Below are 72,089 nucleotides of genomic sequence, written 5' to 3' on the forward strand. Positions count from 1 at the left end.
ATTGGCACCAGCGAAGCAAAAAAAAAAAAAAAAAAAACTACAAAATCTGTTGAAAAAATTTGTCATTAATAAAATAAATTTTTTTAAATGTTACATCCACATTTTCCTTCTGACTTTGTCATTTTCTATTTTTTTTGTTTTTAATTTTAAGTTACAATGCTGGATGAAAAACTTAGCTTTCAAGGATTACGTAAGTTTAGTGGACCTTTATTGTTAGTTTTAAGGCTCGGCTTTTAGAGGCTATAAACAAGAGAAGTCCATCAGGAGTTATGTCTTAGTTTGTTTTTTTAAGTCCTGGTTTGTGAGGATGAGTCAATGCCAGATTTAGGTACTTGATTTTGATGCCTGTGGATCAAGGGTCTCTTTCAGTTAGTAGATTTAAGTTTCAGCAGTTTGGTGAGCATAGACAAATGAATCCTTATCTTAAAAATTCCGAAGCATTATCTAAGTGAAGCAGGATGTTCTATTTTCAGTTCTTTCTTATTACTGTCCCTTTCTTCCTGACCTCAATTCGTGATACTAAGTATTTCCCTTCTTCACCCTCTTTCTGAAACGAACAACACGAAATCTTTCCCCGACCGAAGCAAATGAAAAAAAAATACTGCTGCCACAAAGAAAATCCGACATCTTTTATATCCGTGGGGAGCGCAAACTAATGCAAATGAGTACAAACTGGATTTCCTGTACGATCACACAGGCGCAGTGTCATTTGTGCATTAGACGCGAGAGCATTTGGCTCGTCATACATTGTCTACACTCCTCCCTAATCACAGCATGTGCAAGGTCATGCTGGTAATCTTCAGCGTGTACTTCACTGCAAGGGTGGTTCTGGGGTCCCTCTTCTGTGTTATCCGTGGGCCAGGCAGTGTCATACACTCAATATCATTTGAAGTCTCATCTGGTCGGTTTTCCGAGGGTTCTCCATTTTGGGTTGGTTGTCGGCCAGGCAGTGTAATACATGCAGTGTCCTCTGAAGTCTCATCATCTGCATTACCAGAAGGGATGGAATATGTCCGGGGTCGTATCTCCTTCACACGGCGCGGGACACCATCAACGCCAATGGCTTTCGGGCTGATCACTTCCATCACTGTTCCTTCTTAGAACTTGGATGTACATTGATAACCTGGCGGTTTTACCCATACAGTTACCCAGATGGTATTGAGTTTGTGCGGAAGCAGGTAATGTGGGTACTGGATTGATGTTCTTCACCCTAACTTCATATCTATAGATCCTGTTGGCAGGTGCTGTCAACGATGTATTGTCCTAGGGTGTGACATTGTACCAATACACTGCTTCCTGATCAGTGCATCTCTTTCTGGCTGCAATCCGCTTAGTACTGCGGTTACATCGTTCGGCAATGCCATTACCTGCTGGCACGTATACACACCGAAACCGCAGGCGTACTCCCCAACCAGCAGAAAGCTCCTTGAATTCCGTACTGGTAAATACAGTGTCATTGTCAGTAAGCAGTTCCTGCAGTGGGCCATGGTCCAAAAATATCGACTCAAGATGCTGAATGATGTCTGGAATTCTGCAACAACATCCGCCAAATGGTAAAACACACTGGACCGCAATCGGTGAGCGTCAGGAAATGTCTGCTGTTAAAATGTTATATCCATCCCCAACCTTTGCTAATTAGCTTGCACCGCCAATTTCCCTGGTGTCCAATTAACTGGAGATGGATTAATCGTCCGACATTCCTCACATTCTCCGATAGTTGACCTTATATCAGCTTTGGTAATTGGTGGGCTTGCCCAACAATTACCAAACGAAATATGCTGTGCGTCGGATGCCTGGATGTGCACTACTCTTATGCAGTTCCATGATCTGACTACTAGTCATTGCGTTACGTTTTGAAGCACAGGTCAGAGATACAGGCTCAGTCGCGAATTTCATCCTATCAAACCACCTTTGTGGAACACGTGTCATAGGGTCTGCCAAGTTTTGACTCGACGGGACTAGAGCAACATCTATTGAAAAAACATACTCCTCTACCAGTAATTTTTATCGTGTCCAATCGTCGTCGGAGTAACATTTCACTGGTAGCCTTTGTGCATACTCTAATTTTTCCAGTGAGTGTGTTCACCAACCAGTGATACACACTTACCGAGTCCATTTTTTAGGTGTATAAATTTGGCCTTCCAGTGTAACGCAAGGTTGATGCCCTTCAATGCTGCATCAAGTTCAGCCAAGTTAATATGCTGCATGTTGTTCATGGATCGCAACCAATATGCATCTTCGAAGACAATAGTATCACGTTCCAGGAGCACGCCGGTTGCCTGGGAACTTGCGTCCACCCATACATTGAAATCTTGTCTGTTTACACACCATAGACTCTGCTTCACCCTGGCCATTGTTTCCTGGAGCATTTGAAGTGGAACATTCTCTGTGGTATCGTCCTATCCTTCGGTTACGGTGTTGGCCTGTCGCTTTGATTCCTGATGCTGCTCGTAGCCACCCAAAAAATGGTAGATGCCCAATCAGTTTCTCACGCAGGGAGAAAATGGCTCAACATGTCACAATCTCTGGAACATCTGGAATCATACTACCATGCTTCCATCACAGTGCCACGCTCCCCCCAGATGTCCAATCCAAGCACCACTTGTGCGCCATCTTCAAGCCACTCTGGTTCCTTGCTTTCCAGTCCAAACTGAAGAAAATGCTTCTTCACTCGTTCCACAGGTGCCACGCTGTTGTTGATGTATAAATCCTCTATATTTGCCGATGTTGCTTCTTGAACAGTGATATCTTTGGACAAAACAACCTCCACAATTGCCTGCATAATAGATGGGGCTACGTTAAGCCCAAATCCCATCCTAGTCGGGCAGTATCACTCCTCCTTCACAACCACGGTTTGGAACGGCCATGAAGAATGGGGCACATATACCTGAAAGTAGGCCTTTCTCAAGTCAAATACTAACACGTCGGACCCTTTCCCCTGCCAGTCTCTCAGCTTTTGTGAACACACATCCGCACGTGCCATGTATGCATCCACATGGTCGTTTAGTTCACGGTAATCCATAACAGGCAGCACTTTTCCCTTATGCTGAACAATCGCCATTTGTGGGATTAGTCCCTTGGGTGGACCAAGCTTTTTCTCCGGGTATGGTATCAGCCATCCATTGCGAATCCAAGTTTGCAATTCGCAGTCATAGTCCTTCCGAATGTGTTTAGACACTGTATTCAGGTGTCTGATTGATCAGCTGTTGTAGCGGCTGCTCACTCGATCACTTCCAGGTTGCAGTCTAATGTTTCTTAGTTGGGTCGAATATGACATCAAAGTCAGGTCATTCTATTTTCACTGCAACAGCAGTGCCGACACCGCAAACTTCCTTCGGGGAAATTGGCCTACCCATATTCATTTATATGAATGCCGTCCAACAGGCGGATGACATCAATTCCACACAAGAGATCGAATCCCAACAGATCTCCATCCATGGCCAACATCACCACCACAAGGATCCTTTTATCCACCTGCAAACTGATCTTGGTTGCTCCTTTGCTGGTCATACTCTTTCCATCAAGTCAGTACCTCTGTCTTGTGTCCATTCTGTGGACCACAAACTGTACTCCTTACTAGAGATCGGATGCACCCAAAGTCAATCAATGCATCCCGAATCACTCCGTTGACATGTACCAGCTTCACTGGCAGGTTGGTTCTCATCCTACTCTGGTCGAGAGTGGTGCTCGCATCTTGCCCCTATTTCCATTTTCTGGACATTTTGGTGCGATGTCATTCTTTCTAACATCGGTAGCATCAAATGCATGGTGTATGGTGCTGCCTTGATCGTTCGAGCTGGCAGTGCTTAGCAAGATGGTTGGCTCTAGAGCAATTGAAACACTGCAGTGAGTTCTCAAACGGCTTGAGTAGAAGCCCTTTTTTCTGTGTCTGACCTGTCAATAGTGGCTGCAACCCGTTCGTTATTTACCACAAATCTTGCTTGGCTGAGGATACTTTCTGTTGGGGTCTGGTTGATATCAGCAGATGCACACAGCAACTCGTGAGTATGGGCAGGCAGTCCAGCCATGAATGGATACTTCAGTGTCTGGCTCAGGACTCCTCCGAACAGGCTGGAGAGCTTTGTTAATGCAGCATGGAACTCATCTACCGACTCGTCCGAGTGTAAAGTGCATCTTGAAAACTGCTTGTATGCCTCACATGAGTAAAGCGCAAAGGCCCTGCGCAGTGCATCTTTCGCCTGTGTTACATTATTCTTATCTGCATCTGACAGCTGTTGGTAGACATCGAAAGCTCCTCCAGCTAGTCACCAGGGGATGACCTGTTCAACTCTGTCAACTTCCAAGAGCTTGCAGATATGAAGAAATTTTTATCCACTTCTTTCTGTGGAAGGTAATTCTTCACAGCTAAATACAAGTTACATATATCAAGTAAAACACTGAAACAATTAAGGAAGAAACAAAAAGAAAAAAAAAAAAAAGGAGGAATCGAAATTATTAAATATAATGTTAGAAAGAAAACTTTGTGACCTCATAGGGCTGCCAAAAAATGTCCATCTGGCTTACAAGATTTCTTGTAGTAGTAACTGTTGAAGGGAGAGTATGTAGTAAAAGAGAGAGAGAAAGAGGGTGCACTTACTGGAAGCTTCTACGTGGTTTTATCCGAATGGAAACAATATAAAAGTTTTTTTAAGTATTCAGAGTCCTCATTTTAATAGTATCAGTGCTTTTTTATGTACAATATTTTTCTTGTTAGAATAGTTCTTTATTCTTTTGACAATATCTTCCTTAGAAGGTATTTTTGTTGTAATTCCTTTGAGAGGTAATCCGCCTTTTTAGTGTTCATTTTCCTTTTCAACGTCCTTGCATGCTTTCTCACGAAGTTGAAAGTACATTATCCAAAATGAACAAATCCTAGTTCATTAGAGCAAACAACTGAATAAATCTTTCCAATAGTCTTTCTTTCACGAGGATTAAAATCCCATGTGAAGGCAGAATATCTTGATTTTTCAGTTTTCTTAGAAAAATCTTCTTGAGACGAATTTTCTTCAGTTAATCCATAATTATCTTTTTCTTGATAATTATAATGTTCACGCCTCTTTGCCATATTTTCATTCAACAATTTTAATGTCTTGTTAGGACAGAGTTGTAAATCATCTTCAATAATCCTGCAGATCTCGTTTTTCCTGGGGTCCATCCTGGGCCCAACTCTCTTCCTGATCTACATCAATGATCTTCCAAATCACATCCTTACATCATTCATAGACATTTATGCTGATGACACTACTATCTATGGTAGCGCATCTAAGACTGTAAACAACGAAGTTCTCTCCGATTCTCTCTCCTCTGATCTTGAGCATGTGGTACAATGGGGAAAGGAGTAGCTGGTTACTTTTAATGAATTTAAAACCAAGCTTTTATCTTTATATTATCAACGCTCTGCTCCCCATCTGGCATCAATTGAAATGAATGGATCTCATCTTGGGGAGGCCTCATGTTTTGACAAGCTTCTGGGCTTGACCATTACTCCTGATCTTAAGTAGAACATACATTAAATCCGTTGCTAAGGCCGCTGGAAAAATGGTGGGATCCTTCTATCGATCCAGTAGATATCTCACTGCTGATGCAATTCTCTATCTATATAAGAGTCAGGTACGTCTAAGGATGGAGTACTGTTGCCACATCTGGGCAGGAGCTGCTAGAAAGGACTTATCCTGCCTTGATAGTTCAAAATAGACTTCGTAGGCCTGTAGGGGATGCCCTTTTCTTTTCCCTGCAACCTCTTTCTCACAGAAATGTTGCAAGTTTGTCTCTGCTTTATCGTTATTTTCATGGCAAGTGCTCAACTGAGCTCCAATCTATGCCTCTCCCTCGCCAAACTTTCACAAGAAACACCTGTCTAGCAGAAATCACTATCAATAATTTCCCCTACTCTTTATCTGTACCTAAACCCAAACGTAGATTCCATAAACGAAGCTTCTTTATTAGAATTACACACTTATGGAATTGTCTTCCGTTTTCCTGCTTTCAGCTGATTACAATGTGGTTGTCTTCAAGTCTAACGTAAACAAGTTTTTGATGAGCCGTTCCATATAAGTTAACAAATTCACCAAATTTCCATTACTAACGATTACTATATTGTCCAATTTCTACTGTACCCTCTTTAACCCTTATCCTCGAGTGGCCTCAAGGCCTTGATAAGTGGTGAGGCCCATGTAAAAAAAACAAAAAACTTAAAAAGACGTACTCGTTAAACAATACATCTTGTTCTTACGATGCTGTCCTTTCTGTAACTGAAGATATTAATTCAAAGATCCAGCACGAACTCCAATTTGGTGGAAAAAAACATCTCTTCCAATCAACAGCATAAGGCAGTCACATGACGTGAAAAGGGCATGAAAGCTAGGGAGGGGGAAGGAAAGAAAGAGCAAAAGGAACAAAGATGGTGGAAATAATTTCTACAGATAAGGTCCACTCTCTCTAATCAGTCTACAATAGATGTTGTGCCGTTATATTCCAGTATTAACTTTAGGTCGGACCTACCTTCAGCCATAACACCAAAATAGCTTGAAGCAGAATGCTCTATTTTCAGTCCTTTCTTCTTACTGTACCTTTCTTCCTGACCTTGATTCCCTTCTTCACCCTCTTTCTGAAACAAACAACACAAAATCTTTCACTGACCGAAGCAAAGAAAATCCAATGTCTTTTATATCCGCGGGGGCACAAACTAATGCAAATGAGTACAAACTGGATTTCCTGTACCATCACGTAGGCGCATTGTCATTTGTGCATTAGACATGATAGCATCTGGCTCGTCATACATTGTCTACAGTTCTGAATTTGTGGCATTCTCTAAATGTTTGCAATTGTCCTAAGCAATTGCCTGTTGGGTAGCACTGGCTTTTGATGCTTCTGGTTGCAAAATTAAAAAGGAGCTGCATAAAGGACAAAAGAGTTTGAAATTCTCTTCTACCTTTAGTTGGCCAGGTTCTCTTGAATAGTGGTGATGACTTCTCTGCACAAAGGTGGATTCCCAGCATGCATCAGCAATAATTTCTATTCTTCTCACTTGAATAATGAGCTTCTCTTGCATCTTGGGTAGCTCTGTCTACTAAGAATTGACTTTCTAATAGTAGTTAAAAAAGACAAACAAAAACTTGATATTTTATTGTCAATTTCAAGCAATAACATGGTAAGAATTTTTGAAGTTTTTATTTATTTTTTTGCATTCTTAAGTAAAAATATAAAAAAAACATTCATTATTTATATTGACTTGTTTTAATTACTCATTTATGGATAAAATAAATAATTACAAAAAAAAGCATCAAACAAAAAACCTTCAAACATTTTATATTTTTAATGAAAATATTGTCTTATTTTATTTTTAGATAGAGAAACAGGTAGACTGAATTTATAATAAAGCTTGATTTTTTTATTTTTTTTATTTTTTTATTTTTTTTTATAGGAGACAATTTTTAATGTCAACTCTGTAAATTTTAAAGATTCTTTATGTATGATGTCATTAAAACGTGTCATCCATTGAAACTAAAAAGATCCTTTATGACATCATGATGTAATTAAATGTATAAAAAGTAATGGTAGAAAAAAGAGCAAATATTAAAGAGATATTATTAATTGAAAACGAAAGATGATGGCTATGGAGAAGTGGACATCTGTGTGGACTAACTTGACATGCAGTGTTCGAATCCTGCCAGATTCATAGTACCAATTTTACTGTGAATGTTGGCAACCTCTCCTTAATCCTTCCTATGATTATTATTCTCCCTCCGATTTATTGGAGAAACCTGTTTTCAGTGCATCCGTTATTCCGAACGATTGCCAGATAACCATCTATTAGTTTTTCCTGAAATTTTGCCACAAATTCTGTTTCTTTAAATAGATATGCGCAGTAAAAAAATTTTTTTTGCAAAAATTCCTGTTGCGTCCCCCAGGGGCTTAAAAGAGGTCAAAAATACTCCAAAATAGCCAAAAATGACACTTTTGCCCCATAACTTTTGATCCATTCATTACATTTTTTTGAAAGTTGGCGAAAATGTGAAGGCAAAGTTGGCCTTCACACTTTTCACATTCATCATTTCTTCACTATTTTTTGTGGCGTCATCCCACATGTAGCACCAGAGGGAACCACATATGCGTGGCTTGTTTAATTTAAAACTGAAATCAGATCAATGCTAACAGAATCAAGCCAGTTTAAAGAAATGAAACGCACTTTTAAAAATCCTAGTAGTAAGTAATGAAAACTGTTGTACAAAATAAAGAACAAAACCTTTTTTCATTATAATGAAACGAAAGGATTTACTGTTGGAGAAGATAATCAGACAATGTCTAAGTGAATAAAATTAAAAGTAAAAAGTTCTTTTGGCTCCAGAAAGTCTATCAGTAGTTATCTATGACGGTTTCAATCACCAGTTATGGGGAGGCAGTCACATTTTGTTTTTTGAGGTTATACTTTAGGGTGATTTGTGAGGAGGGAGTTGGATTTTCTATTACTCATTTTATCATACTAGTGCTATATTTTTCATATGATTTTTTTTTCTATCGCTAATTCCACTCTTTTTCAATTGTCTTTGGAATTTTTCTTAAATTTTGAATTCAATTTTCTAAATGTTTTTTCTCTAATATCGAATCTGAAATTTAGATTTTTGTGTTTTGTCTGTGCTCTTTTATATCGCAATATAAATTTTTACGTTGATTGGATTGAAACCTACCAATTCTTGAAATTCTATTTTTTTTTTTTTTTTTTTTTTTTAGAATTCCTACCAAGATCTTTCTATTTTAGAATCAATTCATAGGATTCTGCCAGTATTCTAAGAATTTTGCTATACTGTATAAACACTTTCTGGATATATAATGATTTTACTAAGACTTGATGCTCCACAAATTTTTACCTTGTTGTGTAAGATGTTTCAGGTAGGTCCAATTCGTGGTGACATGGTCAAGGGCTGATAGCTGGGTACTGGACGTTGATGAGCACTGGAACAAGTAGCTGGAGTAGGAATTGCTGGTATAGGTGCTATTGGAAGGAGCTACCAAAAGTTGCTGGAGCATGAGGCACTGGAGCCGGAGCAGCAGGAAGGAGCTGGAGCAGGACCTATAGAGAAGTCAGGTGGATGATGCAGATAGCAAAGTGTGAAATCGCATTTTACTAGTTTGTATGCTGCCCTTAAAAGGGCAGTTTGATTGTTGCTAGTTGTTAGTGTCTTCTTCTCCCCATCTCAATGGGTGAGTAGAGAGAAGGCTCATAAACCCCTCCTCCACGGGCTGGATTGCCTTTTTCTGATTGATGGTTGCTGAATTTGGCTTACTACAGAGGCGAACCTGGATCATAATCAAACAACTGTAATTAATGACCAAATTTGTTGTGGTCCAAAGTATCTGGGGTGTTGATGTTAGTATTTTAGTCAACGTTTACATGGAAAGATTAGGAAGTTCAAATGCATGTATTTGAAAGGCTTTGCGGGTATGGCTTAAAACCTATATTTGTTACAGATAATATGCTATGTTTTGTCAACAAAGGAGTGCAACACTATAATAAATGGATCAACATGTTATTCACACAACTCTAAGAATTCAATCGGTTATAAATCCAGTAACTCAACAAGTTATGTTCTTGGTAAAAATTAAGACAGAAGAAACTGTTACAGATTATAATAGCTAAAAATGCTGCAACAACAATTAAAACAGTTGGTGAGAACATACTGGATATTTTATTATTTGCAATGCTTTTAAAAGGATGATTACGTAAACTTTTTTAAGCGTTTTTATGCTAATAAGCCAACAGTTGGAGAATTTAAATCTTTCTTCAGAAGCTATACGGAGACAGAAAAATCTTGTAACAGTGGTGTGTTCCTTGCTAATGGAATCAAAGCTAGTTTTGTGGCGGGTTTGAATCCTTCGACAAATGTTGATTATTATCTCCTGCACTAATGATTGCATAAGCACAAAACGTTAGTGTCTGTACGTATAAAAATAATTATATATATATATATATATATATATATATATACATATATACATATATATATACTAGCATGTTTCTCGGGTATTTGGAGGTGTATGTTGAGAAAAAAAAAAGCAATCAATTTTTTTAATTTGACCCCTATTATGACCCCTTAACATTTGTTTTGGACTCAAATCAAGTTATTAAGTTAGATCCATGCCCAAGGAACCTATATCTAAAATGTCAAGTGTTTACACCCAAAATTGTCGGAGAAGTTTGGTAGAGTTCTCAAAGGTCAAATCGTTGAACTTTGACCCCTTAATCGCCAAATTTCTGGCTGAAAATCGATCACATCGATATTCTCAAATCTCAGTACCCTGTATATCGAATTTCGAGTCTGTAGACTTAAAAGTGACAGTTATTGCGTAGGGAAATGAACACACACACACACAGACATGTTCACTTTTATACATATATATATATATATATATATATAGCAAAAGGTAATTGTATTTATGGAACAATCATTTACTTAGGCTCCAAGAATTCAACATCAACAACCAACCAGTGTGCGATCGTTTCTGAGATGATACAGTTCTTTTATTTGAATAAAGTCACATCACCAGCACCAGGATTAAACATCGAATAAAATAATTTAAATATATAATTAACACCAAAGTGAGGATCTCAAAAGATTATACAGCAAATCAAGATTATAGGCTAAAAAATGTAATCTGCTTAGAGAAATGCTTATATGGTCTATATATCGGGTATTATTTATTTTCAAAAACCTATATATTTAATAATTTTCAAATAAATAATTTTGAACAATTTTAAAAATATATTACATTTTCTTTTTTGCTTTACTTTAATATTTTGGCAAAAATAACAAATATATATTATCGCTAAAAAATCAACAAGAAACAGCACATAATATAAGCAGGGGCTCATAGTATAACAGTATACGCACTCGACCATAGAACCTATGGTCAAAGTTTTGTGCCCTAGTACAGAAGTAGCTTCTGTGAAAGACGTGTATGTAGATTACTATTTTATAAGTAAAATAACACTAACACACACACACACACACACACACATATATATATATATATATATATATATATATATATATACACACATATATATAGACTGGTTAGTTTAATTCCATTGACCAAAGAAAATAATCAGTTTACATTCATTATTTTTTATTCAAGGGCTTACATTTTTTTACCCTTTTTACACCTTATGCATGTTTTGCAGACAAAGAAAAATATTATCTTTTGTTGATTTAGCTGTTCTTCAGATACATTCAAAATTAATAATAAAAAAAAACAAAACATATACAGTTTTCAAAATGGGAAAGGTAATACAGAAAGATAAGACAAACAAAAAGTCAAAAACACAAAAAATCACTTTAAAGATGATAATCAGAGAAAAATCTCCCCCCCAAGACTTATTGAAAGGTACTCACACTGTCATGTATAATGTAAGCAACGCATGTACACACATGTATATAACAATAATAAGTATTTAAAAAGAACCTCAACACTCCACTGCAGTTTCACAGTAAATCCCTCTATCAAGTGTAATGTATATATTTGTATATTAGCTTAACATTTTTTTTGTATTTTCAGCCTGATCCCATCAAAGTATTGGTAACTGGAGCTGCTAGTCAGATTGCATACTCTGTACTCATCCGTTTGGCAAATGGAGATGTTTTTGGAAAGGACCAGGTATGTGCATCAACTGTGTATACTTTTTCTTTTTGAGATGAACATCTTCTTCGGTTTCCATTGAGTTTAACGCGTGTCCATCATACGTTCATTTGTAGTCGATTCCAAATGTAATTCATTATTCTCTAAACAACTTGGAAATTCTTATAAAAGTGAACTGTGATCATCCATCAGTTTTTCTGCTCCTATATTAGTTGCCCAACTAATTCTTTAAAGTTTAGTCTACTCAATCATATGACCTATAGTTGAATACAGGAGAGATGGGTTCATACCTTTTCCCAAAGGCATTAGTGAAAGTGAAGCAATAGCTGTTGCACAAATCAAATGTGACATGTCAGTAAGTGTCGTAGCACTTTTTTTTTTACCCTTATTTATCCTAAACAAAACATATTGCCACTTGGACGTAAGGTGCTATTATTTGTGACCATACCTACAGGGGAGTATGTAGGGAGTTGAGCAGCAAGATGTCTATTCACATTACATTTAAACTTCTTTATGTTAGTATAGTCAGGGAAGAAGGAAACAGGAGCATCCAAGAACCTCTGGAGTGAAGGGATGGGATTTTTGCTGCTTGTTGAGTTAGTCGAGAATATTTACATTGAGAAAGCACAGGGAAGCAATAGGACAGAGGTTGAAGCTTGGTTGATAGTGTGGGGTCTATTAGACTAGAAACTCTTTTTTAAACTCTGTCCAAGAGGGAGGCACAATAGCAACCCATATATGGCAACAACCCATATATGGCAACAATACTCCATGCATGGACAAATATTGACTTTGTAGAGATACAAGATACTGTCAGATGGGAGTAGTTTTCTAGCATGATAGAAGAATCCCACTTTCTTTGCAGCAGCCTTGGCAATCTCCTCAATGTATTTGTACCAATTCATGTGGCCTGTGAATGTTAAGCCCAGGAATTTAAATGATGAGCTCTCAAATTGGGTCACTACTAATTAGCCATCGCTATCAAGTGGTTGAGAAGATTTCTTGTAATCATTGAAAAACAAAAATTGCATTTGTTTTTAAAAATATTTTTTAAAATATTTTTTAAATATTTTTAAAAAATATTTTTAAAAATATTTTAAAACGTTTTCGCTGTGAAAATATGCATCTGAAACAGGTAAAAATGATAGATAAGTAGGAAAAAATTGGCACAAGCGAAAATCTACATAAAAATATCACAATGTGTTTATCCAAATCTTGGATACAATTCAAACAGGGAAAACATTTAAAGTTTGACAAATTTGAAAGAAAACTATATCTACATTTAAAAGTAGATGAGGACACTCTGCTATCACTGTCTCCCCAACTAGTGGCTCTTAACCTCAAGTGGTGTTTGGTGACTTATTAGTAAAAATAAACACAAAATAAACACAAAATAAACAAAACAGTAGATAGAACAATAAAATTAAAATCTAGTTTCTTTGACTGTGGAATCTCCACAGGCCTGACTAATCTATATACTACAAAAATATTTGTCTTGTTAACTTGCTTGTCACTGTGCACACTTTACCTGTACACGGGATGTTTAGAAAATCGATGATATTACTTTGAGATTATGTTCTATATATGTAATTGAACCTCTTTATGATGCGGTTGCTTTTGTAATAGAAATTTATTACTAGTCTAATTTCCTTCCTCATCCATTTGGTTTATATTTACTTTATATTTACTTGTATTTTGTCTGTTGTATTCGGTTACTTGAAATAAAAAGAGCCAACATTTGCATAATGCCGACCAGGTGCATCATGTTGATTAATTATGACACTTAGATCTTCCTACTACTTCTCATAACATCATGATTAATATTGTATTCGTTAGGTGTCAATTTTTTTTCATGACTTTGTTGGTACATGTGGCAACACCAAGCTCAGACTTATTTGATCTGTAGTTCTGTCACAGAGATAGTATTGATCCATTCCATTTGTAGATATAACGGTGCACAATCGCACACATTGTATGTGCTAGATGTTTACATGAAAAAAAATTGTTGCTTAGTATTTGTTTCAATGGCCGATAATTTAGAAATAAGAAAGGTCAATCAAGACAGATCAGTTTTCTGGGCTCCATGAAATCTATTGCTTTCACTCAACATCTCTAATTTCTTGTGTGTGTGTGTGTGTGTGTGTGTGTGTTGTCATTGTCGTCGTCATGATCAGTTTAACACCTACTTTACATGCTGGCAAGCAGCAGACAGTTTTAAGAAATTGACTACCAAAATAACCTCTCTCTATCCATATTCTCTTTATTCATATGAAGAGGCGGGGGGGGGGGGATATATGTGACTACACCAGGTCCAGACTTATTCTGCTTGTAATCTTACGATAATGACAGTGCCTTTCTCTAGAAACAGCAGTGAACTATCACAGACATTCTATGAGTTAAATGCTTACAATAAAGATGCTGATCAGTATTTGTTTCAACAGCTTATAACTCAGAAACCAATCGTTTGCGAACCTATTCACATGTCATCGGATTTACAAACACCTTGTATGCTTACTTTATTTACTTCCTGTACATGAGGTTAGTCATAAGTTCAGGTGACTTTTTTTAAAGTCAACACATTAGGACAAATGCACTCAGACATACAAAAATGTTTGAGAAGCCCCATTGATAAACTCCTTTTCAAAGAGATAAGATAAAGACTGAAAGGGTAAACCTCCTAAAACCACACAGAACCATACGTCAGGCTAACAGCAACAAAGCCATTGTTAAATTGATGAGGACGTATGTTTGCTTTAGATAATGAGAGGAAGATTAAATGAAATAAAATAAAGGGTAAATAAGAAAAGTTGTGTCGGATCACAAATCGCATTTAATCTAAAATGTTTTTGCTTTGTATTTTCAGTCAATCATTCTGGTGTTGCTTGATATCGAACCAATGATGAGTGTTCTTAAGGGAGTTGTCATGGAACTCTATGACTGTGCTCTGCCGCTTGTTGGAGGTAATAATTCATAGGAAGTTCTAGAGTTAAGTTTGCATTAGATTTTCTATCTTTTGTATTTACAAATATGTTAAATTAAACCCTCAAAATAACAAAGTGCAAGAAATCATGCCAAAGGGGAGAAATGCGTGCCAAAAACATTATATGCAACACCACAGAACTACCTTGAACATTATATACAAAATCATAAAACTATATCCTGAACATTATATAAAATACCATAAAACTATATTCTGAACATTATATAAGATACCATAAAACTATATTCTGAACATTATATAAAATACCATAAAATATATTGAACATTTTATGCAACCCCACAGAACTATCTTGAACATTAATTATTTTTGTCTTTAAAAGAAATCATTGCTACCGCCAAATACGAAGTGGGGTTCAAAGACATTGATGTAGCGATATTAATTTATGCCATGCGGCATCATGAAGGCATGGACCGAAAAGACTTGTTAGCAGCTAACATTAAGATTTTCCAAGAACAGGGGAAAGCCCTTAACGATTATGCCAAAGGAACTACCAAGGTAAGTGCATGTTTTTTAATGTTAAAAAAAAGTTTTGTTTTTTTTATCTTTTAATAATTTGCCTATTAAATCCATACTGAAAAAAGAAATATCTAGAATGTTTTAATTTCGAAATTATTTTATTTTAGCCTTTTATATATATATATATATATATATATATATATATATATATATATGTTGTTTGTTTTGGTTTTAGCAGTATGTTTTGAGTGAATTCAATTATTTGCGAAAGTGCATTTTTACCTAAATGCGAGTTGGGAATAATTTTCCCTTTAACCAATTTGGTACCCCCACATGGGGAGCGGTATATATATCATTTTTTTAAATAAAAAAAAATAATATACATATATAAGAGCAAATAGTTAATAAAACATGTTAAAAAAAACTTTGAAAAAGAGTTAAAAAACATATTTAATCTGAAAAGGAAACACTTAATAAATGGATAGTCCTTAATCCACAGAGTTTTGAAGAAATACTTTCCTTCTCATCAGAGGGTAGGAATTAGCAAAATGCGGGATCTGATTTTGCATACAAAAGTATTTGATGAAACTGCAAGTAAGTCAAAGATCATACTTGATAACAGTCATAAAATACGCTTAAATATGATATTTTAATTCATGCAGATTTCGTATTTATTATTACAGAGCCAATTCTTTATTGATTATTATATTGTTAGACATTGTTTAGCACTTATTATAATTTATCAATGGTTTAAAAAAGATATGTATCAACCCAAACAATCTTTAATTCACTGAAATTGTAGGTTTCACTTCTCATAATATCATGATTAATATTATAATGTATATAATAAAACTACATAAATCATAATTTTAAATAATATTAGAATGATCTATAGACCTCAAAAATAAAATTTTTACTTAATGTTTATAATAGGGATCTCATCAGAGAATTCTTGTGGGGAAATATCTTTTCTCTTCCCACTGAACAGTGTGCAAATGAGACCACCAAATGGTTCAAAGCAGCAATTGAAGCACATGTTCCCACACAGAAATTCTATAGTAAGCCTCACTCTACCCAACGGTTTACTTCTACTTGTGCAGCTGCCATTGCTCAATGGCAGCATGCGTACTGCAGATTTAAGCGACATAAGTCCAGTTCTAACAGATTGTAAGAGAGAAATAGCGACAGCTAAGAGAGATTATACTGAAATTATCAGAAAACGCATCGAAGCACAGAAATTAAGAACCCTGATTTTTGGAAAATCTACAACAATGTAGTAACTAATGGGCAATCAACAATTCCCTGACTATCAAACAATCGTGAGTTTGTTTGCATGGCAACCGAGAAGGCCAACATGCTTGCCAGTCGGTTTGCCTCAAACTCCACAGCAAACCACTCCCTCTCTAACTTTCCTTTGCAGACAGATGCCACACTAGAAGGTCTGAAAATCATTCCTTCTTAGGTGCATGGTATAATAAAAAACCTAGACACCTTGGAAGCATGTGGACCTGATCTCATCCCGGCTGTGCTATAAAAAAATGCTCTACCGAGGTTGCTCCAGTCCTCTCCAAACTTTACAACAAATGTCTTAACAAATCTTGCTTTCCTGACTGCTGGAAAAATGCTTCCGTGGTACCAGTTTTCAAGAATTCTGGTGAAAGAACTGACCCAGTAAATTATTGTCCCATTAGCCTCCTCCCACTTTTCACCAAAATATTTGAGTCCATAATTAATCAAGTTCTAGTCCATCACCTTACAACTGCTAAACTTCTGACCAATCAACAATATGGATTTAGGCAACCCTGTTTCACACCAGATATCCTAACTGTAATCTCTGAACGTATATACTATTCACTGGACAAAGCAGAGGAGGGTAGAACGGTAGCTCTAGATATATCTAAGGCTTTTGACAGGATATAGCACGATGGTCTCCTCAGGAAAATCAGATCATATGGTATCACTGGAAGAATACATAACATAATTAAATCCTTCTTAAGTAAGAGAAAAATCTAGGTTGTCCTCGACGGTCGTACATTTAAACAATATATAAATGTGGGAATACCACAGGGGTCAATCCTTGGACCCTTATTATTCCTAATATTCATAAATGACCTGCCTGATAAAATTCTCTGAGCTGGGTATATTTACTGATGACATGAGCTGGAACAGACACATTGAGAGCATTGCCTAAAAGTATCCTGTACCTCTATAAGGCCACCATTCACCCATGTATAAAGTACTGTTGTTACATTTGGGCTGGTACATCTGTTACTTGTCTCTCACTCCTGGACAGGATTCAAAAAAGAGTTGCCAACCTGATAGGTCTTGAACTGTCATCTAAGCTTCAGCTTCTGTGCCATCGACGAAATGTTGCATCCCTCTGCCTGTTCTACAAGTATTTTAATAGTGAATGCTCTGACGAACTACAAGCACCTGTACCCCCTCGACGTAAATACCACTGACAAACCCGACAAACAGTATAAATCTCTAGGCGTAAGAAAGTATTCTACTCTAATAGTTTCTTCCCCAGAACTGCTTGACTTTGGAACTCCCTTCCAGGATTCTGCTTTCCCGACTGTACTGACATGCAGAAGTTCAAGTGTAATGTGAACAGACATCTTGCTGCTCATCTCATATCCTAATATCCCTGCAACTTATGTCCTACTTCAAAGTGGCATTGTGCATTGTTTGGAATGAAAAAAAAATTGAATAAAATATGTATACATTACTTCCTATACTATATTAACAATTTATCCACTATATATAATTTAATTCTAATAAAATGAATATTAACAACTTTAATAAATTAGATATATAATTTAATTCTAATAAAATGAATATTAACAACTTTAATAAATTAGATATATAATTTAATTCTAATAAAATGAATATTAACAACTTTAATAAATTAGATATATAATTTAATTCTAATAAAATGAATATTAACAACTTTAATAAATTAGATATATAATTTAATTCTAATAAAATGAATATTAACAACTTTAATAAATTAGATATATAATTTAATTCTAATAAAATGAATATTAACAACTTTAATAAATTAGATATATAATTTAATTCTAATAAAATGAATATTAACAATTTTAATAAATTAGATATATAATTTAATTCTAATAAAATGAATATTAACAACTTTAATAAATTAGATATATAATTTAATTCTAATAAAATGAATATTAACAACTTTAATAAATTAGATATATAATTTAATTCTAATAAAATGAATATTAACAACTTTAATAAATTAGATATATAATTTAATTCTAATAAAATGAATATTAACAACTTTAATAAATTAGATATATAATTTAATTCTAATAAAATGAATATTAACAACTTTAATAAATTAGATATATAATTTAATTCTAATAAAATGAATATTAACAACTTTAATAAATTAGATATATAATTTAATTCTAATAAAATGAATATTAACAACTTTAATAAATTAGATATAACAAAAGATGAATGTATATTTCTTATTTGTATAATTTCGACTATCCCGATTTTACTGCATACTATTTGAAAATATTTATAGAGCAGATTAAACTTATCATTATATTACATTTAGGATCTTAGGTTTCTCATAAAATTTAAAGTGATATTAAAATTAAGTCCTTAATTTTTAATTCAAACAAAATTTTTACAACAAATATTACCATTATTATTATTATAGATTAAATGAAGCTAATGTCTAAAATATGTGCTTGTTACCATAGCAACAAACCGCAGATGGATCGATTACGATGCCTTTTTTCATTTTCGTTTACTCCTTAGTAAAATCTCTAATTTCCTGTCACCTGAAAGCGCAGTCGTCTGACCTAATTAAAATAACTAAAGCTACCCATCATTGTCTAGTAGCTCCTGATTAAACCTCCTTCCCTCTCTCCTAGTGACAATGACACATGTTTCCAAACACCCAAAATAGAAATTATTAATTAAAAAAAAGCCTTCCAAAATTTTCTTTTACTTTTCGTTAAAAGACTAGCCTCAATGAAGACTGGAGGCTTCGATTGTCTGATGAAATCTTTTTAGATTGAAACAATAGACTTATTGTTGCAACCAATAGTAATTTTGTTTACTTAAATTGAATAAAGTAATATTTTGCTCTTTTTATTGATCACTATTAACAAACTTGTTAAATTCAAAGATTTTTGATTTTGGATATATATTAGAACAATACTCATCCTCGGATAGGTAAAATGAATCACCTGACTAGAAGAGTTTTGCATCACTTTTGATACTAAACTTTATGTGTAGAATAATTATTATAATTACAGGTTTGATTAAAAAATTGTCTAACAATTAAGGCTTTAATTGTTGGAAACTGAAATTCAGGAGATTTTGCTTAATTGATGTGTAATGATTTGATAAAATTTAAAGTAAATTTTGGCGATTGTACAACATAGTTAACAAAAAAGAAGGGTGAAAAAACAAAACAAATTTACAGCTATTCATATATATATATATATATATAGACAGAGAGAGAGAGAGAGAGAGAAATAAAACGGAACAAACCGAGTTATGTGTTCATCAACATTTCATCTTTATTTTGAGACTTCATTTGGATGAAATAAAAACGAAACGGCGATGACTATTCTCATATATATATATATATATATATATATATATATATATATATATATATATATATATATATATATATATATATAATATGTGTGTGTGTGTGTGCAAATTATATATATGCAAATTATTTATTTAAAACCTTTACAATACAGTTCGCAGAAATGTACCATGGTTCCATTGAGACGAGTAAGCTATTTTGTTTATAAAAAGCTCCTAGAACAAATCTCAAGTCCTCAGCGTCTCATGAAATGAAGACAGAACTCCCTCCCCCAAAAAAAAAAAAAGAAAAGTAACGATCGGCTCCCTAGGGCATTTCTTCATTCTTATGTTCTTCCAGACTAATCATCTTAATATTAAAAAATTATTCTATTATAATACAAGAGAAATAATTCATTATTAAGAAATTGGTAATTATCTGTTTGATCTAATAAATTTCGAATAATAAAAAAAAGAAAAGAAATATAATTAACTTGATTTACATATTGGAACTCTCTAATTAATAAAATATAAAATTAATAAAATAATAGAAAACCTTTAGTGATACAGTATAAGATTGATTTTGGAAATTAAAATTCCTGTTTGTGATTTAAACAATAAAAACAACGATTAGAAGAATATATATGCATTTATTTAATGATTAAAAAAGATATGTATTCATTTCAGGTGGTTGTCGTTGGTAACCCAGCCAACACAAATGCTTTGATTTGCATGAAGAATGCTCTGAATATTCCACCGGAGAACTTCTCTGCCCTAACCCGACTTGACCAAAATCGAGCCCAGTACCAGGTAACAAAAAGTTTGTTTAGGAGTGAGGGAGATTTATAGAATGAAGACAAGAAAATAAATCTCATGCTAACATTTAAAAGCAACTTTATTGGTCATCTTCATTAATAAGAATATAGGAGAGAAAGTGGTTAGTAGCTGAAAGTGTTCTTGTGTGGAAATGTAGATTAAATATTAGAAAGGCTTTTATACACTCGGTCACATGACTGAGAGCTGGCCTCCGATTGGATAAGCCAGGAAGAAAATGGGTTTCAAAATCTCGAGCTGCGAGAATTAGCTCCTGCTTGTGCTTGTTGCAATTTCGACTGCTACAAATACCCCCTTGTTTGGATAGTATTTTCTTCCAAAAACCAAAAATGTTTATTGAAAATAAAAAATAGATTTTTTCATCTATGTCTATGACGGTAAGTTGTATCTTAGAAATTGCAAAGTAGTGAGAATTTTGAATATGTCCATCTGTGAAAGTTGGTTGTAAAATCCATTTTTTTTTTTTGTGTATGTCAACACAAGGCTCGATGCTTGTGACCGTGTTCAAATTTGTTTTATAGAATTGTATAAAATTTCTTTAAATTTGAACTATTCCAGTGGAATCTGAAGTCGCTAAGTTGCTGTTACTTGTTGCTAAAAATTGTTTTGTGGACGAGTTTACTTCAAATATTACCTCTGGTGGACATTGTGAAAAAAAAACAAGTGTTATTTTGAATGGCTAGTCGCCAGTAATGTATTTGAGTTTTGACTCGAATGTTTGGTGAATAGTTATTTATTTTTTCTGTGGAAAAAAAATTGTTGCTTTTCAGTGAAAAAATTTTTTTGTGAGATAAATTTGCAAGGGGAATGTGTTTTTGTTGCAGAGAATATTTATGCCACGTGTGTGCAATGTTGTCAAGTTGACTGATTTTACTTTTTAATATTCTCCTAATGTAGGGAGATTGCTTTATTATCACAGATATTTACACTATTTACGTTAATGGCGTCAAGTTGACCCATGTTTTTTGTTGTTGTTTTGTTTAAATATCCGATGTGAGCGTTTAAGGCAGGGAGATTGTAATAGAAAACTGTAGCATGAAAACAAATAAATGGCAAGAGTGTTTTCGTACACAAAGAAAGTGTTAACTCTTTTTTAAGCTGGTGTATTTTTGTTTTTGTTATCTGCAGCCATTGTTTAGTTAAAAATGTATGGTGAAAGAAAAGATTTTTTGTTGTTTCAGGGAAACGTATCTGGATGAAACGTTTTATCATTTTCAGTGAAAATGTGTTCAGTATTTCTCGTGAAATGTGTTTCCGTGAAAATGTTTTTAGCTTTTTTTTCATGTGACACATGTCTGAAAATGTTTAAGCTTTTTAAGTTTAACATATTCGACGAGAATGTTTTGTTTTTCTTTTCGGTGAAAAGAATGTCCAGTATTAGGAAGATGTTCTAGAGACTTCTCAGTGATGAGTAAGTGACGTTGGAAGATGTTTTCGCTTGTCAGTCAAAAGTGTCTGTTTTTTTTTTGTTTTTTTTTAAGGGAAAACATCTTATGGAACACAAAGTGTTAGCGGTACTGACAGTTTTTTTTTAAAGGCTATGAAAAACAAAGAAAACAAACAAAGCTGCTGAAGGGTTGCATATTTAGAGGTCACCAATGTAGAATATGAAGTTGAGAAATCTCATTCTAACATTTAAAAGCAACTTTATTGGTTATCTTTGTTAATAAGAAAATAAGAAAGAAACAGGTTAGTAGGTGAAAATGTTCTTGTGTGGAAATGTAGATTAAATATTAAGAATGGGAATGGTGCTGGCAAAAATAATTAATCTCAGTAATGTTTTGATTAAGTTTTAAAAATGCATGATTGGATTTGAATCATTGTTGATTATCCCACTTTTCGTGATCTATGTGATTGGCAATTTTTGATTTGCTGAAAGTTTTCTTGTTTTTGAAATTTTTATAAATTTTTCATGTTTTTTTTTTTTTTTTTTTGAGACATCTGCAATGTTTACTTTTTTGTCATTCTAATCATATCGGAATGGGGCAGTCAGCTATTTGTATATCTTCACAGTTTTTATTATGTTAATCTGCAGCATGATGTGAGATGCAAGTGAAAACTATATGACACTTAATTGGAATTAAACGTGTTCATGAAATATTCGAAAAAGACGGCATAGAAGTAGTAGGAAAGAATGTTGCCAAAGCAGGAGATGCGTCATCTTTGTTGTCTTAAAAATCAAATCAGTAGATGAGTCGCATTTCTGAAAACTTTTTCTCCAAAATGTATTGTGTACATTTCTTAGCCAAGACTGGAATTTATAAAAACTTGAATATTAACAACTTCTATATCTAATCTGTACAAGTTTCTATACTTTTTATCTTTCAAATCATATTTCGGTTTTTCTTTGAGATAACTGAAACACCATTCTTTAGTATTGCAGCAAAGGAATTCTCACTGCAAAACAAAAACTACAAGCCCAGTTTACAAACAAATAATGATGTTTTTTTTTGGGGGGGGGGGGGGAGTATTACAAGTACTTGTCTTTCCAAGATTAAATGGGAGACTTACAGAATGAGAGTATTGCCTGACCAGACCAAAACACACACGTCCCATTGACACAGTCCTTTAGCACCCCCCCAAAGGATCCAGCTTCCACAGAGGCTATTCGAACATGTTTTCCCTCACATATACACACCCACATGTACGCACGCACGTATGCACACACACACGCACGCATATACACAGCCTCATACACACACTCACATTCATGCGCATACACACACACACACACCCGAGCTGTGACGTCACTTCTTTTTAAGTGAAAACCAGATATGTGCACCCAGAACACTAACTCCAGTATAAAAGTCAACAAAACCTGTCAACTTGCCTTTTTCGTCCGGACCAGCGTTCGACCTGTTGAGTCGACGAACCGACCGCGCACCCTAACGTCACTTTCCCTGCTACTGTAATGTGGGATAAGCACATGTACACTTTATATGCTTTCTCTCTCCATGAACTGGATTTACTTTCTCGCTCTATCTCCCCTTCGGTTTTGGTCCATCAACATAGACATGTGCGCGGCTTTCTACTGAGCTTAACCCTCTCTTTCTACAGGCCGGCTTGCCACTTCGCGTTTCTCTATTGCATTCCCCTTTCCTTCCACGTGCGTAGTCGTCAACAGCTGAATGAATACGTGTACACCGAAGACTTTCATTTCTCAACAGAAAATAAATGACATGTTTATCTTATTCCAGCATTTGAGTTTTTTGTTTCTTTCATTCAATTCGTTTCATTATTTTTTCTTGTAGCGAGTTAGGGTATTTATATCCTGGTCCGCAACAAGGCACACTTTTAGTTAAAAGATGAAGACAATGAAATAAGTCTCATTTAAAATCAACTTTATTGGTTATCTCCGTTAGTAAGAGAGAAACGGGTTAGTAGCTGAAAATGTTCTTCTGTGGAAACGTAGTTTGAATATTAGACAGGCATTTTTATATTATAACATTTCATGTTTATATAAATATAATAAATAATGAATATAAATATAATAAAAATATTTATTAATATAATTAAATATAATAATATAATAATACTTAAAATATTATATAATAACAAAATATAATAAAAATAATTATTAATAATCAAATAAATTATAATAATAATAAAATATTATATAATGCAATACAAAAAATATTACTTTAAAATTAGAATATAAAAAAGTCTTTTTAAGCGTTTCTGGAGATTTCTAAAAATAGCACAGAAAAAGTATTCTAAAAGTTCTAAACAAAAGTATTTTTTTTTAGTTGGTTTCTGGAACTTTCTTCAGCAACAACTATAAATAGTTGTCAAATGCTTCTGCTAGTCAGTTATGTACAGGAATCGCTGTTAGAAGGGACGCAACTCTAGGTGACCTCAAAACACAGTCATAACTCCGGCCGTAGACAGAAAGAGAAATGAAAAACTCCAGACCATAAAAGAGAAATCTGAATCACACGCCTAAGTAAATCTCCTTCAGCAAGAAAACTGGCAATTTATGGTAAATATAGATATTCTGATTCTTAGTTTGACCAAAGGCATTATATCTTCAAATATTATTAAATATAAATATTAGACTAAAAGCAAGACTAGAATCTGAATTATTTCCCTTTGACAAATTTATGCCTATAAATAGTTTTTGTTTATATTATTTTAATTGGAATTCATTATTGAGATGAGTGTTATTTATTAATTTTTTTTATTTCTTGCGGACTATTATTCTCTTTTTCTTAGTTGTTTCACGACGTTTCGGCCAACTATTCCTCTGGCCTACATCAGGTGGTAACCACGATGGGATAGGAACTCTGAATCTTCTGACTGCATCCATTGCAATTACTGCCTTCCGTAGTTGTTGTCGTCTCACTACAAGGCCTGTGGCGCAGTTGATAGACGTTGAATCTCTACGGTTCCAAGTAAGAATTGTCTGAAGATAGCAGTTTCAATTCTACCCAAAGCCAGCCAGAGGCTTACTTGGCCAAAAGTAGTGTGACGACAACAACTACGGGAAACAGTAATTGCAGTGAATGCAGTCAGGAGATTCAGAGTTCTTATCTCGTTACGGTTACCACCTGACGAAGGCCAAAGGAATAGTTGGCCGAAACGTCGTGAAACAACAACTAAAAAAGATGAGGATAATAGTCTGCAATAAATAAAAAAATTAAGTTTTTCTTTTTTTCTCTTTTTTTCTCTACTTTCTTTTTCTTTTACTCTTTTTCTATTTTGAATGTATATGATTACTGTGCTTTACCTCTAGACTTAACACAATAACGTAACAAAGGCTTTTTGAAGGAGAACAGTGTTCATGCGCACTTGTATTTATAGTAGTCATGGGAAGAGTTTCTGATGTGGAGACGTAGATTAGACAAGCCAGTTTAATGAGAAAGAAAGAGAAAAGTGTTCAGTGGATATGTGTGTTGCAGATGGTAGTTGGGGACAAGAGATTAGAGAGTCCCATGGTAAAAAAGAGAGTACGTGTGTGTACCATACGTGGAAGTAAGTCTGTGTTTGAAGATAGCCATGTTGGCTTGTTTGTACTCACACTAGCCTGGGACCCAGCGAGGTCTGCTGCCAGCAGGGAGAAAAGAGAGGGAGTTTGTTGCCAGTTTTACGTTTTATACATTCGGTTATGTGACTAAGAGCTCGTCTCTGATTGAATAAGACAGGAAGAAAATGGATTTCAAAATCTCAAACCGCGAGAATTAGCTCCTGCTTGTGCTTTCGACTACAGATTTTATAATTTTTTTCTTTCATGTTTTGGTCCTTTTCTGAATGAATTTGCCAGAAATGACATTGTAGCCATTTTTTTTTTTTTTTTTTTATTCAATTTTCACCCCAAACAAGGCACAGTGTCACTTTGAAGCAGGGGGCTACTATCAGGGACTTAATTAGCGGGGTCATTATGAAGGGAGATGAGTAGAAAGATGTTTGTTAACATTACACTTGAACTTCTGCATATTAGTGCAGTTGGGAAAGCAGAATCCCGGAAGGGAGTTCCAAAGACCCGCAGTTCTGGGGAAGAAACTATTGGAGTAAAAGGCTTTCTTGCACCTAGGGATCTCTACTGTAAAGGGATGAGACTTAGTAGCTTGTCGGGGGTAGTTACGTCGGGGAGGTACAAGTGTTTGCAGTTCGTCAGAGGATTCACCATTAAAGTATTTGTAGAACAGGCAGAGAGATGCAACATCTCGTCGATGGGACAGAGGCTGAAGCTTAGATGACAGTTCAGGACCTATTAGGTTGGCGACTCTCTTTTGAACCCTGTCCAGGAGCGAGAGACAAGCAGCAGATGCACCAGCCCAGATGTGACAACAGTACTCCATACATGGGCGAATGGTGGCCTTATAGAGGTATAGGATACTGTCAGGCGTAAGTAGTTTTCTAGTACGGTAGAGAGAGCCAACCTTCCTTACAGCAGCCTTGGCAATGCTCTCAATGTATCTATTCCAGTTCATATTCCCTGTAAACGTTAGGCCGAGGAGTTTAAAAGAAGTACTTTCAGGCAATGTGTTCTTGACCATTGCTATTGGTGGTAGAGAAGGTTTCTTGTAGTTATTGAAGGAAACAAGCTTAGTCTTAGCAGCATTGAATGTGACCATCCATTTTTGTCCCCATTCCACTACAGATTGGAGGTCATCCTCTAGTGTTTCTGCCATTTCCTTGGATATGTGTTCATTTGTTTTCCCCTCATATCTGTTATAGAGAGTGGTGTCATCGGCAAATATAGCCATCTCCGAAACAATTTTATCAGGGAGGTCATTTATGAATATCAGGAATAATAGAGGTCCAAGGATAGACCCCTGAGGTACTCCCGCATTTATGTCACATTGTTTAGATGTACGACCGTCAAGGACAACTTTGATTTTTCTATTACTTAAGAAGGATTTAATTACATTATGAATTCTTTCAGTGATTCCATATGATCTAATTTTCCTTAGAAGACCATCGTGCCATACCCTGTCAAAAGCCTTAGATATATCAAGGGCTATCGCTCTACCCTCCCCTATTTTGTTCAAAGAACAGTATATACGTTCAGAAACTACAGTTAAGATGTCTGCTGTTGAACGAGCTTGCCTGAATCCATATTGTTTGTCAGTCAGGAGTTTAGCAGCTGTTAGGTGCTGGACTAGGGCTTGATAAGGACTCAAATATTTTGTCAAAAAGCTGAAGGAGGCTAATGGGGCGATAATTTAGTGGGTCAGTTCTTTCACCAGAATTCTTGAAGACTGGTACCACAGAGGCGGTTTTCCAGCAGTCGGGAAAGCAAGATTCGTTAAGGCATTTATTGTAAAGTTTGGAAAGAACTGGAGCAACCTCGGCAGAGCATTTTTTTAATAGCACAGCTGGGATGAGATCTGGTCCACATGCTTTTGAGGTGTCTAGGTTTTTTATAATAGCATGTACCTGAGAAGGGGTGATTTTCAAATCGTCTAGTGTGGCGTCTGTTTGCAGAGGAAAATCAGGGAGTGAGTGGTACCGAGTTCAGTGTGGAGTTGAATTATATTCAATTTAACATCCATTTTACATACTGTCATTTAAGAAACCGACTCCCAATATATACTTTTTTTGGCCATTTCTTCATTCATTCTTCTTTCCTTCATTTTTATCACTTTTTCCCATGTTTTCCAACCAATAACTTGATTCACTTAGATGATTAAATTTAATCACTTCAACCATTCCTTTGCAAGATAAATACCTACATCACTTCTTCCCTTTTCATTTCTAATCCAATACTGTTAATATCTTGCATTCTTTCCCACAATCATTCTAGCAAATTTACCTCTCCAGTCCAACAAGTTTTCTTGATCACAGTATGCTTCTCTCAAGAAACTCAACAATCTCATCAGATCTGTCATGCAAGCGTCCATCATTTTTACAATATAGTCTGAAATAGAACTTATTTTCTTTGGAAGTTATTTCCTTATTTAAGGCAAGATTTTTATAGGCCAGATGCCCTTCTTGACCAGTGAGATGATCAGTGAGAGGACAAGACACTATCTCTACATGATTGCCTACCAAAGCTAAAGAGTGATTCACATTCATTTTCAGAAAGAGTGGATTTAATTCTGAAAAAATCTATTTCAGATTGCTGCCCGGTGTGGCGTTAGTTCCCAGGAAGTGAAAAACGTCATTATTTGGGGCAACCATTCTACTACTCTGTTCCCGGATGTGACCCATGCAACTGTCAATTTGTCAACAGGAAGCAAAATGGTGAAAGAAGCCATTGTAGATGATGTTTATTTGAAAGAAGATTTTCTCAAGGTAAATCCACTTACCCACAATACTATGATAATAGAAGTGAGAACTTAGAGTCCAAAACAACTGCAACATGTGGCTTGTTGGATAGTTAATTGCAATAGGGAAAAGGTGCATGTTCAGTTTTTTTGTAGGTGTTAATGATTTACATGTGCATGTAGCCCAACGAATCTGTATGTGGTTATTTGAAAAAAGGTTTCCTCAAGGGTCTAATGGGTGCGTACTTGATCTTCAGAAGGCAGATTTTCAAGTGCGTGTAGACCAGTCACTATGGCCTTATCAGACAGCTCTGATTAAAGGAAAGAGATACTGTTTAACCCGTATGAGGTTTGGATTCAATGTGGTTCCATCAATTATGCAAACGATTGTTGACACCATTCTGACTCAGGATAAGCGCATGAGGCTGGCAACATCTGCATGTATTGATGATGTGTACGTGAATGAAGGAGTTGTATCCACGACGCGTGTAGAGGAGCATCTCTGCAACTTTGGACTTCTCAGTAAGGAGCCGGAAAGACTACAGGATGGCGCACAGGTGCTTGGTTTACAGGTCCGGGGAGTAGATGGCGTCCTGCATTGGAAATGAGGAAATGAAGTCCTAGACATGCCCTGCAATTTCACGCAAAGAAACATATTTTCTTGGTGCAGAAAATTGGTTGGACACCTCCCTGTGAGTGGCTGGCTTCATGTTGTGGTGGCGTTCATAAAGAGGAGAGTGTCTGAGGTCACCACTGGATGAGACAATGTGGTACACGACGCTCCTCTCAACACAATGCTGGAGGAAGTCCTCACCAGAGTGCGCAAGGAGGACCCTGCATGGGGCAGATGGTGCATCGACAGCTGGGACCTGAGTATGTGGGTTGATGCGAGCTCTCTTGCCACTACTCTACCTAACCCTAATCCTATCTTCTAATAGTTTCCTTGCCATGAAAAAAAAAATGAATAAAACATTTTTATACACAAAAAAGAAAACAAACAAACAAAACATGTCTAACAACCTTTGAATAAAAACCTATAATTCAAAAGTTGCAAAAAAAAAAATCAAGTTTTCCTAAAAATTCTTACAAAAATTCTTAGCTTAAAAAAGAAATTCCAAAGTTTTCTTAGCAATAAACGTGTGTACTTCATTCAAATTTTTTCCTCAAAATTCTGTTGAAAAAAAAGACACAAAAACAATGTTTCTATTTATGCAAAACAACAAGAAAATATTTATTCATTAAACTTATGGTAGGTTGCTGTTATATTTTATTTTCTTGTTTTTCCCCTTTTTTTCATTGTAATCATTATCTGATGAATATCATTTTTGTTTCCTAACGTTTTTAAAATTTGACAGCATTCGGCATATTCCAGCAGTTTATGTCAGCTACTGGTTAATATAAAACACCTAGATAACTACTTATACACAGTCTAACTGGTACTCATATTGTGATATATGAACTCTTCTTTCATTCTTTCTTTCTTATTAACAAGACATTTATTAAACACTAAGTGAATTCTTTAATATTTTGTTTTCCTCCATACTCATGGACATTGGACATGTGGTAGGTGTTAAGGTTCAAACAAAACTACCTACCAGCATAAATAAATACTAAATGTAACACAAGTACAATAGACAAATATTTATTGACAAACACGAACAAATGACAACACTGCAATACCGAACAACACAATAAAACATTACTCACTTCAATAGTGGGTTTACCGGCTGAGTGGGGAAATCAATCAGTCTAGTTCGTCAGACATTATTTCACGAGGGGAGAATTTACATGCAGGCTCTACACATATCCAAACTCAGTCTCCCCTGTGGGTGTTATTGCCCATGGAGGTTAACACGTGTTCTCTTGTCGATGCTCAAACTCGTTCTCTCTTGTCTCTGTGTCTCAAGGGAAAACACTCTTTACTCTACAGCGTAACCCGGTGTTGTTCCTTTTATTCCCCTACAGTACTCCTCCCCAAAATATGGAGTACCTGAAAAAATGTTTAATTTTATTTACATAAGACACAAAATTTTTAAAATGTGTCACCTGACTGTGTCTTTATATTTATTTATTTTTTCTTTCTCGGGGACATTTTCTCCAGTATCATATCTGCTGGCATGATGTCTGGTGGTTTGAATGGCATCCCTCTGTGTGTGTAAAAAAAATATCAGGATTGATTTAGAATCCGATGTACTTGTCTCACTATTGTGGATTGACTCTACCGTATAAAGTAGGATTAGAGTTCTTACTTTTGTGGATTGGCTCTGCCGTGTAAGGTAGGATTAGGGTTCTTCCTCTCCATGGGTGTTTTTTACCCACATGTAAGAGGGAACATGCTTTCATGTCCACTGACTCCTTTCTGGTGGTGTCGTCTGTGGTTGGCCATTCTTGCTCGTGCCGGATATCCAATGTAAATTGGAAGATATGATCCATCTGGCGAATTGCGTTGGGAGAACATTTGTCCAAGGAAGACAGCAAGGCAAAGTTCATAATTGGATTGAATGTGAGATAATTTGACAGTCTCCTGCAACACAGCCTTGATCCTGTTGATCCTACTGCATGCTCTGAAAGTGCAGTGTCGAAGTCCTTTACATTTGTCAACAAAGTTGTCAATGGTAAAAGTACTTGTGCACAGTAGGGAAGGAACTTATGATGAAAGGTTACTAAGCCTAAGAATTGGTGCAACTTGTGACGGTGTGCTATCCCCCAGAGTTTCCTGTTCTAATAATTGTGAGATTCGCCTGTGCGCAGAAACTGACACAGCCGTTGTTACTCTTTCCCAGAGAATGTCATATGGTTTCTCTGTGGGAGACATAGAGAGGACCTACCTCAGAAACGAGTGAGAATCTGTCTCAGCAGCAGGCTGAAGGATAGAAAAAGAAAAAAAGAGGCCAAGATGACGGCTGTTGTCTTTTAAAGCTTTCGGTCATGCGTAGATCTCAAGCAGTCTTGTGTGGTATATGCAAATTGGGTGTGCCGAGACATTATAAAAGGCGAGTCGCTGGGAGGAGTTGGAGAAGTGTTTAAGACATGCGAATAGAGAACGTCGACGTGTATCTTGTGTTGTGAACAACAAACTTTACTCGACTCAACTTGTGACTAGCGAAACTCTGCTTGACGTTTTAGCCAAAAAGTTTTGTTGCTTTGCATTAGATGAAGACTTCTGATACAAGCTATTTCGGCTGCATTCTAGTCATGGCTCTAAGACAGTTTGACTTCCGACTCATCCTCGAGTTCAGTGGCACAGCAATGGACGTTCCAATAGTAGAATGGCTAAAGGATGTAGAGTTAACATGTGAGCTGTGTGAGGTAACCAAGGTGGAGTGAGTACTGCCACTGTGGCTGAAGGGTGCGGCTCGTGAGATGTATTGCCATGCCATGCAAAGGGACTTTTGCGAGCCTCAACCTGAATGAACAAGCTGTCATTGAAAGAGCTGCTTGAGAGGGCTCATACCATGCTGATGGATACCAGAGATGAGGAGGTCGTCGCCGTGGTGCAACCTCGAGAGGCCGCATGTATTGGATTGTGTAGTGGACTTTCGGTCAGCGTTCAAGTTGTGGATAACTTGGCAAAGACTAAAGTTACCTCTCATGAAAGAGGAGAACTATTTATGGCACAATGGGAGATTCCATTGTGCACACATGGGCCAGTCTATTCTTTGGATTATGATTGGCTGAATCACCTGATTGGATATGCTTGTACATAAATACAAGCCCTCAGTCCAGCTCAATCTGGTGTCAGTCTTGTGCATAAGCTGGACCCTTGGTAAGTGTTGCTGCTATTATTATTATTATTATTATTATTGTTGTTGTTATTGACTACTACAGTTCTTTTGATTATTCTACATCTCCCCTCTTCCCCCCCCCCACGAGTAGGCTGGGTTGTATGAGAGGTGTATCTCTCTTTTAGGCCTAGTTTGTTGTGTGGTAGTAACCTAGAAAGAGCTTGGGGAATCCTTGATGATCGAAAGCGTGGGGATATATGTGGGTTTGTTGTTGGGGTTTGGTTTCTGTGTGTGTGCTATTACAGGGAGACAGTGGGAGATGCAAGAATGTAGTATCGCTTGAGGGAATTGTTGGTCCTAGTGTTGCACTTGGTATTGGGGTTGGTGCAGGCTTGAGTTCGCATTTTCTGAGGAAACGGCGGTTCCTAAGTGTGATCCTTCTGGATCCGTTAACCCTGATTCGGTATTGCCGATCTGGTAGAGAACTGATGATTTTGCCCATTGTGTTCCATCTGCGATTGACTGGATTTTGGATGGCTACGGTGTCACCAGCTTGTAACGGTGGAAGGTTGTGGGTATATTTATTGTATCTTTTTACTATTTTTGCATTGCAGTGGTGGAGCATTTCCTCGCGATGTTGTGCCGCTGACACCCATTCAGGATTTGGCAATTGATCTACACACTTTTTAGACTCGGTGTCTACCTCTTCATGTTCGTCTGCTAAAGGGTTTGGAAAATGTTTGTGCAATATTCTCACATCGATGCAGGCTGCTCTGCTGAGATAAAGCCGTTGTATGCCCTTGCATATGTAGAGGGCTTGTTTAGTTGTTTTCCCTCTGACCACAAACTCAACTGGTAGCCAACCCTGACACATGAGTGTGAAACCTCCAACTGTTCATATGATCTTTCTTGATTGGACAAGACTAATCTCTGTGAGGCCCATTTTGATTAAATGCTTTGGTCCCCCAAGGCAAATGGTGGCACCACTGTCGGGAAAAACCTTTAGCATTGTACTACGACTCCTAGGGATATTGACAGCTTGTCTGGGATCTGGTTTTGGTGAGAATGGGATTACTGATGCATTTATTTCAGTTAACAGATCACCTTCTGCAGTCATAATGGTGCCCCTCATTTGATCGAATGTGATATGGGCCATGAGTGTATTCATGGGAGCTTCTTGGTCTTCAAAACTTTTTATCACTGCCGGGTGATATTTCTTTGTCCGGCACACTGCTGAGAAATGGTTAAGTTTCCAACAAGTGTTGCACATTTGATTCCATGCCGGATATGTTAAATGACGGGCACTTGTCCTTGGAGTATCGTGTTGGTGACTACCGCAACCTATGCAGGTTTGACGGGGTTCTTTATCAGCAATGTTATCGTTGTGAGTAGCAGTAGAGCAAGTGCGAATATTGCCTATATTAGTCCGTACAGCGCTGTTTGTTTTTTGTCTGCGATATATTGACATCCGGACTGTAGCTATGTCTGAGGTATCAGTCATTGCGGTTTGGTCCCGTAGTGCAGACTCAAATGCCTCAGCATGACAAATATTTTGGTTGAGAGTTCTTAGCAACCCGGCTTTTGCCAGTAGATCGGTCTGAAGCATATCATTCGATATCCCTTTGATAAATTGGTCCTTGATGTAAATGTCGGACAGGTCGTGATCGCAGTTGGGGCATGAGAAATTACAGTCTATGGCCGTGGATCTAAGACGAATAAGGTATTGTTGGATGGGTTCATCTTCATGCTGTGATATAGATGCAAATGTCATCCGATGGACCATGGGATTTGATTTTTGAGTTACCAATGCTTCTGTCATCTCTAGCAGCTTGTCTGGGTTGGTGGTGAAGAACTTAGGGTACGTATTTATGATTGCGTTTTGGACGGATTCATCAGCGCAACTGTATAACTGGATATTGGCCCGAGAAGTTGGCATGTCCGTTATTCTGGTGAATACTTCCCAATCAATCCGAAATTTTCTGAATTGTTGAGGGGTCATTTCGAGATGCAGTTGGGGAGGCCTGGCAGCTGGTGCCTTAGCATAGGTGGTCTGGGTAGTGGGTTCCTTGGCTTGTCGAAGGATAGACAGAGCTTCTCCCATTGTTGTGATTTCCAATTCTCTTAGCATGGCTCGATCCATTACTTGAAGGTTTTCTTTCCTCAGTTTTTCCCTCACAAAAGTTGCAGCGTAGCTCTTGGCGGAATCGGCAGCAATGCCTGCTTTGAGGAAATAGTCTTCCCAATCTTCTATCTCGAATCCTGTTCGTAGCGCCATATTGGATTGTGTGGTGGACTTTCGGTCAGCGTTCAAGTTGTGGATAACTTGGCAAAGACTAAAGTTACCTCTCATGAAAAAGGAGAACTATTTATGGCACAATGGGAGATTCCATTGTGCACACATGGGCCAGTCTATTCTTTGGATTATGATTGGCTGAATCACCTGATTGGATATGCTTGTACATAAATACAATCAGCTCAATCTGGTGTCAGTCTTGTGCATAAGCTGAACCCTTGGTAAGTGTTGCTGCTATTATTATTATTATTATTATTATTGTTGTTGTTATTGACTACTACGGTTCTTTTGATTATTCTACAGCATGTGCATCTACATCACTGCCTACAGCTAGCAAGAACACCAGAAGTGTTAACTGCTTCAGATGCAGGGGGCCAAACCATTGGACCCATGATTGCCTTTCATCGCAGTCAACAATCCAGAAGCTTAGCTGACCGCGGTGTCACAAATGCGAAAACCAGGGATACCTGGCTTGCGCCTGTCTGGGAAACAGGCTAAGGGAGGAAGTTACAATGCCAGTCTTCTCTCCAGATCGTCATTAAACAAGGCGCTACCTGTACATGTTAATGGGTGTGAGTGTCATGCGCTTGTGGAGACCAGTTGATCCCAGACACTTGTGCACAAAGAACATTGTGACACGTGGAAAAAGACAAGAACTCCGGTGCTGACTGTAGGCAGGAGCTCGTTGTCCTCTTGCAGAGAAGGTGTCATCCACGTAAGCATCAGTAGCAGGCCTGAAGTAGCTGTGCAAGCTCTGATTATTGACAAGGAGCTACTTGGTTATGATTTATTCTTAGGAATGGATGCAATTGTGCAACTGGGTGGAGATGTACTAGATGGAGCCGGGAATGTGACGTTCTCCCAATGCAAAGAGTGCGTTTGCGTGGCACTCACCTTAGATAAGCCTGATTTTCATGCGGAGTTCGACCAGTGCACGAAATCCTGGACTGTGGCTTGGAAGTGGTCGGACAAGCAACCGCCAGAGAATTTGTTCAATAGAGTGCCAGAGTACAAGATTTCCCCAGGAGCTTGCGTAGAGTATGACAGGGAACTACAGACCTGGATCGACAATGGATGGCTGGTTCCTCATCCTGAGAAGGCATTGGGGCCTCCAAAGTGTTTAATCCCACTAATGGCGGTCGTCCAGCCAAACAAACAAAAAGTGAGGCTGGTGCTTGATTATAGGGAGTTAAATAAACACGTGAACCCCTTTATGGCCCGCGCAGACGTGTGCACTGATAAATTACGGGAATGGTGAAAAGCAGGGTCTAATGGGTGCGTACTTGATCTTCAGAAGGCAGATTTTCAAGTGCGTGTAGACCAGTCACTATGGCCTTATCAGACAGCTCTGATTAAAGGAAAGAGATACTGTTTAACCCGTATGAGGTTTGGATTCAATGTGGTTCCATCAATTATGCAAACGATTGTTGACACCATTCTGACTCAGGATAAGCGCATGAGGCTGGCAACATCTGCATGTATTGATGATGTGTACGTGAATGAAGGAGTTGTATCCACGACGCGTGTAGAGGAGCATCTCTGCAACTTTGGACTTCTCAGTAAGGAGCCGGAAAGACTACAGGATGGCGCACAGGTGCTTGGTTTACAGGTCCGGGGAGTAGATGGCGTCCTGCATTGGAAATGAGGAAATGAAGTCCTAGACATGCCCTGCAATTTCACGCAAAGAAACATATTTTCTTGGTGCAGAAAATTGGTTGGACACCTCCCTGTGAGTGGCTGGCTTCATGTTGTGGTGGCGTTCATAAAGAGGAGAGTGTCTGAGGTCACCACTGGATGAGACAATGTGGTACACGACGCTCCTCTCAACACAATGCTGGAGGAAGTCCTCACCAGAGTGCGCAAGGAGGACCCTGCATGGGGCAGATGGTGCATCGACAGCTGGGACCTGAGTATGTGGGTTGATGCGAGCTCTCTTGCCACGGGCGTATCAATAGTCTATGATGGGGCTGTGGTGGAAGATGCCTGCTGGTTACGCCCAGAACGGGACTCCCAGCATATAAACCTGGCAGAGCTTGATGCCGTCATCAAGGGGATAAACTTGGCAATCCTCTGGAAGTTGACTACCCTGTGGCTGTTTACAGATTCTGTCTGCATCTACAAGTGAATTTCAGACACCCTTACTGGGAGGGCCAGTGTGCAAACTAAAGCTACGAGCGAAATGCTCATCCAACAGCGGCTCGATACCATCATGAGGATCAGAAAAGAATATGCACTGTCGATGGAAATCTCCCTGGTCAGATCCAGCCTGAACAAGGCCGATTGTTTAATAAGAGTTTCCCGCAGATGGATTGACGCCACTAGAAGAACCATCAAACCCATACAACTGGCCTGCGCCGCAGCCGCATGTTCTGCTCAGTTTGATCGAATCAAGGAAGTCCACCACCAAAGTGGACATCCAGGGATCAAGCGAACCTTGTATTTTGCTAAGTTGGATGATCCTGAAGTACAAAAAGCAGACGTTAAAAGAGTGGTTGAGAGCTGCATGGCTTGCCAATCCATCGACCTGGCATCCGTTTGCTGGGAAAAATGAAAACTGGACATAAAGAGCCACTGGAGCCGATAGATGTTACTCACCACAACGGTGAGGATTACCTAATGCTTATTGACTGTGGCTCATCTAGGTTTATGATATGGCGGCCAGTCCGCCAGCAAGATACGGCAGCAGTCATTCATTAGCTAAAATGCATCTTCCTTGAACGTGCCCCCCCCCCCCACAACGGAGATACTGACAACGGCACAACTTTCACCAATGAATAATTCAGAAAGTTTGCTGATGGCTGAGGAGTACATCTGCGGTTCCGATGTGCCTAAGTACCGAGCGGGAATAGGATTATTGAGCAGAACCACAGGACTGTCAAAACTACACTCGGAGCTATAAGAGTTTATATCGAAGCAGATATTGTGAAAAACGACTTGCCTCTTCTATTAAGTCACAAATCAATGAAGACAGCAGGAATAGTGATAGATTTCCGGAAAGATATGTGCTGGATTTTTGATAAATGTATTGAACTAAAGACCACAACTTCAGGGCACTATTGTCTCCCCTTAACAAATAAGTTGTTGGATCATAGTGGTACTAAGAACATTGTATTACATGTTCAGAATTTTGGTCAGTGTTCTTTCACAGAAAAAAAAAAAAAGCAGAAAAACTTCATCGACAGTTTGCTCATGCCTCGAAGGAAAAACTTGTTTCCTTGGTTAAAAAAAGTGGCAAATTCAATGACAAGGAATTTATAAAGGCGATTGAGGAGGTTTGTGAAAACTGTCAAATTTGCCTTAAGCTCCACTGCGACCGGTTGTGGGATTGCCTCTTGGCAATAGATTTAATCACACAGTTTGCATGGATTTGAAAGAGTTCATCCACAATGAGGTGTGGATACTACATCTCATTGATGCCGCTACCAGGTATTCAGCGGCAACATTGATCAAAACAAAGAAGAAGGAGGAGATCATCAAAAACATCTTTATGATGTGGATTACCTATTTCGGATCTCCTGTTCGTTTTCTGAGTGATAATGGGGGTGAATTCAACAACGAACACTATAGACAGATGAATGAAAAACTCAACATAGAGACCTGTACTACTGCCGCAGAAAGTCCATTCAGAAACGGTACTGTAGAACGTCATAATTTGATAGTTGCTGAGGCAATGAAAAAAACAATTGACGATGAGAAGTGTGAACCTGAAATTGCCTTGGCATGGGCTATTTGTGCAAAAAATGCCCTCCTCAATTACTCTGGACACAGTCCAAATGAACTTGTATTCGGTTTCAATGTAAATACACCCTCAATTCTGACAGACCAGTTACCTGCTATGGAGTCCTCTACTACAAGTGACATGGTGAGAAAAAATTTAAATGCTCTCCATAGTGCAAGGAGAAACTTTTTGGAAGCTGAGTCCAGTGAGAGAATTAGGAGAGCTCTCAGGTCTAATGTCAGAACTTATGCTGATGAAGATTATGCTACCGGAGACCAAATCTATTATCGGAGGCAGGGTTTTAAAGGATGGCGTGGTCCAGCAAAAGTGTTAGGCAGAGAAGGCCAGTTTGTCTTAATCAGACATGGCGGAGCATTTTATAGGATGCATCCGTGCCAATTGATGAAAGTGAATAAAAACAACGAAAAAAGAACAAAAAAAAGCTGAAATGCTGGGAAACACTACAGAAGGGAAGAATGAATACCTTTCAGTTGAGGAGGAGGAGTTGCAGAATCAAGTGGTAGAAAGTGAAGATATAGACAGAGAAGAAGTTGTTGATAGTTCTACCAGTTTAAGAGATAAGACTGAAAAACCTGGCCGAAATAAGACCATAACTTATAAAATAAATGGAAGTGGGGAGTGGAAGAAAGGAAAGGTTATGTCAGTACAGCCTAAATCAACTGGCAAATATAGTCATTGGATCAATATAGAACCTGAGGATGAAAACGAGGATCAAGTTTGTATCAACTGGAATCATATTGATCATTGGAGAGAAGTGCCCCAATATACTGAACAGGAAAATGTAGTCCTGCTCACCGCTGAACAAGAGCAGTCGAAAGCTGTAATGGATGCCAAGCATAAAGAAATAAAAAACATGAACACCTATGAAGTATTTGAATGTGTGCCATACACAGGTCAAAAAACAATATCCACAAGATGGGTGATTACTGAAAAATTCAAGGATAATCAGAAAACAATGAAAGCTCGCCTTGTAGCACGAGGCTATGAAGAAAATAGTAATCTGAAAACGGACTCCCCAACATGTAGCCGTGAAGCTATGCGAATGGTCATGCTAACCGCATCAATAAAGAATTGGATGCTGCAGACCATAGATTTTACCTCAGCCTTTTTGCAAGGTGGTATTTTAGAGAGAGATGTGTACCTGAGGCCACCATCTGATGTTTGTCCTAAATCTCAAGTGTGGAAATTAAAAAGATGCATCTATGGATTGAATGATGCTCCACGGGCATGGTACAAGAGAGTTACTCAGGCTTTGATTGAATTAAAAGGAGTAGCAAGTGCTTATGATAATGCATTGTTTTTGTGGCATGATATTAAAGGAAATTTGACTGGAATTCTTGCTATGCACGTGGATGATTTTGTTTTCTGTGGAAACACAGAGTTTGAAAGGGATGTGATTGCAACATTGAAAGAAAAATTTAAGGTGGGATCTCATGAAAGTGGAACATTCAAATATGTTGGACTGAATGTTAATCAACAGGAAAATGGGATCACTGTAGAACAAGATCTATATGTATCTTCCATATCTCCAATAGAAATAAGCAAAGGGAGGATACTGAGGAAAAATGATGAACTGAATGAAGAAGAAAAGCATGAGTTGAAGAGACTTGCAGGTCAGATGATGTGGGTTTCAACTCAAACACGCCCTGATATAGCTTTTGATGTGTGTAAAATGAGCAACACTGGAAAGCATCCCAAAGTAAAAGCCTTATTTGAGGCGAATAAAGCCTTATCAAAATTGAAATCCAAGAAGGGTTCTATAACATTTCCAAAATTGGGAAAGCCCTCAGATTTACACATTTTGTGTTATACTGATGCCTCTTATGCCAGTCTGGAAGATGGATCTTCACAGGGTGGTTTTGTTGTCTTTATTGGAGGAAGTACTGACAAAATGGCCCCCATGTGTTGGGCGTCAAAGAAATTGGACAGAGTGACAAAAAGCCCATTGGCCTCAGAGACTCTTGCTCTGAATGAGGGAGCTGATGCTGGTGTTTTGACTGCGGTTATGATACAAGAGGTATTTCAGTTATCTAAATTGCCAGACGTTCTCTGCAAGACAGATAATGCATCACTTGTGGAGACATTGAATTCCAACAATCTGGTAAGCGATCGACGATTGAGAATAGATGTAGCAAGGCTGAAGGAAATGAAGAGTAGAGGAGAGATACAGATAGAATGGATCAAGGGTTGTGATCAGGTCTCTGATTGTTTGACCAAGGCAGGAGCTTCGTCTGAGCTTCTAAGGGACTTGTTAAATCAGAAATAAATTATTCACTTGAGGACAGCAGCAATGTTAATGTAGACATTGGTTACCTCCCTTGCTTCAGTTACATGGTTACCTCCCTTGCTTGTGGTGATATAAATAGGAGTCGGCCATCTTGGTTTAGTCAGTTCGTTCGTACAGTTTAGACAGACTACAAGTGTCTCAACAATACTGACAACGGCACAACTTTCACCAATGAATAATTCAGAAAGTTTGCTGATGGCTGAGGAGTACATCTGCGGTTCCGATGTGCCTAAGTACCGAGTGGGAATAGGATTATTGAGCAGAACCACAGGACTGTCAAAACTATCGCTGCCAGAACAGGCTGTGTTGTGTCTGAAGCAGTTTATTTATACGTGACCCCAAAGTATGCTCTATCATCCTCTACAGCACTGGCCGACACATTGTACAGGTATCATGTTAGGGTGAAAAGCATAGAAACGAACCCAGTACCTGAGACGAAAGTAACTGGAGGGAGGCTGGAAAAAGGGGATGTTGTCTGGATCAAGAACCTACGCGGCAAATGTACGACTCGGTATGGACTTGGATGCATCACTGAAGTGATCAGCAAGCAAGCAGTGTGTGTCAACGGTGTACCCCGTCACATTAAGGACTTACAGCCGACAACACAATCACTGCTACCAGTGAGACATCGTTCTGGTTCACAGCAGCTCCCTCAGATGGTGACTCAGTAACCTCCCAGCGGAAGTGGTATTCTTCAACCCCCAGTCCACGAAGAAGAGGCATGCATTGTTCCCCTTAGGAGAAGCAACCGGTCACCACCTCATTGCCATTTCTGTGATCATGAGATTAGGAAGGAGTGTGATAGACATAGAGAGGACCTACCTCAGAAACTGCGAGAATCTGTCTCAGCAGCTGAAAGACAGAAAAAGAAAAAAAAGAGGCCAAGATGGTGGCTGTTGTCTTTTAAAGCCTCCGGTCATACATAGATCTCGAGCAGTCAAATGCAAATTGGGTGTGCCCGAAACATTATAAAAGGCGAATCGCTGGGAGAAGTGAGAGAAGCGTTTAAGACATGCGAATAGAGAACGTCGACGTGTATCTAGTGTTGTGAACAACAAACTCTACTCGACTCAACTTGTGACTAGCGAACCTCTGCTTGACGTTTTAACCAAAAAGTTTTGTTGCTTTGTGTTATACAGAGATATAATTAACTCTCTCACCTCAGTGATAACATCCTGAGGTAAAATAGCTGTCACGTGGCAAAACTTATTAGTCGCCCCATTATTAATCGCCTTCTGCCTCAAATATAAATCCAGCTGTGCAATATATCTGCATGTAGGCGACGCCATTTCCAATCAGTTTGTGATTATTTTTTATATGTTTGTTTTTTCTTGTTTTTTTTTTGTTGTCTTTCCTACAGCGACACTTAGCTGGGCGACACCATACACTAAATATTAGTAATAGTAGTAGCAGAAAAAGAGGAAGGCAGATTGTGACGTAGTGTGTACATCAGCCAATCACGAGACAGGCACCAAGCGCGAGTTGAGGAAGAAATCGGTCGACTATATTTATATGCTTTAACAAGAAAAATGTATACATACCGATGCGTGTATAAGATAAATCTCGGCACAAAAACGTAACAAGTCTTTATTTTTCTAATTAACTTGCATATGAAAATGTTTTTTTTTTTTTTTTTTATAAATTTACTTGACTCGTACGTCAATCCTAATTTTAATTTTAACTACTTTGACGCCGGAATTCATGTTAGGGATTATTTCTTTAAAAAGAAAAGAAGAAATAAATTTTGAATTTACGCGTTTTCCCTTTCTTATTAAATAAAAAAGGCACATGTTGCTATGCGTATCCTATGTTGCTAGTTGGGGTCACCACTGTGGTAGGTGTTAAGGTTCAAACAAAACTACCTACAAGCATAAATAAATACTAAATGTAACACAAGTACAATAGACAAATATTTATTGACAAACACGAACAAATGACAACACTGCAATACCGAACAACACACTAAAACGTTACTCACTTCAATAGTGGGTTTACCGGCTGAGTAGGGGGAATCAATCAGTCTAGAGTTCTAATCTGGTTCGTCCGACATTATTTCACGAGGGGAGAATTTACATGCAGGCTCTACATGTGTCCAACCGGGGTTAACACGTGTTCTCTTGTCGATGCTCAAACTCTTGTTTCTGTGTCTGAAGGGAAATCACTCTTTACTCTACAGCGTAACCCGGTATTCCTTTTATTCCCCTACAGACATATTCATTTACTAACAATCTATTCTTTCTTTCATCTGTTTATTCACATATTAATTACTTTGTTTCACAATTCTAATGAGATACCATAAAACAGCATGACATCCTATGATTTTTAAAAACATTTTTTCATGCTCAGACTTGCTAAACCAGTCGAAATTCAATAAAATTAAATCTGAATTTTACAAAGTACCACACCCATGGGCCCTTACAGATGGAAGAGAACATGCTACTACTGAGGATTAAATAAAAGGTTCTGTTTGAAATTCCTTGCAATTTTCCAAGTTCAACAGAAAGATTTCTGAGTTCAATAGAAAGATTCCCAATTTTGACAAGATACAATAGAAGAAGGCTGAAGGTTACATCGGTCATAATGTCATAAAAATAACACTCAAGATGAGAACAATAATCTGAGCAATCCAAATAATATGAATTATCAATCCTCATCTAAAAAAATTTAGAAACATATCTTGAAATATTATTTGTGTCAATTATTGTGATAACTATTGCTTGTTTTGAATAAAATATTTTTGAAAGATTCCAGTGAAAATTGTATTTGCTTCTTCCTTTGTTTCCAATATCTCCAGACTGTACAACAACTTGCTGCTGATGGCAATGATGCCAGAAAGATATCGAATGTTATGTCTACTGCTAAGGCCATTTCTGATCATATCCATGATTGGTGGAATGGTGTGCCTGATGTAAGTGTTTAACCTTGACTTCTTATCTCATGAGACCATCATTGTCGTACATGTAGCAGTAAGCAAACTGTTTTCTGTGTGCATAGAGTTGTTGTGCTAAGCTGAAATCAATCATGTGTAGACCGATGAGAAAGCTTAGTCTTTGGTGAAATTCTTACAGCTTTTTGTGGATGCAAGAAGCTCTCTTATCAATTGAACATCATAAATGATAACAACCTTATTCTACTTCCTGACTGGAAATTCCTGTTACCATTTCTGAAAAGACTAATAGGACTACCCGGAGCTAAAATATAACATAATTTTTATCCTTTTTTCTACCCACATCCCACCCCGTACACGCACGCACGCACGCACGCACGCGCGCACACGCGCGAACGCGCATGCATGCGCGCACACACACACACACACACACACACACACACACACACACACACTTCAAGACGGTGTAAGGGATATAACTCTGTGAAGAAAGTCAGAGTTAGTGATTGTATCAGCATTTGGGGGGAATTTTTGACACCCCTAACTCGAAACTGCGAATAAAATATAAAAAAAAACTCGCAATTTCCCCTTTAAAAGTGGATTGTTTATTTTCTTTATGGATTATACTTCCAAAATAAACTATTAAAGTTGTATAAAAAGTAATAGAAATATTGTTTTTTTATTTTTTTAAAAACATTTTTTTACGTAATGAAATCAGTTGAATTTTATGAGTTAAATATTTTTCAATTTTTAAACTTTAAAAATCTATCAAAATTTTTCTATTGATTCAATTTTTACAATATTTTCAGGGTCAATGTGAAATTTTATGCTCTTTCCAATAAACCGAATATAATATTTTAGACAAACGTTTTTTTTCTTAAATTCACGCCCCTCATTTTGAAATGTCTATTAAAAAGTAAATAATTAATTTACTCACCAAAGTTTTATATATCACAAATTGAAGATAAAAGATCAATAAATAATATATTCAAATTTAAAACAAAAAAGAGGTGTTTTTTTAGAAATTTACCTGTAAAATCCGAAGTTTAAAACCTTTTTTTTAAAACCACATTGTTTTTTGTTTTTTTTTGTTTTTTTTTTTAAATGAAACCTTGGTCCTTACTCCTTTAATAAAAAAAAAAATAGGGGTTGGATTACATTTTCGAGTAGTTATCAGCTTGGAAAGACAGGGGGTTGAATTATTCAATATTTTTTCAAGCATTCATAAGGTCAGTTTCTGACACACCTAATCAGCGATACAGACTACATGATAACATTAACAGATGTGTGTACGTCTTGATAACATTAAATGATATAAATAGAAATTTGAACCCAAAAATTTTAATATTATAGATCTGGGGTTGCACTAATTAAAAAAACACCTACAGTCATTTGCTCTTCATATAATGGATGACCTCATGTAGCTCACATAGCACACAGAAAATGCTAGCACACACAGTTGCTCACAAAGTAACTAATTCATTTTGTCTTTTTTTGAATATTTGGTCAGGGTTTACTTCTTGTTAGAAGTATCCTCATATCAGGGTCTTTGCTCTGACAAATCCCTATACAGAGAGACTGAAGACACCTGAGGTTGATGTCTAGTAGGCATTCAAGTTTCTCTTTCTAACAAAAAAGATAGTTTATGTTTCAGACTTTTATGTATTTAAATAATTTTCTCCCCACAAACTATTTTTTTTACTTTCTGGCACAAGGACACTATTAATCTGATGTCACTGCTTTGACCTTCGAGATTTTTTTGTTGAACTGTTTGCAATGATTGGAATCAACAAGACTTATAAACCAAAACCCAGTCACACTTGACTGACTGCAAGACTTCCTGTCGCAGGTTTCATTTCTGTCATGAACCTCTAATTTAGTTATGCTTATTGAAAAAAACAAAAAACAAAAAAGCCATGTCACTAGTAAGGGTGCTGGAGGTAAACGTTTTGTCTGGGCTGACGTTATCCGCCTGATAGTCAGGGACCCGAACCTTGGATTAACCACTAAGGAGGCTGTCCTATCAGCAGGTGCAAAGTACTGGGGCTGCTGTATTGCCATTTGGTGAATGGATTCTGGACCATGCAGTAGCTTCTGGTGGGGCCTCTCGATGCCATACTAGTGGGTAATTGTTACGGCTTTACCTTATCATTAGCTACAAATAAAAAAAAAAAATTCTTCGTTTCTTTTTCTCTCTTAATTTCCCCTCTCTGTCCTGCTCTAAGTAAATCTGACGACCTAGTCCACAAATTTTAAAATTTCATCATGACAAGTTTCAAGAAAAAATACACGATTAAACCCGGTTCTCCAACTTCCAACGTAGACCCCTACTACCATGTCTCCTTCTCCAACATCAGGGGTCTACGTTCTAACCTTCCAGAGGTTGAAACCCAATTACAGGAGACTAAACCAGACCTTTTATTTTTAAGTGAAACTGGCATTGGACAGGCTATTTCCCTAGAAGAGTTCGCAATTAAAGGATACTCTAACTTAACCTCTAAATCTGACCCCCAAGATCGCTATGGGCATGGAATATGTGCCTATATTAAAGATAGCTTTCCATGTGGTAGGGACATCTCCAGGGAAGATCCTAACTTACCCTATATGTGCTTCCGGGTTGCTTTAGCTCACACTACGGCATTTTTATTTACTCTCTATCGCCCCCACAACAGCGGAGTTACTATATTTAAAAGCATATCTGAGAAAATTGACCAAGTCCTATCTGCTTATCCTTCAGCTAACATTCACGTATGTGGAGATTTCAATGTTCACAACGTCGAATGGTTGACCCACTCAAACAAGACCGATGATGAGGGGAGGTTCTGTCATGATTTCTCCATTGCCTATGACCTCACTCAGATTGTTCAGGAACCCACCCGTGTGCCCGACAATGACGGCCAGTATGCTAGCCTACTAGACCTTTTTCTCACAACTTGCCCTGAACTATGTTCAGTTTCTGTTCTGTCGCCTCTTGGATCTTCCGACCACTCTGTTGTATCAATTAAGATAAAAATGAAATGTAATAAGTCCCCAGACATACCTCTTCATCGTACAGTATATCGATACACTAAGGCTGACTAGGATAGCTTCCGTACATTTATAACTGATCTACCTCTGCATTCCATATTTAAAAAGAATGTGTGCTCTATAGTATTAGACCTGACGGAATGGTTAATTGTAGGTATTGATCATTTCATACCCTCGAAAAAGTTTCAGCAAAAACCTAACAGCCAGCCATGGTTCTCTCCAGAATGTGCTGCTGCCATTGCACACAGAAATCACTTTTTCCACTGTTTCCAACGTAATAGATGTATGGAAACTAAAGCCGCTTTCAGGACTGCCAGCAACCATTGTAAGAAAGTAATAAGGAACGCAAGATGGTTGTATGCTCAATCTGTTAAGTCCAAAGTAGCTGAGCAGCGGCTTGGTTCCCACCAGTTTTGGCAAATAGCAAACAGAATTCTGAACAGAAGTGTGCGCTCCATTCCAACTATCATCAATGGACCTGAAGTAATCTCGTCAGCATCAGACAAAGCCAAACTCTTTGTCAAGAAATTTTGCAGCTAATTCTACCTTTTGCGATCAAGGCCGCCAACCCCAAATATTTCCTCCTGTATCTGAAAACACACTATGTGATATACGTATATCTGTACGTGATGTTGCCAAGCTAATCAAAAACCTTGATTCCAGTAAAGCAACTGGCCCTGACGGTATTCCAATTATAGTACTCAAAAAACTTCGACCTGAACTAGCGCCCATACTTACAAAACTATTTAAACGTTGTCTTAAGGAGAATAGTTTCCCATCTCCCTGGAAAATTTCATCTGTATGCCCTGTATTTAAGAATTCAGGTGATCGCTCATCCCCCTCTCAGTACAGGCCAATAAGTCTCCTGTGCGTCATGAGTAAGTTGCTGGAATCTGTGTTAAATACAGAAGTAATCAACCATCTCAACAAAAATAACCTTCTTAGTGACACTCAATATGGTTTCCGTTCTGCTAGATCTACAGCAGATGTGCTTACAGTTATATCTCATAGGATTAGCAAATCTTGTGATGGAGGCAACCTTTCTAGGGCAATTGCTCTTGACATATCAAAGGCCTTTGATAGGGTATGGCATAAAGGTTTACTTCATAAGATCTCTAGCTATGGTATAGCTGGAAATGTCTTCTCAATTATTAAATCATTTCTTTCTGATAGGTTCATAAGAGTAGTAGTTGAGGGGCAAAAATCAGAAGCCCACAGTATTAATGCCGGTGTCCCTCAGGGGTCCATCCTGGGCCCAACTCTTTTCCTGATCTACATTAATGATCTTCCAAATCACATCCTTACATTATTTGTAGACATTTATGCTGACGACACTACCATTTATGGTAGTACATCTAAGACAGTAAACGACCAAGTTCTCTCCAATTCTCTCTCCTCTCATCTTGAGCATGTAGTACAATGGGGAAAGGAGTGGCTGGTTACTTTTAATGCATCTAAAACCAAGCTCCTCTCTTTACATCATCAACATTCTGATCCACATCTGGCATCAATTGAAATAAATGGCTCTCGTCTTCAGGAGGCCTCAAGTTTTGACAAGCTTCTGGGATTGACCATTACTCCTGATCTTAAATGGAACACGTACATCAAATCTGTTGCCAAGGCCGCTGGAAAAATGGTGGGATCTTTCTATCGATCCAGTAGATATCTCACTGCTGATGCAATTCTCTATCTATATAAGAGCCAGGTACGTCCAAGGATGGAATACTGTTGCCACATCTGGGCAGGAGCTGCTAGAAAGGACTTGGTCTGCCTTGATAGAGTTCAAAATAGACTTCGTAGCCTCGTAGGAGATGTCCTTTTCTCTTCCTTGCAACCTCTATCTCACAGAAGAGATGTTGCGAGTTTGTCTCTGATGTATCGTTATTTTCATGGAAAGTGTTCGACTGAGCTTCAATCTATGGTCCCCCCTCACAAAACTTTCACAAGAAACACTCGTCTAGCTGTAAACACTATCAATAATTCCCCCCACTCTTTATCTGTGCCTAAACCTAAACGTAGATTCCATGAACAAAGCTTTTTTATTAGAACTGCACGCCTGTGGAATTGTCTTCCGTTTTCCTGCTTTCCGGCTGACTACAATATGGTTGTCTTCAAGTCTAACGTAAATAAGTTCTTGATGAGCCGTTCCATATAAGTTATCAAATTTAACAAATTTTCATTCCTAATGATTATTATATTGTCCAATTTCTACTGTACACTCTTTAACCCTTATCCTTGAGTTGCCTCTTTGACCTTGATAATGAGTTGATACCTATGAAAAAAATTGTCCAATTTCTACTGTACACTCTTTAACCCTTATCCTTGAGTTGCCTCTTTGACCTTGATAATGAGTTGATACCTATGAAAAAAAAAAAAAAAAGAAAAAGTCCAATGTGAACAAGTTCTAATTGAATCGTCCCCCTAAGTAATCCAAGTTTCAAAATTCCCACTGTTTACTATGCTAAAATCACAATGACTAATGTATACCTATTAACCCTTATCCTTGAGTAGCCTCTGGGCCTTGATAAGTGGTGACTCCCTTGTAAAAAAAAAAAAAAAAAAAAATCCAATAAAAATATTTGGTTTTAGGAATGGATCCATTCTTAAAGTATCAAACTTCCTTGAGATTTTTTTTATTCTTTCAATATTTTTGTCAGTTTATTTTGTACACCTTCCAATTTTAATATTGTATCATGATTTCCATGTCTTGATGCTGGTGTCCAATATCAAGAAAAATATTTTATAAAAGGTCTTTAAAAGTATTACACTGTTTAAATAGAACATTAATATTATTATAATATTAAGACTAACTACTTTACTAGAGAGAAGAATGAGAAATGATTTAATTAATTCAAAATGGTTGACATTTTTCTATCTGGAAAGCTATTACCAAAGGAAATAAATTTAAAAATTGGAATAATGAATTGTTTTTGGGCGGGTATATATCAGGTCAGTACAAAATGTTTTGCTGGTTTGTAAAAAGGAGCATTTTAAACCATTGCAATTTATTGTATGCATATTACTTAAACATATTACCATGATTAAATTAGAACTTTTTCTTTCAGAATATTAAAGCATCATTCATGTTTTTCTGCAATATTCTCACCCATGTTAACCTTAAAACGACCTTTTTTTTCAACAGAAATAAAGTCTTCTTCCATCATGATAATGCTCATCTTCACACAGCACTACTAACCAAAAATCTACTAGGAAAATTTGGTGTAGAAATCTTACCGCATCCCGCCTATTCTCCTGATTTAGCTTTCTCATATCATCATTTATTTTGAGGATTACAAAACTATGTAGATGACTTCATCATGGAGGAGATTGAACATACATTGCATTTATATTTCACATCAAAAACTTAACAATTTTACATCTTCCATTATGATAATGCTCGTCCTCACATAGTGACCAAAGATCAGTTAGTAGAATTTGGTTTGTAAATATTGCCCCATCGCATATTCTAACTTATTTCCCTCAGATTATCATTTGTTTTGAATATTACAAAACCATTTAGATAAACTTAAGTTAATTTTATGAAGGGGGGGGGGTTAAACATGAGTTAGACTTATATTTCACATCAAAACCAAAATTTTACAAGCGAACCATTTATAAGTTTGTTGGCACTTTTGACCTGATAGTTTTTAGACAAGATACGAGATGAAATTAAAAAGAATTTTTTTAGATAATATTTTATATCTTAGTGTTTACATTTTTAGTGTTTGCATAAACGTATCCTGAATACAGGGCCACTATTTTGTGTTGTGTTATCACATGGGTTGGAAGGAAGAAAAAAAAAAAGGACAATCGTTAAGAAACAATTGGATTTGCATGCAACTATTCTCACATAATTTGCTAGATGAATAAATGTCATTTACTTTACAACTGCTACTAGAAAAAACATCTAACTGATGCAGCATCAAGGTTTACGAAGATGGTTAGTCAGCCATGCTATGTTTGATGGCTTTTAAAAACCAGACAGAAAGAGGTTAAATTGATGGATGACTCAAAGCAAGGCAAGATCTGTAGATTGATATTGTAGTAATAGTGTACATGCTTCGCTTTATTTTCATTTTTGCTAAATTTTTACTTTTAAAACTTAAATAGAGACATAACAAGTTAATAACATTTCCTTCATTTGGCTTAAACTAGGGGAGATAATTCAGTTCAAAGGAGATAATTACAGAAGATTACAATAATATTTCTAAACATCTAACCAATTATTTTATTTGCTTTAACATAATTTTTTTTTCTTTTCTTGTTTCCTCTTCTCCCTTCATTTGCGGACAGGGTTCATTTGTGTCAATGGCCGTTTGCTCAGATGGTTCATACAGCATAGAGAAGGGTCTCATCTACAGTTTTCCAGTTGTGACAAAAGCAGACCATTCATATCAGATTGTGCAAGGTTTGTCCATTGACTATTTTGCTCGAAGTAAAATGGATGCCACGATGCAAGAATTACAAGAAGAGAGAGATATGGCCCTCTGGTTATGTGCATGACTTCCCATCTCTTTGGCCAAACTTTGATTTATAAGGAGAATGATGACAAATATTTGTTAAAAAAATGTGGGAGCAATAAAAAAAAGAATATATACATGCTAACCGTAGACGTCAAACTTGTCAATGCTTTTCATATTATTTCAGTGTAAAATCTAAGAAAACAAGATGCGTCCTTCATATCGCTAATAGTTAAACATGTTCACCTAAAGTCTCCTTTATTTCTCAAAAGTTGAGTTAGTAAAAAAGTGAAGAACATTAATTTTCCTCTCTCCCATTGAGTAATTAGCTATATTATAGTATATCTTTGTTGTGGTCTCGTAGTCTTATCAGATTCCAGAACAAGAATTCACCTTGTCTGGTGGAGTATCCAGCTATGTGCTATTACTTGAGGTAACATCACTTGGTGAAAGTGCATAATTTCTTGTATATGCCATGGGGATCTTATTTTGGACATTATTTTAAATATTTGGTCACGGTTTACTTGTAGAATGCAGTATATCATTGTTCTGCAAACCTTTTTACAGGAACGGCAGACACTCAATAATGGAAATTAAACAATGATGAAATTGAAACAAAATTTTTTGTATTTAGTTTTTGTTTTATAATTGATTTAAAATTTTTATTTTGTCTTCACAAACATTTTTTTCTTACATTTAAAAACAAAATCAGTTTCCTTTCCAGAATAGATAGCAGAAAATATTAGTAATTATTAAAAATATTTGACATCAAATGTACAAAATGCAAAAATTTTATTTATTGAATAGAAAATTATTTTAATTATATTTTCAAGGGAAGATAATAAATTTTTTTTATATAAAATTATCTCCCTTATTTGACTTTTGCAGTTATTTACCTTTTCTGTCTCTCCTAATTAGATTAGTTTAGAAAAATGCTTTACGTGTTATTTATTTTGACTGTTTTGATTCACAAATAAAGATCAATTGCTTTTCTTTTTTGATTTAAAAAAAACAATTGATTGAATATAACTATAATGTAGATATTCTATGTTTAAATACAATACAAAATTTGATACAAACACAGTATATGAACCCTTGTCGATCGTCTATTTTAATGGATACATTAAAAAGTCACAAAAATTAACCTAATTCTTGGTTCGTTCAAAGTTCATAAAACCATATTTCTACATTACCAATTTAATTGAAATTTTCAGAAAATTTATCTGTAAAGTCAAGGAATGTTTGCATGTTATTAAAATAAATTAAGATCGTTAAGATCGCAAATTATAAAAATATATTAAATAAAATAAAAAATATTTTTAATAACTGCGAGACTGTCTACCATTTCATTTCCGGTGGAAATGAGCCTTTCACGTGCACCACACGTTGACGACTTTCAAATTTAACTATCTAATTAATAGATGGGTAAAAAAAAAAAATGCCTATTTTTTAAATTATATATATATATATATTTTTTTTTTTGTACTTTAACCTTACAATTGAATAAAAAAAACATATCCTAAAACTTTAATTAAACTTGAAAATACGATTTAAAAAATAGCGCGGATCGGTAAGTGCACTAGCACCATTTATTTATCTTAATTTTTTATTTTTAAAAGCTTTCCTGGCGAAACCTACCTAAAATAAATTTGTCTAATTCTTAATTTCTTATGTTATTGAAAAAAAAAAAAAAAAAAAAATAGCATCCCGGAATTTTGATAAAATTTTCCCTTAAGGCCCATCTCACGTTCGTATATAACAAAATACTTTTTTGGGTGGTCGTTGAGTTCCATAGCGACCAGCAGACTTAAAATAGCGCGGATCGGTAAGTGCACTAGCACCATTTGTTTATCTTAATTTTTTATTTTTAAAAGCCTACCTAAAATAAATTTGTCTAATTCTTAATTTCTTATGTTATTGGAAAAAAAAAGAAGGTAAATATGAAGAATTACTCCCCCCTCGAAAATTCCTTTAAAATTACCACTTTTATAGGCTTTCAGGGTCGCTGAAAACGAAAATAACGTTTATAATTAAGGCAAACGGGTAGTTTCCAAAATATGAAGAAATGTTAGTTTAAAAAAGTGGAGGATCACTTTTCCATAATAATTTAACGTAAAATGACCACCCACTTTGTGGCCATGATTTTTTTTGGGTGGTGTGGGGGGACTTTCTTTCTACCCTTGGAAAATCCTTTAAAATTACCTGTTTAAGTTGGTTGGTCTATCGAATTTATTTGCTGTTTTTATTGAAAACTATTTTCGCCGGGATTTTTGATAAAATTTTCCATAAAGGGCTGTGCGTCTCACGTTCGTATATAAAAAATTTTTTGTAGATTTCGGTGTGCTAAAAACGAATCTGCAAGCCGTTTTCGTCGCAAAAAAATAGTTTTTATGATATGAAGAAATTACTTTTTCAAAAAGTAGGCGATCACTTTTCCATGTAAATTTAACTTAAAATACGCACCCACTTTCTAGCCACCTGAGAGGAGGATTTTTTCCCATGTTTATTGGCTAAACAGCTTTCGTTTATGCTCGCGCATAGCATAAACGAAGGCTACGGCTGTGAAATGGAAAATAGTCCCAGAGTTCAGGGGTTATTACCATGCAAAAGAAATCAAACAAAAAACTTTTTAGCCAAGAAACACACAGAAAAATGCCCCTCTCTCAGGTGGCCAGAAAGTGGGTGCTCATTCTAAGTTAAATTTACATTGAAAAGTGATCACCCACTTTTCGAAAAAGTAATTTCTTCATATCATAAAAACTTTTTTTTGCGACGGAAACGGTTTGCAGATTCGTTTTTAGTACATCGAAATCTACAATAAAATATTTCATTATATACGAACATGAGACGGGCCTTAAAGTAAAATAATACCGGATTTTTGGGACAGATTTGCCGTTTAGTTGTGAAATATCCTCAAACCAGGTAATCACTAAAAAAGACTCTTAAAAGTCGTCACCTGTATCGAGCAAAAGTTTAAAACCACTGATAATATGTCAGCCTACGTCACAGTAACATATATTGAGTGAGTTCCTAACAGTATTTTGTATAGTTTTTTTAGTTTAAACTCATTTTCCCAAATTTCCCGAAATTTATCGTGCTCGATACAGTCTGCCGCCATTTGTATTTTACAAATATACCGATAAACACTGCATATTTTTGAACCGATTAAACATTATACATTACATAAAAACACTACAATCTTATCCAGTTAGGTAGAACATTTACTTTTCTTGCCTTTGATAACATTTATTTGTTATATATTTATTTTTTGACAACTTCTTTATATCTGTGTTTAGTAATACAACCCTTTTCATTTAATGTAATACTTAGTCGGCTCGAAAAACAGTGTTTATCGGTGTATTTGAAAGCTACAAATGGTGGCGGACACTGTTGATTACATTAAGTTTGAGAAAGTGAGTTAAAACTAAAAACTATACAAAATATTGTCACTAACCCACCGATTATGTCAGCCTATGTCATGGTAACATATATTCGGTGGGTTTTTGACACAGTATTGTATAGTTTTTAGTTTTCAACTTACTTTCCCAAACTTAACGTATTCAACAGAGTCTGCAACCATTTCTGTTTTTCGAGCGGATTAAACATTTTACATTACATAAAAACACTAAACAATTATCCAGTTAGGTAGAAATGTAACTTACCTTACCTTTGCTTTCATTTATTTGTTTTCGGACAACTTTTTCGAATCTGTGTATAGTAACCCCCCCTCCCCATCACTCAAATATCAATTACTAACTCACATTTTTGTATACAGAAAAAAAAAAAAAAAAAAAAATTTAGCGCTTCAACATTTTTGCTACGTTCAGCTTTATCCACTGATTGTTGGTTGAGCCCAAGCCATGATTGACGGTAATCCCGAGGATCAGGATCCAATTCTGCAAGAGTACCATTTTTTTTCATTTTCGCCTTTTTCTTTTTACTTTTTGGAGTGGATTGCTGTACTAAGATTATAAGAAACATGCATTTTCTCTTTTTATTAGAATTTTCCATTACACCAAATTGAGCCAAAGCAACGCGTGGCAGGGTACAGCTAGTATATATATACAAATATTTATATAAAAACTATACATACATATTCCAAAGATGAACCAGCGGTTTCATTGTATTGAACCAGCCATCTGTGGTTAATATGAATTCAATACAAATCATCAGTGTCAGTTAAAAAAGGAAACCAAAAGGAAAACAACATGGAAAAATAACTAGGAATAAACACTGAATATTTCTTTGTTTATTTTTTTGTGTTGTTTTCCTCTTTCCATTGATGCTGATGATTTGTATTGAATTCATATCAGCCACAGATGGCTGGTTCAATACAATGAGACTGCTGGTTCGTCTTTGGAATATGTATGTATAATTTTTATATAAATATTTGTATTTTAGCTCTCACGTTCACGATTGAGCACTTTATTCGATTTCTTTTCATTGCATTCTGACTATATATATATATATATATATATACTAGCAAGCAGACCTGGCTGTGCCCTATATTGAATGAGGATCAAAAAAAATTTTCACTCTCCTACATTTTAATGTCCTTGAAATCAGTGAAATCGCCTAATTTTTAATCAAAATGAGTGATTGCCTGCTCTAGTCAGGAACCCACCGCAGTGCAACAGAAGGAAGTTGATTATTCCCTTTGCTCAAAGAAAAGCTTAGAAGCTATCATTATGAGTCAATTGAGGAGATGAAAGGTTGCGCACACAAGAAGACTTCTATGATGCCTTCCAGAAGTTGTTGGAACGGTACAGCAAGTGCATTGTAACTGGAGGAGATTACTTTAATGGGGAGTAGTTTCATGTGTGTACTCTCAATAAAACGGCCCATACAAAAAAAAAAAAAAAAAGGCTGGAAACACTGAAGACACCTCATATTGTGGATTAAGTCACTGCTGGTGAAACTTCCTCCTGAATTCTTTTATGTGCTGTTCAACTTTGATTCCAAATTATGAAAAACGATTTTGGAAGAAGTGTCTTCAGTTCTGAGAACTGCCATAGTTGATCCTTGTTTATATCAATTATTAAAACGAATGTCACTTTTTAAAACGTATTCTTTTAAAATTGTTGACGGTATATGAGCTAATCTTCACATGGAAATTTGGTTACCGTTTTTATTTTATAAGATTTTCCTAAAATTAGATTTTTATTTAGCAGGTAATCTATAAATATAAAAGCGAAAATGTATGTATGTATGTGTGTTCGCTTTTTCTGTGTGTCTACAAAAGGCTTATTTCAGAGAAGCGGTCACTCGCTTCACAACTTTTAAAAACTTTTTATATCACATATAAATCGTAATATCTCACAGTTAACAACGAAGCTTGCCTGTCTATTTAATTTGCTCGATTTCGGGAAGATAAATATTCAATATTTGTCGCTCACCGCATGTGGGTTAGTCTTTTTCCTATAACATCTTGGGGGGGGGAAGCGTTCAGCAGTAAATATTATCCCGCAGTCAAACTTGACCTCATTAACTCATTAAAACGAGCACCTGCTAAATCCAAGTAATTAAATAAATTCAAACGTGCTTCCGTTAGCATCACACGGTGGGGCAATGGTTAACGTCGCACGTTTTTTTTTCACACTTTAATTTACAACTTTGCCTCAACGGTTCGGGTTCGATCCTCATACTTACTTTTTTTTTTACCCCCCCCCCCCACACACATACCTCCAAACACCCAGGCAACGTCATATAAAGAAGTACCATAGTGTCATATAAAGAAGTACCATACTCAGTTCTAAGTAACAGTTTTTCCTGACTTTTTGGATAAAAGCAGTGTGGTATCTACACTTCATCTTTTTAGTTCTCGGTTGCCCTTGTGGCAATCTTCTGGTCCATGTAGCGGCAACCCTACTTGGGCCAGCTGGCAAATCACCATCCAGCTCCCATTTCCCACTTCTCGGAAGCTGGTCCCCTTTTCCCTTCCCCCTCCCCTTCTCTCTCCACATTAAAAAACGGCCTTGTGCCTAATTTGCTCAGTGAGGAAGCAAATAAATAAAGCCCGTCTCCTGCGGGGGTTGGGCATGAATCTCAAAGATCATATGTGGTAGAAATCCCACATGGTCAATGTAGGGGAAACCCTTCATACCAATTGTCACTACCCAGCTCCCCTACTCCCCAGGGTGTTGGCCCCCATTTCCCCAATCTCTCCACATTAAAAAATGGCCTTATGCCTGAATTGCTCAGTGGGGAAGCAAATACAGCAGTTTCACCTGGAAATGAAAATTATAATCAAAATAATTCAATGTAAAATTAAAATAAATTAAAAGGAAAATTAAAATTTAAAAAACAAATTTAGGCACAAGGCCCTTTAAGATCTGGGTAGGGGAGTGTTGCAGGGTCTTTGTTACTACAGTGAAAATGGGGTCTTTGGCAACTTTACTCTTGACTGGGAACATTTACCACAATACCTCATTCACTCTGTGGACTCTAAACTAACTAATGAAAACCCCAGCGTTTTTTGCAAAAAAGAATATATTTACAATTATTTTGTGTGTGTGTGTGTGTGTAAAATTTTTTTTTTTTTTTTTTTAAATTAAAATGTGTGTGTGCGTGTGAAAAAAGTTCAATTCATTGGAAAATAAAAAGTTCTTGAATATTGGAAGAAAAACAGTTTGTGTTGGGGAGTGGGGAATCTAGAAAAATATGCAAAAAATAAAATTGCCTAGTGCATTGTTAGTAAGGTCCCTCCCTAGCTAATCTAGAAAGTTAAATCACCTACTGTTTTCCGGGACACCGAAAACAAGCGGGAAGATCCCTAGTGGGGATTGGGAAGGATTCTTATCGGGTATAGGGAGGAAAAATAAATAATTGTCAAAAACAAAAAAGGGAAAGAGGGGGGGGGGGTAAGCGGCGGTCATCGAGTAGGGGTTGACCAGGGGGTGATACAACAAAAAGATAGGGGGTAGTGGTAGGGTAACCTCGGAAGGTTCTCTAGTGCCAAAAAACAAATATTGGGGGACAGGATCTCATTTGTACCACCAGTCAAGAGTCTCTTTACTTTTTATTTGTCTAACTTAGCGGGATGGGCTCCGTAGGACTCAGTACCGCATGTGCCATGCTTATGGTGGTAACACGAATTCAAACTTGGCACCTCGTTGGATGCACAAGCTAGCGTCATGCACCCACCTCTTGTCAAAGGCCACTCGAGGCAACCTCTTCCAATCGCATCTGATCTTTACTTTAAGCAGATGTTTAAAGTAGACGATCAGATCCCGATCCGGAACAGATATCCCTTCGCGGACTCGCTTGAGGCGTGTGATCCATATGATGATCCCCGCTACTGCTAGTATCGCTAGAAAAACCATTCTTTTCTCCCTAGGCAGCGGCGGATCAATGTTCTCCACAAAATATGATTCGTCGAGTTCAAGCCAGCGCTTGGCATCGATGCGAGCCGTTACCTCATTGACATACCCGAGGAGGGTCTTGAGCCTGCTGCAGTGGAAAAAGGCATGACCGGCTGTTTCCCTCATGTCCTCGTCGCAGTGCAGGCAGTAGACCCGGGTTTCTTCATTGTATAGGTTGTTCTTCAAGGAGGGGCAGTGCGTTCCGGACAAGTCGCCAGGTAAGGGAAAATTCCGAGTTTGTAAGAAAGTCCCGTCCTGGCGCCCAACTCCACTGGGAGCGGACCTCCTCTAACGACATCCCCGTCCGTTTCACTAGCGGTTCCTTTTTGGTACACCCCACTACCTCCCGATAAAGCCTGTTCCTAGACTGTTCGAGGACACTGGTCCCCGGCAATGCTCTAAGTGCGGACCGGCATTCGTAGTAGAATGTTTGTTCCCCCCTCAGTCTCCACCGATCTTCGACCGAGGTGTGAGATTAGAAAACGAGCTTCCAACAGCAGCGACCCCATGGAAATCTACGTACAACGAACGGCTCAGGAAAGCCAACCTCTCTGCGTGATTGTGACACCGGAGATCGGGCATCTTAATCCTCCCTCGCTCGGATTTCAAACACAGACCTCTCTGCAAACATAATGCTTACCCTCGTTCCACAAGAGTGTGTCAAGGTGCTCCTGTAAGCTGATTCGTCGTTTTGCAGGGAGGGGAAGTACAGACAGATGGTAAAGGATAAGCGGAAAGACGTATGTAGCACACACCTCCGCCCGACCGTTCAAGGACAATTTCTTTTGAACCCAAGTCTTGACAGAGGATTCGACCTTGGTCTCCACTTCCGACCACTTTTTCTTCAGCTGGAGACCCGGTCCGAACCACACACCGAGGATCTGGACCGGTCGTCGGTCCAACTGAAGATGCCTGGAAGCGAATTTACTCCGGTCCAGGCACCCAACTGCAGACCCACCGACTTACTGCGATTGAAGACGACTCTGTAACTTCTTCGTATCGAGCGAGCACCTCGGTGACCACTTGAATGTCCGTGGGGCAAGACACGAACACGGTGACGTCATCGGCGAACGTGGAAACCCTGGCTCGTGTGCCTCCAGGCAGAGCTATCCCACGCAGGACTGGTGTAGTTGCCTCGTCCCTTAACTTGCGAAAGAGGAGTTCCAACGCCAGGATGTACAAGAGAGGCGACAGCGGACAACCCTGTCGCACCGACCGGGAGACGGTGAAAGACTTCGACAGCTTACCATTGATCTGCACCGTTACCATCGGCGTGTCATACAGTACAGAGATCCACTTGCAGAAGTCCGGATTAAATCCAGCGGCCTCCAGCACAGATCCCAGGGACCGATGGTCCACCCTATCGAACGCTTTGGACTGATCCAAACTGATCAGCGCTGCCTCGGCGTCGTCTTCTGTCCCCTCTATGATTGTGCGTATCAGATGAAGATTGTCCTGAATCGATCTCCCCTTCACAGCATAGCTCTGGTTTGGTTCGATCAAGTCAGTGATGACAACCTGCAACCGATTTGCAAGAACCTTGGCCAAAATCTTTAACTTTGTGTTTAGCAGAGTCAAGGACCTGAAATCGTCTAAATCTTCCTCCCCACCATGCCGTTGACCTTTCCTCAGCAATGTGATCACTCCCTTGGTCACCTGCCCAGGGATGGAGCCCTGAACAAATCAATGGTTGAACATATCCTTCAGAATAGGGACCAACATGGGCGACAGCCTCAAGTAAAATTCGTAGGGTAGATCATTAAGCCCCAGGGACTTGTTGCAGCTGACCTGCTTCAACGCAGTAATGATCTCATGTTCCGCGACAAGATCATCACAGCTAGCCGCTCGAGCCACCATGAGGCGGAGCGAGTCGGCCAAATAGCTGCCAAACTCTTCAAACCTGAGTCTGGGTAGTTGGGTGAAGCGCTCCAATATATGCTTTCGAAACCCCTCGCAAATCTCCCGCGTCGACATGAGAGTGTGCCATTCTAGGTCGTTTACCTTTCGAATGTACCCGTCTGAGCCGCGCCTTAGAGCAGCCTTATGCTCAACAGCGTCTACATTAACAACCTCGTTCGAGACTTTCATTAGCATAGCTCTAACTATCTGGCCCTTGTACCGCTCGCTAGCCAAGCGGTTGAGGTCCTGTTTAGCTAGTGCTATCTCTAGGGGGTCCCCCCCTCCACCACCCGGATCAGCCTATTCTCTATATGCTTCTTGGCCTTAGCCTTATCTAGCGCGAGGCGTTAGCTGTACTGGACCAAGAAGCGTCTAATCTTAGCCTTGAGACTAACCCACCACTTACTCCCTGTAACCGCCCCCACTAATGCCCGTTGGATTATCTCTATAACCTTCAACCGGTAGTCCTCCAGCTCCAACAAAGTGCTGTTGAACTTCCAGTATCCAGTCAGTTTAGGCCTCGAGCTCAAGTTCAGGCGGGCCATAACCAGTTTATGGTCCGAGTGTCCTAAAAAGTGGAACGTGGGGCAAGATAGAAAATCTACATCGTCTCGTCTAACTAACATTCGATCCAAGTAAGTACTTGGATAGGAAGGCACATTTGAATGCCACGTCCACATCTCCTTCCCCGGGTGATTCAAGCGAAATCTGTCGACCAGGTCGCATGAAACCATCAGGTCAGACAGACTGCTGTCACACCACACTGACCCGCTAGTCCCCCCAACCTTATCTCTCTTGGGATCAAGGATGGCATTCCAATCACCCATTAAGACTACCCTCTCTGGATCATTTATAAAACCCTCCCCCCGTCAAAAGAAGGAAGCCCTCTCCACAGCGGAATTAGGTGTGTAAACTGCGACTATCCGAAACACCCTGCTATTAACGGCAACATCGACGACAATCGCCCGCCTGTCCTCGTCTGTGTGAACAACATTCACCGACGCTGATAGGGTGTGATTTACTAGCAAGGAGATTCCACAACTGTAGGCATTGCCATATGCTGAGTAAACATTGTAATCGTTCACCAGCACCTGACAATCCCCGTCACAAATAAAGTGGGTCTCCTGTATAGCAGCAATATCTACCTTGAGGGAGACTAGATCTCTCAGCACGCGCGCGGCCTTGCTTCGACATCTGAGGCCCCTCACATTATAAGTAGCCAAGTTTAAAGCCATGGTCACCTACCTTATCCAGTGTCACACACGGGCCTGAAGTCCCCCGGGGGTGAGGACGTGGCAGGCTTGTCCAAGGCTTCCGGTCAGTAAATCTGCAGAGGGTACTCCATTCTTGGCCACACCTCCCACGTCCGGGGGAAAATTAATTTTAGAGCCCTGTAGAAGGAGGGGTGAATATATACAGGGACTCTGCCCTCACATTTAAAAACTAAATTGTTTTTGTTGACCCAAATAAATGTGGTCAACAAGAGAGCGTCCTTGAACTTGGTTGGGTCGGTGACATTATCGCCACCGACGTAGAGAAAGTTTTTTAGCTGTGTATAACGGACCTTCTGCTGGCCATTCAGTTGTGTTGTTGGCTGCAGAGGGCCCGTCTCGCATATCCTTCCTCTTGGAAGGAAGGAGAGTCTCTTTGTCCGCTCCATGCGGATTGGTGGGGTGGGTTTTTCCTTGACTGGAGGGGGAGTGGGTGCAGGGGGAGTAGGGGAGAGGATGTCGGGTGTTGGGGTGTATGGTGGCGGAGGAGGTTATTTTTTGGGATCGTTACTTGAACTTTCTGAGGATGGATTGCGAGGTAGTGTTCTTGGGGGTTCGAGGAGGGAGGGGGGACATTGCTCTGGCTGTTTGGGGGGGGATTTGGGGGGGCTCAGCCTCGGCTGGTTGGATATTGTCTTTGGGGGTGAGGGTGTCTCCCTTGGATCTCCTGCTTTTCCTCCTCTTCGTCGTTCTCTTGCTGACTGCTGCCTCTGATGTTGTCTCTTCTGTGTCTGTGGCTGTCTCTAGACCCTCCAACGCGATCTCTTCCTCAGAGTCTTGGAGCTTCCTCTTGTTTGAGGAAGAGGGCGCCTGAGTGTCCATCGGGGTGATTTCGGGTTGGGTTTTGGTCGTTATTGGTTTGGGTAGATTTTTGTTGGGTCTGCCCTTCCTTGTGACCGTTGCCCAACCCGCTTCTGCTGCCGGGTTGGAATTGGCTGGGACTGCGGCTGGGGCTGTGGCTTGTACCTCTGCTGGGGTTTTGGAGGGTGTTTTGGTGGGGACTTTTCCCTGGGGGTTGGCTGTTTGCCTTTTGGGACAGTCCTTGGCCATGTGTCCCCTCAACTGGCAGTACCAGCAATGAGGTTTTCTCCCCTCCACGATCAGTGTCATGGTCTGCTCTCCAAACTTGAGCATGGCTGGAACATTGTCAAAACTGTCCTTGCCCAGGACCATCCGAACTTTGTAGTCCCCGGTCAAAACGTTGCGTCGACTGCGGGCTGGGGCGACTGCCTCCACCTCACCGTACTGACTCAGTATGGTCCCGACTTGTTTTCCGATCATGTAGCATGGGACGTTCAGTACTGAGACAGTGGTGTTCCTCCTGCCAAGGTATACTGGCTGGAGCCAAATGTTCCTGCTTCTGTGTTCAGTCCTGGCCAGTCTTTTTGCATCCTCCTCTCTGGGGAGCAGAATCTCCCACATGGTGAAACTCCTCCTGCATATATAACTTGCCGGAATGTTCAAGTTAATGAGGATTTCCACCATGGTGTCTTTGTTGACACCCGTTAAACTCCTGGTCTTGAGGTCAGAGGTGATCAGGGAGAGAACTCTCTTCTCCAATTTTTCAATCTGTCCCGGAAGGGGTATGATGGTTGTTCCCTTCGTGACATCCTTGTAAGTGGAGTTGAAGAGTTCCCTATAATCATTGGGTGTCATCTGCTCCAGCTCCGGAGGGCCCCATGCCGTATTCTCACCCTGTTTGATGTTGGATGGACTGAGGAGGGGATCAGCTGCCGCTGCCTTTTCTTTCTGCTGTTGCTGCTGCTTGGCCATTTTGTTTGGGGCTAATTCTGGCCAGTCCTTCTGTGGTGTCGTAGACTGGTTTTGGCCCGCCTTCTGGTCCGGATCCTTCCTTTTGCCCGGAGATTGAGTCATGGGATTTCTCCCATCGGGCTTTATTGTCGGTGGGTTGGTTTTTGGGGCTTTCGGTGGTGTCGGAGTGTTTTGGGGAGCTTTGTGCGGTGGTGCCTTATATTCCCCCCCCCCCCACCCGAGAGCCTTTAGTGATTCCAAAGTGTCCCTGAAAAGCACTTGGGTTCTACGGGCAACTCCATCTTCATCATCTTTCCCTTCAGGCGTTGGGGAGCTGCCCTCATGGGGAGTAGGTGCTTGGTGGCCGGAGGGGGGCTGGGAGACTGGGGGTGCCATGGGCTGTGAGCCACCATTGTTGCCTTCAGTCTCCTCATCTCCAACTTCTCTCTGTTCATCTGCCGGGAGGCTGTCCTCGTGGGGAGCAGGAGTGGTGGGGTCTCCGGCCGACGAGGATTGAGGTGGAGGGGGGTCTGTTTGGAGTGGTCCCCCGGAAAGGTGCCTCTTTCCCTCATCAGCCGCTTTCCTCTTGGGGAGCTTGGGCGGGAGTGTTTTCTCCGACCGACGAGGATTGAGGTGGAAGGAGTGTCGCAGGATGTGTACCACCCCAATCACACCTCGTTGCCTCGTCAGCCACTTGTTTGACTTCCCGGTCTGGCGAGTGGCCCTCGTGGGGAGCCGGAAGCGGGATTGGTTGCCCTCCTGATGTTGAATCGGCCTAGGTCGCTGCGGGCTGCGGCCCTACCCTGGCCTTCTCCTCCTCTTCATCCCTCGTGTGAGGTGCTCTCTCTGATGGGGAGTACTCCAGTGGGGCGATGTGGCGCATCTGAGGTGGTATACGCCTTTTCCCCGGCATCGCGCAGAAAAAACTGGACTGGCCGCTGACGCAGACCAAAGTGTAGCAGGGAAGAAAAGAAAATGCAGGGAAAAGGGGGGGTGAAGGGGAGTGGGTGAGGTCAGAAGAGAGAAAGTGGATTGACCTCCCCTCATGGGGATGTTGGATTAGTCAGCTCAGATCCCCCGCAAGGGGGGAGAGCAGCGAAGGAAGACGCAGTGGGTGCTAGCGGGTCAGAGTGCCACGTCACAATTAAGAGAGAGAGAGGGGATAGACATCTCTGCCCAGAGAGGGGAGCAGAAACGAAACACCCGCCCTACCCACATCACCCTGCCCGCAAACAACCCCAAGGAAGCGAGAAAGAGAGCCCGGTCTGCTCAATCCACTGGGAGAGCAGCGAAAGAAGACAAAGAGTGGGCCTGGCAGGTCAGAATGCTGCATAGGGAATTAAGAGGGGAGAAAGTAGACCATTTCAACCTCGGAGGGGAGGAGGAAACGAAGTACCCAAAAGAAAAAATGGTAAGCTAACTCAACCAGGTCGCATCTACCAAAGAAAGTGTTGTCGGTCCCAAGAACAGCAAACTCTCAAAGAAGGGATCGGTTTTTGGGTCCAGACTACCACACAATGGCGTCGGTCCTGGGGGAGCGAAAATGGTCCAGATTCCCCAAAGAGGGGGTCGGTCCGACTAACCAAGATTAGTAAAGTCACCAAAGTAAAAGCCTTAAACTTGATAGGTGGGCAAGTGGCAGACCTCTTGAAAAAAAATCAAAAATGAGTAAACAAGTAAACAGATACTACACTTTGATCTTGGCCAGAAGGCCACAGAGGTGCCCCCGCGAGGGAGGCGGGTAAAACTGCCTGGTTGGACCGAGGCTAGCTGTATTCATTTGGCCAGCATGATGTTAGTGGTGTCGCTCCAAATAAGACAAACAAACGAATCTAATTAATTCTAGAACAAAATTTATACAATCAAATGTAGCTTAGGAGTTTGATGATTCCATTTAAATTAATTTTGTCTAAAAAGTAAAAAGTCAATTACCTGTTTTGTTTGATATATTTGAATTCCGACGTGCGTAGCAAAGTCGATGATAAAAAGAAAGGGAAGGTGAATGTATTCACTGAACCCGGATATTGTTCATACGTTAGCAGAGAGCAATGTATATATGCTGTTGTGTGTGTACAGTAGTTAATAAATATCTCTCGTTGCATCTGCCACTATGCTCTCGATCTAGGGTCGAGGCAAGTTTTTGAGGACCATTCTTATGTGCATTGACTGTGAAAAAAAAATGGAAAAAAAGAGAAAGCAAGCTGTGTGTTTTTATACTATTGTACTATGGTTGAATGAAACTGCTGATTGGAGACTTTGTTCAATCGAAAGTCCATGTGTAAAGACAACATTTACTGCTTCTGTTGCTGCTTCTCAGATTAGAATAATTGATTTCAGCACAATTACCCGAAAGACTCCTTTACAGCAAATTTAAGTTTACATTATGTAACTTGTTATAAGAATGAATTAGACTGTGACCTGTAAAAAAGTTGCTCTTGTGTGTAAATTAAAAACAATGCTCTGACTTGTTGTTCATTGGATCGATGAGGTTTTAATTAATTTATTCATTTTCTGTCCCACAAAATCACAATGATTGTGCAAATTTGAAGCTAAACAATTTACTGGTAGAGAGAAGAGTTGGTGTAAGTTGAGTCCGGAAAATAGCCATTTTGTAGAAGTGTTGTGCCTTTTTGTAGAAGTGTTGTGCCTTTTTGTAGAAGTGTTGTGTCTTTTTGTAGAAGTGTTGTCTTTTTGTAGAAGTGTTGTGTCTGTATTTATCTGACTCAACTTGCTTAAGATGAAGAAGAATAAAAGGTCACCATGTTCATATAAAAATTACCAACATCTCGGCAATAGAATCAATTTTATTGAAATAAATGTCAATGAGTCCAAATTTTGGAATTCGTTTTTGGAGCTTGCTTCTCATTTAAATGATGACAAGAAACCAGCAAGAAATTTGATATGTTCTGATGTTCAAATATTGGGTTGCAACTGACATTTCTGTGCCCAAATTCAGGTTGGATGAAAAACAGGAATTAGGAAACGCATGCATATGCAAAAGTGTTCCGAAACGCTGAGCATAACAACACGATAGATTGCATGTAAATATGACGGAATAGATTTCAGTCATATAAAACTTAATCTTGAAAATCTAGGAATATTTGATTTCTTACTTTTACATTTTAGAAGGACAAATGAGACCAGAGCTTTGTAAAACTATGGCTGGACACAGTCAGCACACAGGCCAAAATGAGGCAGATCTTTCTTCTCTAACTCATTTCAGATGTTTGACCATGACGACATATCCGGCTTCTTCTTCTTCTTCTTCTTCTTCTTGCATTGGTTTAACATGTCTAGTTTGAATACTGGTGTGTGTTGGACGGCTTTAAGAAACTGACTTCCAAAGTAGCCTATTTCTGGCTAGGCCTTTATCTCTCTTTTTCTCAAATCTATTTGTATAATTTTTTTATCACATGTTTTCTTTGGTCTTCGCCTGTGAATTGCACCAGATATCCCTAATTGTTCTTCATCTCCCAATTCAAAACTCTGATCAATTTTTTCAAAATAGCCATACTTTGAAGTCTCCTGTTCTGCATGCATCTCCCAATACAGAAAGGATTAAATTTTCTCTGATGGCATCAGATCTAAGCCAATCTTTAAGACTTACATTAGACATACACTGTATCATTTTCAAATCATTTCTTTCTAATGGAAGTTTCCACTTTTTTACTTAATGTTAACCTGATGTGAAAAATGCCGTTTTAATCTTATTTTTATACGCCTACAAGTAAATATTATTACAAATACAAATCTGAGTTTTAATCATAAAATTATGTTAGCTACCACAAGATTACAAGCAGTTTTCAAAATTTAACCTGAGAAGGTCATGAGGGATGGGGACTGGCTGTGAATAATGCTTTGTTAGGATAAGATAAAGTCGTTAAATATTTGATAAGAAGTATTGAAAATGAAAAGTGGTTGTAAACATTGTACTTGACATTGAAGATCTCCAGCCACAGGTATGTAAAATTGATAAATCAGCTTGTCACTGCCAAATTAAATCAGTGCTGTAAATGTAGAAATAACTGTGATTGTTAATTTGTTTTGGTTGACGTGTCAACTTTAGCAATGAAGTTGGTTTTATTGACCTGAATTTTTGAACATAAAACTGGTGGTGGTGGGAGTGTCGTAATAATTGATAGATACTACCTGTGGTGAAACAGTTTTCGGTTAACAATTTTGTCAGATTTGCAATTGTGAATTGATTCTGACACTCAAGGGAAATGCAAAGGTCGAACAAAAAAAAAAATAAAATAAAAAAAAAAAGCATTTAACCAAATAGGTTTCACACTCCTCTACCAAGGCCCAGCCTCTGTCCCATCACCATAATATCGCATCTGTGCTTATTCTACAAGTACTTTAACAAAATCTTTTCTAACAAACTTGCTGCACTTGTGCTCCCCTGATGTAAATATCCATGACAAAACCATCAAGCAGCAAAATCACACCCTTACACTGTAGAGGTCTCCAGATGTCAGAAAGATTTCCTTGAAATGTTTGCCTTTGAAATTCACTCCTTACTCCCTATTTCACTAACTGTACAAACATGCAGAAATTTAAATGTAATGTAAACAAGCATCTCACTGCACAATTAGGATGTCCCTATACATCTGACCCATTAATTCATTGTAGTCCTTTTCGTCTCAGTGGTAGTGAACCTTGTTTGGGGTAAATTGAAATGAAAATAAATAAATAAATAACTTTTTTTTTTTTTTTTCACAAAGGAGTCATCACTTATCAAAGCCAGGAGGCCACCCGAGGATAAGGGTTGTCTCATCAAGAATTTGTTCATGTTGGACTTGAAGACAACCATATTGTAGTAAGTTTGAAAGCAAGAAGCGGAACAGAATTCTACGGGCATGCAGGTCTAAGAAAGAAGCTTTATTCATGGAATCTATGTTTAGGTTTAGACACAGATAAAGAGTGGGGGAAATTATTGATAAATAAATAAAAAGAAGCAGGGAGAAATATCCGGTGAATGTGAAGCCTGGATATTTAACTTTTTGAAAAAAAAAAAAAAAAAAATTAGAGAGAGACACAATATTAATCTGCTATATGTTAAAGAGGAGACGGAATTTCTTCCCTTTTTAAGAGTATAATCAATAAAATGTGTCATTTCGACATCATCAAAACATCCATTAAAATTTTTCTTTATTTGATTGGATTTTAACTTGGCATTGCTAATTTCATCAGCCGTGACATAAAGTTAATCATGAACACCTCTATCCTTCAATAAGAAATGAAAATACATTTTCGTAGCAAGATTAATGTGAGTGTGTAAAAATAATGTTGAAAACAGTATTTTCTACATAAGGTCAGATTAAACAGAAAAGTGGAAAATTCCGTTGGAAGTTGAAAGATTAAAATTTTGGTATATATTAGGATATAGCATCATGGACAAGAAGTCCGAAGCGTCACATGAGGAATAAACTGTTTGTTTAGAACTGAAAACAAATCAATCTTTAAGTGGGTGGGTGGGTGGGGGGGGGCAAAGAAATCTAGGTCAAGTTTGAGAGTGGACTGAATACTATCAAGATAAATGCAATTTGGGGAGGCCAAAGGCAACTATAAAAGTAGGGAATGGCATCTTGGAGTATAAAAGGAGAAAAAACTGACAACGTGCTAAGATACTACTATGACCAGACTGTGTCATACTCAGGCAGGGAACATATACTCCTACCTGCACTCCTTTCATATGCACAAGATTGTAAGTTGTACTCAATTTCTGTTGAATTTCATCAGATATAATCTTTTCCTATCAGATCTAATTTTGATCTTAGTTGAAGGTCTGATAAAAATAGTCCCTGTGACAGATTGACCTACCGATGTACTGGTAGACAGACGGAGCATATTCTAGACACATGTAAATGTGTCTAGAAAACAAAATGACAAATGTCAAGGATTTTTGAATACAGATTTTTATGGACACAAACAAAGGAATTATTTCAAGTATTTTATAAGTTCATTCGCAAAGGTTATTCACAAGAAAGATAAAATATTGAAAGTATTTTTATTTTTTATAACATTCTATCCTTTATCTCCATGCTGTGAATGAAAAATAAAAATAAAATGGAAAATATGTAGAATTTTTTAAAAAATAACTAATATATTTTAGACTTTAGAGTAGAGGTTCACTTTCTTATATGAAAGCAACATGAAGACTTGACCTTGTCCGAGATTGAATGGTGATCACTTCTATGTATTTATAACATCATATTACTTGGTGTTTTAACTTTTTTAAAGGAGGCACCACTTACCAAGGCCCGGAGGCCACTCGAGGATAAGGGTTAATGAGTGTACAGTAGTCAATGGGGCAATATCATAGTAATCGTTAGTAGTGAAAATTTGGTAAATTGGATTACTTAAAGGGCACGGCTCATCAAGAACTTGTTTACGTTGAGCTTGAAGATGACCATATTGTAGTTAGCTGGAAAGCAGGGAAACGGAAGAGAGTTCCACATATGTGCAGTTCTAAGAAAGAAACTTTGTTCATGGTATCTACGTTTAGGTTTAAGCACAGATAAAAATGGAGGAAATTATTGATAGTAGTTTCAGTTGAACGAGTGTTTTATGTGAAAGTTTGGTTGTGGTGTTTCTCACTGAGAACGCAAACGCCGAGTTTGTTTTAAGACTTTATTTAGCCGAGAGCCCACCACAAGTATCTACATGCTGTCTCTTTCTGCACTGCTCGTTTGCCGGTGTTCCCCCTGTTATTGTCACCTGTGTACCTACGTACATTACATCTCCCCCCAAAAAAGACAGGTCCATTTATCATGGAAAAAGGTCAGGGTAGACTGCCCTTGTGACCCTTTTGTGGTCGAGGATTATTCTGCCTCAGTATGTGACCATTGAAATCCCCCCCCTTTTTTTTTTTTTTAAGTTAAGAAAAAATAAAAGGTAATTGTTCAATCTTTAGTCAATCCAGACTAAAACGATTCGGTGGTCTTATTGTACGGCCCGATCGTCGTGGCAGGGCTAGTGGGGTATGCTCACTCATTTCTCTATCTGGCTGTTCATAATCGGGCAAATTCTCATGTGTCAATGGAGTCTGTGGATGTGTGTTATTTTCTGTTGCCATATCTGGAGGCATGTTTAGTTCCATGAAAATGCGTTCTGGATTGTTTTCACTTGGGGATTGAGGTGCTGGCTCGGTGATACAACGGCAAGACCTGATGTGATCCTGATGACGACGAACCAACCGGCCATCCTGCAATCTGATTAGAAAGGATAAAGGAGATACTCTTTCCAGAATGTGACCAGCCAACCACATGGATCCGGAACCAAAGTTCTGTGCAAATACTGCTTGGTCTTCATCAAATTAACGCATCTGGGCAGATTTGTCATGGTGAAACTTTTGACATTCTTGGTTGTTATATACAACACTTGAGGTGGCAGGCTTCATACGATCCAGATTGGTGCGCAATCTTTGCTTCATCAACAACTCTGCCGGGGTAGATCCTGTTGTTGTGTGAGGCGTTGTCCGGTATGTCAGCAGAAAACGGAATATCTTTGTTTCCAGAGTTCCTCCCGACATTTTTTTAATACTGTTTTTAACCAGCCCAACTGAGCGTTCGGCTAGACCATTTGATGCCTGATGATGTGGACTGACAAATTTGTGTCTGATACCATTCCGTTTCATGAACCCTGCAAATTCTGAACTGGTGAAGCATGGGCCATTATCACTGACAACAATGTGCGGGAGACCATGAGTAGCAAAACAGCGCCTCAACCTTTCAATTGTAGTGGCTGAAGTAGCTGCACTTGCGGTATAGACATCAACCCATTTTGAGTGTGCATCCGTAATGACAAGCAGGTATTGGCCATTGTAATCGGCATAATCAACGTGAACCCGCTGCCAAAGCTCAGCTGGCCATTCCCAGGGGTGTAGTGGTGCCTTAGCAGGTAGGCTTCTGGAGCACTGACAAGGGTAACGGTTGTTCACCTTTTTTCCAATGTCAGCATCTATCCCAGGCCACCATATATAGGTCCGGGTGAGGGCCTTCATCTTGACTATGCCAGGGTAGCATTGGTGAAGCTCGTCCAGCACATTCTGCCTGAGATGGTGGCCCTGTCGGTGGGGCATTAGAATACACCGACTGCTCCCCTGCAGAGGGTAAAAGTCCCTCAATGGGGGTCCTGGATATGAGCTTAAACTATATCCAGTGGTGAGACCCCAGCTTGCAGGCTTTGGGGAGTGTGGAGCCACCCTTTAATTACAATTGCTCCCAGGTCCACTCTGATCCGGAGTGGTAGTACCTGTTAGGGTTCCAACTATGGGTTAAATAGAAACCAACTTGAAACCAGCAAATATATTCTATTAAAAATTTTTTCTTCAAAATCTTTGGATTCGGCATTAAATAACCCGAAAAGGGTTGATATGCCGTAAAACACAAACAACCAACCAACCAACAACCAGCCTGAGATGGTTGGGGAATTACCATTCGTGAACCCCACAACAGGCACCCCCTTTCAACACTTAGTTCATTTTTACGAGCGTGAAATAGTAGTAAATATGGAGCATCATGTGGGAGATTGCACCCTCCATGTTGCATGGCTTGAACAACCTTAGAGAGGATGGGGTCTTTGCATGTATGAGCACAAATGTCAGTCGAGTCAACGGTGGAATTGTTCAGGTGATCCATGAGATGTATAATGCAGCCTGGTGTTGGGACATCTAACGCTTTCTGCGTCGGCAGTGACGATGTGTGAACCAGGCCTATATTCTATCGTGTAATCGTAAGCACTCATCAACAGTGACCAATGTATTATTCTTGGTGGCAGGGTGTCCAATGTTGGCTTTGTTGGGCTAAAGAGGCTGATAAGTGGCTTATGATCCGTAATGATATGGAATGCACGTCCAAATAAGTAGTGATGAAACTTTTTAACCCCAAAGATAATACTCAGTCCCTCCTTGTCCAACTGACTATAATTTTTCTCAGCCGGTGACATTGTTCTCGAAGAAAAAGCAACAGGTTTCTCTGAACCGTCGGCAAAGATGTGCGACAAAACAGCTCCGACACCATATTGACTGGCGTCACAGGTCAGTACCAGTTCCTTCTTCGGGTCATAGTGAACCAGGACATTTGTGGTCTGCAATGCATCTTTGGCTCACTGAAAAGCTGTTAATTGGGGGTGCCCCACGTCCAAGAGACACCTTTCCTCAGTAGATA

General features: G+C 38.5%; 2 protein-coding genes across 3 annotated transcripts in view; both read left to right on the top strand.

Moving 5' to 3' along the window:
- The window catches only part of LOC145242447 (BCAS3 microtubule associated cell migration factor-like), a 156,450-nt gene extending 156,344 nt beyond the window's left edge, over positions 1-106 (top strand). For both annotated transcript variants that reach the window (XM_080105503.1, XM_080105504.1), the window contains one exon: positions 1-106. This exon is cut by the window's left edge and continues 1,253 nt beyond it. The gene's annotated coding sequence lies outside the window, so the exon portion shown is untranslated.
- Positions 107-6,808: 6,702 nt separating this feature from the next.
- On the top strand, positions 6,809-51,256 carry LOC145242448 (malate dehydrogenase, cytoplasmic-like). The gene is made up of 8 exons (XM_080105505.1): positions 6,809-7,150; positions 11,554-11,652; positions 14,498-14,594; positions 14,955-15,130; positions 20,363-20,485; positions 28,070-28,246; positions 43,057-43,170; positions 50,470-51,256. The coding sequence occupies exons 1-8, from the start codon at positions 7,148-7,150 to the stop codon at positions 50,677-50,679; spliced, it is 999 nt and encodes a 332-aa protein (XP_079961631.1). The 5' UTR covers positions 6,809-7,147; the 3' UTR covers positions 50,680-51,256.
- Positions 51,257-72,089: the final 20,833 nt, after the last annotated feature.

The sequence above is a fragment of the Euprymna scolopes genome, chromosome 21 (genome assembly GCF_053919585.1).
Source record: "Euprymna scolopes isolate OS-2025 chromosome 21, ASM5391958v1, whole genome shotgun sequence".
Lineage (NCBI taxonomy): Eukaryota > Metazoa > Mollusca > Cephalopoda > Sepiida > Sepiolidae > Euprymna > Euprymna scolopes.

Excerpts from the sequence above, each read along its gene's own strand:
- LOC145242448 (XM_080105505.1), top strand. Across the intron at positions 20,486-28,069 it reads AAAATCGAGCCCAGTACCAG|ATTGCTGCCCGGTGTGGCGT; the intron begins GTAACAAAAAGT and ends AATCTATTTCAG. Across the intron at positions 28,247-43,056 it reads TGAAAGAAGATTTTCTCAAG|ACTGTACAACAACTTGCTGC; the intron begins GTAAATCCACTT and ends CAATATCTCCAG.